General features: G+C 42.2%; 1 protein-coding gene across 2 annotated transcripts; it reads right to left on the bottom strand.

The window, feature by feature from the left end:
• Positions 1 to 29,274: 29,274 nt before the first annotated feature.
• On the bottom strand, positions 29,275 to 59,982 carry TENT5C (terminal nucleotidyltransferase 5C). Of its 2 annotated transcripts, none has more exons than XM_044071481.1 (2): positions 59,935 to 59,982; positions 29,275 to 35,118 (listed from the first exon to the last, which is right to left on the bottom strand). In XM_044071481.1, exon 2 carries the CDS (start codon positions 35,097 to 35,099, stop codon positions 33,921 to 33,923), a length of 1,179 nt encoding a protein of 392 aa, XP_043927416.1. In that variant the 5' UTR covers positions 35,100 to 35,118; positions 59,935 to 59,982; the 3' UTR covers positions 29,275 to 33,920. The 2 variants fall into 2 exon arrangements, with proteins under 2 accessions (XP_043927416.1, XP_043927415.1); XM_044071480.1 differs by lacking the exon at positions 59,935 to 59,982 and adding an exon at positions 59,669 to 59,805.
• Positions 59,983 to 72,089: the final 12,107 nt, after the last annotated feature.

Below are 72,089 nucleotides of genomic sequence, written 5' to 3' on the forward strand. Positions count from 1 at the left end.
CTGAAAGGCTCCACAAAATTACATAAGCACATCCAGCCATGCTCATAATGGAAATGCCTTTAGCCATTGCCCTTGAGGCACTTTTGGCTGCATGCAAGATCAGCCTCATGGACGAATTTGAAATGGATGGGATGGTAGTCAACCGAGAGGCCACAGAAGATTAAGCCTCAGCAAAAATGGTCCCAGAAAAGGATTTTGAAAGTTCCTTGATCAAGTCCCTTTGTAGTCTGGTAAAATGTGCCAAATAATTCAGTGACCTGAGGGCAAAGGTTGCTGAAGCACACATACGCTTCCCAAATCTGTCCATCCCCCCAGACTCTCCCCGTTAGGGGGGTGGACAGAGGAGCTCTAGTCAACAAGTTCCTGCTTGGTCACCACCATGACCCTAGCTTCCAGAATTCCCTCCCGATAGCTGGAGCCAGAATCTGATCTGGGATCTTAAGGAGTGACTCAACTGAAGCAGATTACTTCCACTCCCACCTAGTGCCACAATCAATGAGCTCTCATTGGTGCACAGAGTAACCCAGAAGCTAGACTGCCCAGTTCCAAGTCATCCAGAAATACGGATTACTCTGGTGAAGGGTTGATGGAGGACCGACCACCTCTCTGCTTAAAGATCAAGAATGTTTACAAATGAAACATCTTCCAGAGGTGATTGTGGGGACCCCTTTATTGAAATCAGTACCCTCAGTTCTCTTGCAGAGTCTAAAAGCTTTCTCTTGTACTTCCTTTTCTTAAGGACTTCCACTCTGGGATGTTTCAGTTTAGTATCAGAAGAAATAACACCCTGCTGGGAGGTCTAAAAACTGAGCTGGCTGTCTGTGGCATAGAATGACATGGCTCTAAGCACAGATACATCTGGTAACCAGATGGGAAAGCTGAGAGGGTTGGATCAGTCTGTCCTGTCAAGAGCAGAAAACACCCGCCTCACTACCTCAAAGGCAGATTGCTCCAAGGAGAAGGAAGGCAACGGCTCTGAGAAGGCAGGCTTCTGGTCCATTGCCTCCCTCTGCTGAGAGCAATCTCCCCAAGGTGGAAGTCAGAACTGAGCTGCCCAATGCGGAGGCTCTGAGGGGCAGGGACAGCTCGAAAACCTTAGAAGTTTACTCAGCCTTGGACCCAAGGCAGCTTAAGCATCTAGAGCCATCTGGATCCAAAGATGCAGGAATCTTCAAATCTGAGGCAGACTGACTTGGAAGGTTCAGATCCAGGGACTCAAAACCACTGGTCGGATCAGAGAAGGAGCAGCTAAAACTGATGCAGCACATGGACAGGCTTCCTGACCCAAGGGGGCAGGAGCTACACCACCCATCTGTATCTGCAGAGAGAAATCTCATCATTCTGTCCAAATCATCTTCAAACTCATGGAAGGATGAGATGAGGCAAGGGATGGTGACCTGGAGTCTCTCCAAGAAGGGAGGAAGGACTTTTGAAGGTATTTGGTCCAAGGACGGTGAATACCTTGTGTTAAGATCTTTAGATCAGATGAGCTTGGCTCTGTAGATTTCTTGGTCAGATCCAGTGGAGGCTAGATCAGAAGTGGCTTTGGATCAGATTAACTTCTTATTAGGCTGCTCTGAAGTTAGAATCAAAGTGGAAGGCTTCGGAGACTTGGTCAAAGACTTGCTTTGGGGACTGATCCCCAGAAATAGTTTCACCAAATGACAGAAGCAACCCTTTTGAGATTAATTTGTTCCATCAACTAAAGCTCTAGGGTTAAAGTTTTTACATATCAGACAATCTGTAGATTGTACGTTTGCTTAGGCCCACACCAAGTATGGGCATCTGAAAGGGGCAATTTATGCCCACACTGGCATTTTTTAAAGCTCCTTTGGTACAGTGGTAATGGAAAGGAAAGTTTTTTTGTTAATAGAAGGGAAAAAGAATACTAGCAATGGTATTAAAGACTACTCACCCATGTAAAAGACAAATAGTTAACAATGGAAAGAATTACACACAGTGTAAAGGTTAGAGAGTAATAAGATTATAAACTATGAAAAGAAAGAAAAACCAAGAGCTCAAGTTGACCACGTCTTCATGAAAGCAGCAAATGAGATCTGAGGGAGGTTAGGGATTGATGCTTTTTGGGCAAGGAAGTGACTCGAGAGCATTTTGGTGGTCATGGACAGTAAAGGAGTAGTATATATTGCCAGGTGTCAAAAATGCCCTCATCTTTACATTGGAAAGATAGAGCATTAAAAAATAGGATTTATCAACATGTACAGGACAAAGAAAGAAATGCCTTATAGAAGCACGTCAAATTAAATGAAACATTTTTAGGTTTATGGTCATCGACCATGTTGATTTAGGATTGGGGGGGGGGTCCCATTAACTTTTATTTAGAGTACAAGGAATTGAGATGGAAGATTAGATGCAATGCTTCGCCACACCCTGGCTCTGATGGTTTCCTATCAAATGCTCGACTCTTGGAAGGCAGAGTTGAACCAAACGGACCCTGCCTACCAGCAGTTGGAATGCCGATTACAGACATTGCCAACTGTTTAAACCTGCCCTCCCCCCTCTTTTGGACCTATGTTAAGTGCTTGATCCTGGGTCTAGAGTGTTATGAAATTTCAGGACTTGGTATATATTTTGGCCATGCTGCCTTTCGTAAGGTTACAGTAATTGTGTGACTCAACCTTCCAAGTGTTGAGCAATCAATAGGAAGCCAACAGAGGCATAAAATCAGTAATGAACTTTAAATCAGTTTGAGCTGGTTCAAAGGGCAACAGCAAATTCTGACAGAGGATCTCAGGAAGGGTCCCTCTTTCTAGGAGGCCTAAGACAAAAACCTCCCTTAAGTTGCTTTAGCAAAAGCAGTTAATGGGATCCATTGGGAAACATTCTGCAATGGCAGCAAGATGTACCTTGACCGAGAAATACAACATGCCAGAGGAAAGTAACTTAAATATTTAAGAAGCAGTGGCAAGTAATATCTAATGGGGCCCTTGTTTTGGCTAGGCACCACCTAGAAAATATTTTCATTTGCCATTACAAGATTTCCTAGCAGAAAGTTTGCTTGGCTTAGTGCTTGCTGCATGTTGATGAAAAAGGTGCCCAAAAGAAATCAAAACAGAATCAGGCAGTTACAGCTGAAAATGAGACTGAGTGAATCAAACTCACTCCAGTCTTGTGACTAGGTCCAGTCTGAGAATGCTTGTATTTCCACAAAGGGAGAACAAATGTTGCCTTGACCGAAATGGAATCGCACAGATTTTTGGGAAATCCTCCTGAATCTTCACTATTACCATGGATATCAGTGCAAAGGGTGAAAAGCATAAAGCTGCATTTCTTTCCAAGGGAAATACAGTTTTGCAAGTACATTTAGCATTAACAGTAGATCTTCAAAAGATCACAGCTGCATTACTTCATGCAATATGGGATATACCCTGTATAAGAACAGCCAGACAACTTATAAAAATTCAAGGCACTTCCCATGCACCCAAACAGGTGGACAACGCAAGCTGAGCAGACTTGGAACAGGCTAGGGCACACAGTTCCTCAGAGCTTTCAAGCCCAGTGATAGGGACACCAAGGCTTAGGAAAACACTGCTAGAAGAAAAAAAAACACATGTCCACAATTTGGCATGAAGGGATGGAGAGTGGGTACTGTAGCAGTGATCATTTGAACATAGTACAGTTGTATAAACGTACCATAACAGTATGTTCATAATTGTTGCAGTAGCCTAAGCTGCACAGGTAGATTACCATAGCTTACAATAACAAAGGTGGAAGGGTAGAGGAGCCCCTAGAGAGTGTGGTCTTAGTAAAGCTAGTCAGACCTGGAGAAGGAATGTATAAGATTAAACTGCTTTATGACAGTATACACTGAGGACCAATTTCTGCTTAAATACTTGGAATCCAACCCTTTCTAAAAAGCCGTAGATGAATCCAAGGCCTTGGTAGAATGAGACTTGACCCTTTGCTGTGCTGGGAAGAAGTTAACCCAAGACTGTCATTTTGAAATTGTCTGTTTTGACAAAAGTGGTCTTTTCTGATCAGTTTTCTTGGAAGGTAATAAGATCTGAAAGATTTTGTTCAAAGAACCAGTACCTTTTCTCCCTCAGTTTTGGGATCAGGAAAATGGATTGATGGCCTTAAAGCACTAGCGTAAAATGATGAAACCCAGACTGTGAAGATGGTCGACTAACTACAAGAGCATGCGACTCAAGATACTAATTGCTCTGACCTCTGCAAGAATAGGAACTTTTTTTTTCCATGTTAAGGACCTCAAGTCAGTCAGATGGGCTGGTTCAAATGAGCAAGGGCTGGCTTTAACAAAATTAAAATATTTTCATACAAGATTACATTGAAAGAAGAACCAGGGGCAGTCTTGCTGAAATACCTGACAAATTAATGATAGAATAAGATAAGCCATAAGTTAGTAACTCAATGTAAAAACCAGCGAAACACTAGTCCTGAATAAGTACTGGTTGTTTTGCTGGCACAAACATGAAAGTCTCTACTTGCTTAGGATTTCCTAGCACCAGCTGCCCATCCTCAGTAGATATGTACCTAAAAAGTATTAAGACCCAATCAATGCAGTCAGTTGAAGTTTGAAGTTGGGATGCATTAAATACCCCTGATAATGTGCAATTAAATCCATTTGTTGAGGAAACTTGTATTGCCCCTGGCCAATTCCAAAAGTAAGAGGGTTGCTTGGGCCAGAAGGGAGTCACCACTGTGAAGATTCATGACTCCTCAAGGATCAAAGTACCCTAGAAATCAGTGGAAAGGGTTGAAAAGTGTACAGGAACATTCATGTCCACAGAAAGGAAAATTGTTTTCCAGGCCTTCTTGAATAGAGTCATGGAACATACTTCTGCCATTGTTTTTTTTAGAGGTAGCAAAATATCTACCGGAGGAATTCCTCACAGAGGAACAAATCTTGGAGGACACCCCCCCTCATTTACATTTGGGGATGGCCTGCCTTAGCCCTAATAAGCTTTTCTGCCACACAAGTTTGCTTTGATAGAATGCAAGATGCCTAGAGAGCGAGATTGTGCTGTAAAATGATATCCCATGCTAGCATGGCTAGTCTGCATAGGGGTAAGATTGGTTCTTGTTTACTTGGATACCACATTAATATAGTGATGACTTGAACAACCACTGTGGACCACAGATTTTGAAATTGGAGAGCCTTCATTTGAGTTAGCATCTCATGTGTTTGGTCAGTCTTGTTCCAAAGACCTTGCACTTCCAAGTCCCATTGGCAACACTCCCAAGCAATGTGAGGCTTCTGTTGTGACCAGTTTTGCTTTGAAGCAGGAAATGAATATGGGAGACCCGAATTCAGAGAAAATTGGGTTTCCATCAAGTGATTTTTCCTGATGCCAAGGCCAAATAATTCATATACCATTGTCTTTTTCACATGCAGCAAGCTGAGAATCATTGAAGCCATAAAAGAAAATTCTGAGGTATTCCCTACACAGTGAGGGAAGTCAGACTGGGGAAACCACTGGAACAGAAACCATTTTTTTCTTGCAGAAATAAAGATCTTTGTACTGAGGTGTCTAGCATTCACCCCAGAAAATTCTGTGTAATGCAGTTAATTGAATGTTATTAGAATACCAGCCTCAGAGATTTCTTACTTGGGCGAGATTGAAACAGTCTTCCAAATGTGGAAAATATGGACACCTTGTAGCCTGCAATGGGCATAACAGGAGCTAGACACTTTGCAAACACCCTTGGAACAATGTATAGCCCAAAAAGAATAAAGCAGAAAACATGAAATCCCGACACCGGAAACCTGAAAGAGCAGTAATGTGATTATATGCATCTTAAAATCTAATGATGCTAGAAAACTCAGAGGAAGAGGTAATGAGTTGGGAAGTGAAAACATTTTGAACTGGGGACACTATTACAAATTGAGGAAGAGGTCCAAAACTGCTTTCCAGGAAATTTCCTGCTTTGGCAAATAACAGTAAAATGAATTTCCCCAACTGGGAGAACAGCTTGTATTGCCCAAGGCAGTACATGTTGGACAGGAGGAAAGGGATGAGGAAGAATTTCCTCCCACTGATATTTTTATCCTAGATGGATCACATTTAGGACCCATTTTTCTGAAACTGTTTTCAGAGAAATTAAGATTTAGACTTTCTGAAACGGGGAAACAAGTTCCCTTAGGCATTTTGGCTTTTCTTTCTTTCTTGGGGGGGGGGGTCCTACCCTTTTAGAACCCCCCCCTACTATTGCTTTTTAAATGTCTGCTTACCAGCATTCTGTGGTGACTTATTTTGCTTCTTGCAAAAATTGGATGGAGGATAAACTCCCTTAAAGAATTTAGAAAAGGAGTGTTCATAGCCGGCATTGGTCATAAACCAACTAGGCAGCTGCCTAGGGTGCCGCTCTAGCAGGGGCACTTTTCCAGTATTTGGTGTAGCTAGACCAGGATGGGGGCACCAGGTGGTGTGGGGGGTGTGGAGCCCTTTTGCCTAGGGCACCAGTTGACCTAAGGCCACTCCTGGGAGTGTTGAAAAAATCTGAGAAGTCATGTTCAAGCTTACCTCTGACAGCCTCTGCAAGCAGAGGGTCCAAAAACTCTATCCAAAGAAGAATGCATAATTTAATTTTTGACATCTTCTGGGAGGTACTAACAAGCCAGGCAAACCTCAACAGCATTAGTGGCAACAGCCCTGGAATTAGTGTCACACACTAGAAACAAGTAGCGACCCAAGAGAAGACACTAAACTACATAAAGCAGATTTTTTCCTCGAGGAAACTGCAGCCAAACCATTCCTCATCAACATAACAGCCCTAACAATTGGATAAAGTCAGAGTTGCAGAAGCACCACCCCCCCCCCAAAAAAAAAAAAAAAAAAAAAAGCATATCAATAGCTTTACCATCCACATCAGGATTATGATTAGTTAATTCTTCTGCTACCACCTTTTGAAAAGGTATAGCTTAGTGATGGCAAACCTATGACACCATGTAATTTTGCGACACCAGCACTCACCAACATACAAGTCAAAGAAACTGAACAAAAACACAATGTGAGCCTGCACTTGTCTATTAAAATTCAGCAGCAAAAAAGTCATTAATTGATGATCAAATGAATGTGCTCCATATTTGTTTCAGTTAAATTCAAAATTACTATTAAAAGTAGGGTAATTTTTTGGTACACTATTAAGTGCAATCAGTGAGCATATAGTGTTCCAATTCACGGATTTTTTAAAACTTTTATAATGCATAACACACGACTGAACTTTTTTTTTTTACATGAATATGTAAAGTCAACAGGCATTTTCCAAATTTGACACTGAGCCCAAAAGGTTCATCATTGGTACAGCTGTAGGGTGAGGTCTGGGATTAGTGCATAAAAACTTGGACCGAGAACTTTGCACATTTTTAGTGGCAGCCGGTTGGATACCTGGGAAACCACAGGCCGAGTCAAACATTCAATACTGAAAGCATTGGTGGACTAGTATCCTGGAAATTCCAGTTGTAGCAAGTCATAAAGGGAATGAGAAAAGTACAGTTTTGTACCTACCATAAATGTAGATGTTCGAGGATCCACATTGCTGCAGTCCTAACCATTGGGGGTAGTCCGCTGTCCAGTCGGCCCGAATACCAAAGTATATGGCTGACGTCGGTCAAGGCGCATTAGACTGACGTCAGGACGTCAGGGTACTAATGCGCATGACCGACGTCATATCCTCAGTCTTTTCTTGCCCCAGATGTCAGAAGACCCTAAAAAGACAAGGCCCAAACCAAAACACCAACAAAAACCCTGCACCAAACATGTATACAATATATATATACAAATGCACAAGAATATAGCCTAACCCACACCACCACCCCTAAACACAGAGGGGAAGGAGGGAGGGTAAATTGGACTGCAGCAATGTTCTTCATTCCACATTGCTGCAGTCCTAACCATTGGGTAGAATCCCAAAGCAGAGGTAAGGGAGGCTGGCAAATCATAAGGAAGCAGGAGCTGTCAACATGCCTTGCAAAATAGCTGTGGCAAAACCAGCCCTAGATTTAGAGTAGAGAGGAAGGTGGTAATGCTTAGAGAAAGTATGCACTGAACTCCAAGTAGCTGCCTCCAAAATATCCTTAGTTGCCACCCCCCTTAGAAATGCTGTTGAAGTGGCAGTAGCCCTTGTGGAATGAGGCCTAATCCCAGCTGGAATCTCCTTGCCATGATGGGAATAACAAAATGAAATGCAAAACCCAATCCACTTAGAAATAGTTTGCTTAGACACAGGCTTGCCCTGAGAAGTCAAGGCAAAAGAAACAAACAACTGCTGAGACTGCCTGAAATCCTTAGTCCTGCTTAAATAATAACGTAACTGCCTATGTACATCTAAAGTGTGCAAAATCTTTTCTCCCTTGTTTTGGGGATCTGCATAGAAAGTAGGCAAATGAATAGTTTGGTTTAAAGCCACACTAGAAACCACCTTAGGCATAAAGGAAGGATTAGTACGTAATGATACTCTATCCTTATGGAAAATCAAAAGGGCTCTACTGCCATAAGGGCCTGCAACTCAGAAACCCTTCTTGCAGAAGTAATAGCCAACAAAAAAGCAGTCTTCCATGACAAGTATTTTAACTCAGCAGTAGCCTTGAGGCTCAAAAGGTTGTAGAGTAAGTTTTTCCAACACAAAATTGAGATCCCAAGCAGGAGTAGGAGCTCTACGTGGGGTCTTATATTCTTTGCCCCTCTAAGAAACTGCTTGAACAAAGGATGCGAAAACAATGGTGGGTCACAATCATAGTGAGCTGAAATTGCTGCAGCATGAATTTTAATGGAAGAGAAGGACAAACCTTTGTCCAATAACTCAGTAAGATATTGAAGAGCCACACTCAAATTAGGCTCAGAAATCTCCAAATTCTTTGCTGCACTCCAAAATAAAAATCTCTTCCATTTTTCTGCATACACTTTCCTTGTACTAGGTCTTCTGGCTTCCATAATCACATTTAAAACTTGTTGAGGAAGTTGAGACCTGCTGTGTTTCAAAACAGAATATGCCAGGCTGTTAGATGAAGAGATTGAAGCTTGACATTGAGCAGGTGACCGTCCCTCTGAGATAACAGGTGTGGAATCAAAGGTAAAGGCCATGGAGGCTTCCTTACCAGACTCCTTAGAAGTGGGTACCAGTGTTGCCGAGGCCAATCTGGAGCTATTAAAATCATCCTTGGCTTGTCTTGTCTGACCTTTAGGAGCACCTTTGGGAGAAGAGGCAGAGGTGGAAAGGCATACACATGAAGATTTTTCCAACTGAAAGAAAGAGCGTCCACTTTCCAAGCTGTGTGATGAAACCCCTTTGTGCAAAACTTTGGCAGCTGGTGGTTTAGTGGAGAAGCGAACAGATCTATGTCTGGAGTTCCCCATGACACTGTCAATTTCTGAAATACATGAAGATCCAGTTTCCACTCGTGGGGATCCATGATTTGCCTGCTTAACACATCTGCTAAGGAGTTCTGTGCTCGGCAGAAACCTTGCCTGAAGAGTTAGTTGCAAGCTGAGCGCAGTCTCCCATAAAATCATTGCTTGCCTGCATAGAGGATAAGAATGTGTTCCCCCTTGTTTGTTGATGTACCACATGACAGTTGTGTTGTCTGTTAGAATCAACACCTGCCCAGGAAGAAGTAACTCCTTGAAAGCCATTAATGCAAACTGGACTGCTAACATCTCCTTCATGTTGATATGTAGATGCTGTAGTCTGGCAGGCCACTTGTCTTGTATCCGCTTTCCATTTAGATGAGCTCCCAAGCAATGTCCGAGGCATCTGTCGTTAAAATCTGACTCGCCTCTGGCCGGGTCACAGAGAGTCCCTTGTTTAGGTGACATTCCTGAGCCCACCACAAAAATTCTTTTGAATGCAAGGTATTATTTGAATGACAGTGTCCAAATCCTGGCAGTGCTGTGTCCACACATTTTGAGGTACCATTGCAGCTTCCTCATATGCAGTTTGGCATTGGGAAGCACCAGAATACAAGATGCCATGAACCCTAAGGCTTGAAGGACTGTCCTTGCAGTCAGCCCGGACTGAAGAGATAGTTGATGGAAGTAACTGGAAAGATTATTTTGTTTGTCCGGGGTTAAAAGGCCATCTGGGCTGCTGTATTCAGTCTCACACCCAGAAAGCACATGTCTTGAGAGGGTACTAGACTGGACTTTATTTCGTTCACAGAATACCCTAGGCATCTTAGCACTGCTATGACATATTCCAGATGCTGTAGAAGGTCTTCCTTTTCTTGAGCCAGAATCAGGCAATCGTCCAAGTAAGGATAGATTTGAATTCCTTTCAGCCTGAAGTAAGCTATCACTGGAGCCAGAACCTTTGTGAATACTCTGGGCGCAGTAGATAAGCCAAAGGGCAATGCAGAGAACTGATAATGAGAATTTCCAGCTCGAAAACGCAGATACTTCCTGCAACTTAGTCTTATAGGCACATGAAGGTAAGCTTCCTTTAGATCTAAAGTTACCATCCAATGATCTTTGCCCAGCAGAGGTAAAAGCTGTTGTAGCGTCAACATCTTGAACTTGGGAATGTCCAGATAAGTGTTGAGGATAGATAAATCCAAAATTGGTCTCCACGTGTTCCCCTTCTTTGGAACTAGGAACAGGCGAGAATAAAATCCTAGGCCCCTTTCTGGTACAGGGACTGGCTGAATGGCCCCTATTTGGAGTAACAAAGAAATTTGCTTGTGAGCCTCTTTCCTTTGTGGAGGGGGAACGTCTGGCATGCCTTTGAAAGGGGGCAATGTATGGAAATAAAACCTGTAACCGTGGTGAATGATATCCAACACCCATCTGTCTTGAGTGATTAAATCCCAATTTTCTTTGAAAAGAGACAGTCTTCCTCCCCAAGGAGCTGCCAGACGAGAATCTACTGGCAGCTGAAAAGGCAGGTCATTGGGTCTGCTTACGAAAGGACTGACCCCTGCCCTCACCAGAAGTCTGAGCAGGTGAACCCCCTGTTCTAGGCCTAAAAGAACCTTGCGCTCTGCCCCTACCACGTCTAGATCTACCCCTAGACTGGGAATCATAAGCAGGATATGTCCATCCCTTAGTAGGCCAATTTCTACTAAACTTCGGTGGCTGCACCTGCAAAAAATCTTTAACAGTTTGCATAGACTTAGCTTTGTCCTCCATTTTCTTTAAAACTGCTTCCACAGGCGAACCAAATAACACATCAGACTGTAAAGGAGCATCCAAAATCCTAGTCTTAACATGCTCTGCTAAATTCTGATCCCTCAACCAGGCATGCCTGCGAAGAACAGAACTAGTGGCAGCCACCCTCGAGGAGGCCTGCACAGCATCAAAACCACATTGCAAAGAATGCTTACCCACTTGTTCAGACACATGAACTAAATCCAGCAACTCTTTACACTCCTTCCGCCAAAGCATCCACCTTAGATTTCAATTGTGAAAGGAGATAATTTTGATATTTTAGCATGTGAAACTGACAATTCAACGCTCTCATGGCTAAAGTGGAAGAAGTATACACTTTCTTTCCCCACCTATCCAAAGCCCTTGCCTCTATCAGTGGGAACAGGATTTTTAACAACCGAGGCCTTAACACCCTTAGGCCCCTGAGAAAGTTTCCGGGTCTGCCCTAGGACTCTTAAACAGATACTTATGAGCTTCAGGCACCCTATAGTACCTATCAGGTTTAACAGGGGCAGGAGGCAAAGAATCAGGGTTCAGGGAAGCCTCTGCAAAAACATCTTCCACCACATTCAACACAGGAGGTATAGCTAAGGGCCTATGCTGGGGTAAAAATAAGAATTCCCTAAGCCTTTTCCTGGAATCAGAGTAATCTTGGCCTTCCCATTTAAAGTGCTCCCTCATGGAATGCAGAGTCTCTGAAAATGAGAAATCCTCAGGAGGAGAAGCTGTAGGAGTGGAATCATCCACATCAGAATCAGAATAAGGAGGATACTCCTGCAAGTCTTCCGCAGAAGACTCAGAAGCCTCTGAACACTGTTCAAAACTCTCAAACTCAGGTTCCACCCTAGGCCTCTTATCAGGAGGGGGCATAGAGCCTCTAATCATAGTAATTAAATCTTCTGCCATTTTAAGCATATGTTTCTTAGGCACAGAACCTGAAGTGCTAGGAGAAGCCCCACTGAAGCTGAACTTGGCCTACCTCTCAAAGAAGTTTTGGAAACAGAAGGAGAGGCTCTAACTACCTTGGGAAGAGAGGGAAGAACAGTTACCTGAGAAGCCCCTCAGCCTGGCCTACCTCCTGAGAGGGCACATCCTGTAACAGTAAAGTCTCTGCCTGAGACTCCAAAGAAACTCCTGGCAAAACCTCTGGCTCCACTGAGTTTCTAAAGAACCGACGTCCGGGACTGCCGGTTCATCAACCCTAGGCTTTGCTGTTTTGTCCTTGCGCTTTTTGACGAAGCGCCGGAGCATCCGACGGCATTTTGTAATTACAACGCTTCCCAAACACTAACCTGGCACAGTCTAACCTCCTCTTAATAGTGCGTTTGTTAAATCTAGCACAAGAGCGGCAACCAACAACGCCGTGCTCAGGCCCTAAACAAGGTATACACAAAGTATGGTAATCCCTATGAGGTATCTGCTTCCCACAAGAAATACAGTTATTCACTTTTTCTGACATCCGGTTAAATACTGAGGCAAGAAAAACCAAAATGTTCCCAACGGGTACTTAGCCAACTTTGATTCGGTCTGAAACTCCGACTTCGGAAATATTTCAGAACGCCAACCTGCACTCGCAAAACTGCTTCTGCATCGGACCATGCGGCAAAAAAGACTGAGGATATGACGTCGGTCATGCGCATTAGTACCCTGACGTCAGTCTAATGCGCCTTGACCGACGTCAGCCATATACTTTGGTATTCGGGCCGACTGGACAGCGGACTACCCCCAATGGTTAGGACTGCAGCAATGTGGAATGAAGAACATCACCAGTGTTCAAATTGAAAAACAAAGTTTCACATACATGCTAGATCACTGAAAATTCAAACCCAAAGTGGAAGAAAACTGTCGTACCCTTGCCCTCATCACCGGGTAACTGGTTAGTGCTTACTCTATTCCCAGGAGATGCAGTGTATATTGCTGCTAGGTGTGATCTTACAGTGAGCAAAGAAGTTATTCCAAAGCACTTTACATCTTTGCTTTTTGTTAGAAACAAAATTGCTGGATATCAGAACGATTATAGGCAGCATTAAACATCCTCTAGGGTTATCAGAATAGGATGGGTAAGGAAGGGGGAATTTCCATTTGTAACCATTGCCTCAGTTAATTGGGATCAATTAGTTCCCATAAAAATCTGTCCTGGCAGTGGTCTGATTAAGTCTTTCCCCACAAGTTACCAGTCAAAGCTGGGCTAGCAAATCTGAAACCCCCTTTTAAGGGGGAGCTTCCTCAGGAATTTTAGAAGGAATGCTATCTATAATGGCTTCTGGACACAAATATTCATTACCTGTACTGTATAGCTAAGGTAAGGCTATCCTAATTGTAATTATTTCTTGCAAAATTTAATTTCTTTTCTTTATAGGAGTATGTGGAAGGAGACTAAGAGTGGGATCTGACCGGCCTAATGGTTGTTTGTTACCGTTACCCCAGTCTTCCAGCCCTAAAGACTGTTCTCCCATGAAAATACTGGAAACTAGAACTACCAAAAAGGACATATCTAACCCTTGGTTCTTGGTGGCGAACAAGCCCAAAGAAAGTTTAAGTGAGGTCCGAGAACAACCAATGGCCCACTGCAGGTTCACCCACTATTGGCAGATGGAGAGAGCAGGGATGTCTTGCCATCAAAATTTTAAGTGTCCTTTCTAGGAACAGTGGGCATGGAACCAGTGAAACTTGTGACTCCATGCTGTAAGCAGAGGAATAGGCCATAGTAGTACATTTGCTAAAGCAATCTAGCCAAAACACTCACCTGGAATACACAAAGCACACACTCCTTGTACTACACAAGCACATACTCCTTGCCCCAGCCCCTTCACAAAGTAAAAGCCCAAGTAGCACTCCTTTTACAAAGCTAAGTACAAAGGAAAATGGCAAGCAGGCTGCCACAAAGGATTACTACACTGCAGAAAATCCCTAACCATCCCCATATAAATCTTGGTCTAATACAAAAGTTTAGAAACCTAGCTGAACACTTAGTCAAAAATAACTCACAGGAAACAAAACATTTGATAAATATTTGAAGAGGGAAATTGACTAATCAGAAAAAAATTTTCTTAATGGTTAATTTCTTTGTGGAGGGTTCCCCAACAGGGATTTCCATCAGGAATGAAGCTTAACCAATTACTGGTCATGAAGGACCCTCAAGGTTGCTAGCACTGAAATCTTCAGTGACTACTGCTCTCTCCCATAGGACTATACAATCAGCAAATCAGGGGAAAGTGGGGGAGCCAGAGCTTTGTGAATCTGGTGCATTGCTTGGTAGGGAAACCCATACAGCCTAAAGGCTGCATTGGTGGGAATGAGGAATATCTGCCACTAGTAGGGTGCAAATTAAGAGATGGCATCAGAACAGATGTCAGGGCCACAGGCTAGCAGCTGTCCACCAGAGTCCACAAAAAATATGCAGAACTGGTACTGGAGAGAGAGGATAACATGAAGGAATAAAGTTCCTGGTGTGTTGAGTAACAGGTGAACAGATTTAGGACCCACAAGTCCAGACAAGAGAGCTTCAGTGGGCCTAGTTTGTACTTATCACCAGGGTCTGCCACAGCCATCTAAGTGTTGAATTCTTGAAAAAAACGTTTTGAACAGCAAGGTGAGAGCTTGACTCAGAAATTTTTCTCCCCAGATGCATTCTACATATTAAGATAATAATCTGAACACTGGTATCTTTGGCAGAAGTAGTGGATGTAGCACTTTTTAGTGGCAAAATTTAAGGAAAAAGGGAAAGAAAGACCGAACAGACTAGCAAAGACGTGAAGGTGGAAAGTCCCAATGCTTTAAGGAGTCTGGTCTTTTTATTCAAAGCAGCCAATGTGTTTACTCAAATAAGACTGCAGAGGCAGCAAGCTTTAGTGAAGAGTACACATCTTTAAGTACAAAACGATGGAAATAAAAAGGGAACCTTCCCAGAGTTTGAGAACCTTTACAAAAAAAAAAAAGGGAAGTATCTTAGGGTAATGGAGTCTATAGACAAATGCTTTGATTCTGCATAACAGCAACACTGAAGAATACCAGCAAATGCCAGTGACCACTTCTGTGAAGCAGTTGCTTGAGACCTACCATCCCCAGTGAATGTAGAACAATTTACTGTCACTCAATATATATCCAGCAGCTCCTTACACAGACCATTGCCAGAGCTTTTTCTAACCAATCCTGTATTGGTTTATTATTCTCTACAGTTGCTTGGTAAGATTTATTTTAGGTTCATGGGTAGGTACTAGGCTAATGGCCCAAGGGCCTACATAAGCCTAGCCAACAAGGTTCCCTGGCTTACACCACCCAAGAAAGTTATTTTCCTGTGCCACTGTCCAACAGAGACACAGAAATGATCCCCGGGGTGTATTTCCATTTTCCCAGATTTTTCTTGGAGTGCTAAGAACTTTGCTTGACAGATTGGTAGCTTGTTCGAGTATGCGAAGTCTCCAGGACAGGAATCTATCCCTCCAGCATGTCCTTTTTGTGCTGACAAGGTTTAGGGTCCCTACAGCATGTAGCTTGGAGGGATTGGGATTTTTTTTTAGGTGTAGCATTGTCCAACAGCTCTGGGTTTGACATAGCTTTATATGTTAGGCAGAGATCACCTCGGAGTAGGCAATATGCTACAGAGTAAAGCTGGAGTTTGAGGCAGTGTAGGGCATTTGAGGCCAGTAATTACTTCTGTGGCCTTTCCAGCTGCTGCAGAGGTCTTGTGAGGTACATTCCAATAGGGGCATTGTACTCTAATGGGTCTGAGGGTCGAGTAGAGGGGAACAATGGCCTCTCTTCCTGGATGAGAACCCTTTTATGAGGTGTGCCACGTAGGGCTTCCTGACTACTGGGACGATGTGACTACCAAAGGAGAGACTACTGTCCACCTGGGTCCCAAGGTGTTTCATCACACATTTGGTGTCAAGTACATTGCTGCCTATGTGGTAGCTCATGGGTACAGAGTTTTTACCAAAGGGGATGATGCTGTACTTTTTGGCATTGAGCTTGAGGCCATGGCTCTGACACCAGGCATCTGTCTAAGTCCCTTCTGTAGGATGTCCACATCATTTGGGGATGTTACTATGGCTCCTAGTTTGCAGTCATCTGTGAACTTAAGTTAGCCAGAGGCCTTCTGTTAGCCTGTACTAAATATTAAGCTAAATGGAGTTGTTGCTGTGACTACCAGTTGTGAAAAATCTTGAAACAGCTGGGATTTCTTTAAATTATGCACAAATACAAGCAGTGATTCTGTTCACTATCTGCAATCACCTTTACTAGCATGTACTTTTTGATTTATAAACACCACATTTATCACTATTTGTAGGAAGGGATAGCTTGTAGATAATTTGATTTATATTGTTTTACCTCTAATTTTCACTGTTTGAAAGTGATGGGTTTCAGACAGGCAGACTGTCCATCTCAAAGGGCCCTAGTCATCTTGCAGAGAGGACAATCCTGAGCTTATCAAACAATCCTTTTTTGTAATTTGTTGATCTTTATGAAAAAGGGGACTGCAAATGATAGTGAACAGAAGTCAATGCATGTATTTGTGCATAATGTAAAGAAATCCCAGCTTTTGCAAGATTTTTCACAACTGGTGCGGTCACAGCAACAACTCTACTTAGCTTAATATTTAGTTGCATATTGGCAATAGATTTTATTTTTTTTAGAATTCTTTATTTGCATCGGAAAATGGATTCCTAGAAGGTGTCATTAATTTGCTAAAGCACAAGTATCTTTGTACAGTGTACTAGATACTGTGCATATTTAAAGGTAATTTGATAACTGTCAAAAGTTGGATGATTTGCATACCATTAGTAAATCCAGACTTCCCGATTACAACTGCACTTGTGCAATTGGCACACCTTGGGGAACGGTTACAAATGAGCAGACTGATGAATGTTACGAGAACAAATACATCATTTAGGAAAGTAGCGTCAGTCAGCATTCAGCAGTCTGAGGATTTAGACCATAAAAGTTAAGGAAAAAAATGATTAGGTCTACAAAGCAAATAGTGACACTGCTTTGTAATGCAATGGAGATTAGAGAATTAATTTTTTTCCACCAGAAAACCTTCAGTCTACAAAAAGGCACTTTCCCCCAAAAGAGAAAAGTTAGAAGAAAAAATAAGCAAGGGGCAGATGACAAGAATCAAAAATGAAGGATTGTAAGAAAAAACTTGACACTGCTTAAACTGCATGGCTAGCTGAACGAGAACAGTATGCCTGCAAATGTAAGGCAGCAATGTGACCAATGGTGATTAGAAGTTAGATTATTCAGATCTGATCAGAAATACTATTCTTATAATTTGAGATTCAGAGAAAACTGCATTTGAAAAGTATAATGAACATTGAATAGGGTTGTACTTGCCAGAAGCAAAAATAGGAGAAAGGCTTCAGAATGCCTTACTGTAAGGATACATTTTTATTCATGTTGGTACAAATTACATCCACAAGAACTGATTAGGGAACTTGCAGCCCTCGTAGATGGCAACTTTTGTGCAGGTGTTAGGATGTAGTTTTCACAAGTCACAGAAAGGAGAAACAGATCACTGACTTTGGTAGATACTTGCAAAAAAGTGCAGTTTTAAAAACTGGAAAAGAGCATCCAAGACTAATTTGGGGCATGTGTGTAGAGTCTGTAGACAGGATGGCATGCACTTGTCAACCTCAGGGAAGACTTTTTTGCAACAGATGTCTTGCACACAAGGCAAGATTTTTGCCAGATTAAATTTGATGCATCCTTTGGTTAATGCCAGTAGCATTTTTATTGGAAAATTTGCTACATTCCTACAATATAGTGAACCATGTTTCACAATCGATGACTGGAAACCAGTTCTGCTTGGGTATAAAACAGACATTCTAACAAGTCAGGTGGTGTTTACACAATGATCATTTTGGAACCAATTGGAGTATATAGGCCAAAGTCAAGTGTTGGTAACGGAGGAATTCATACCATGAATCAATCAAGTTTTACCATCTTTGATGTGCAGTGGCTATTGGGTTGCAAAGATTACTGTTGCGAGATAAATTACTGACATCTAAACCAGTGCACAAAAAATTAGATTAAATGGAAGCAAAACAATCTATGTCAAACTAATTGCAGTGGTGTTCAGTGGAAAAACTGCAGAAGGAATGTGGAAAGTTTTTTTCTTTCAAAAAAAAAAAAAAAAAAAAAAAAAAAAAAAAAAAAAAAAAAAAGAGTTCATCCAGATCTAAGGACACATCAGCAGGATATGCTGGAAGAGAGGAAAATTAGAGTTCGAAAACTGACTGGACAGAAAATGAGATCAAGAAAGTGGACAGTACAACAGGAAGCCATTTTATAGATGCATAAACATGCGATACAAATGGATTAAATTGAAGAAAAATAGAAGTTATGTTCTTACCATAACGTTCCATGTTAATTGTCTTCTTCTCGCCTTCTTTCTTGCTGGATGGGTTCGGAGCTGACCTCGGCTCCGACTCGGCCACTAGTGTGAGAGTTGGTTCCACCGGCTCGAGGCTCCCCTTATATCCCACAATGCTAGGCGGTATTACCTCAGATCTCATTTGTAAGCTAGGCCCAGCCAATAATAAATCCAGAACTACTGGAAATGGGAAAACCCACCTCTATAAAAGGAAAGGAAGAAGGTGACCTGAAACCTGATGAGGGCATATATGCATAGTATAGCATATACATATATATGATAGAGGTGGTAGAAAGAGAGGTCACAAACAAACTCCTCTAGGTCTGTCCAGGCTAGGGGGAAGGAGGGTGGGACGCAAGAAAGAAGGCGAGAAGAAGACAACTAACATGGAACGTTATGGTAAGAACATAACTTCTATATGTTAAGTTGTCTATCTCGCCTTCATTCTTGCTGGATGGGACCGCGTCCCTAGCACCTTGACCCGGGTGGCCTATCGGAACAGACTCTTAGTACAGTGGAACCAAAATTAGCTCCATGTCTAGAAGCTAAATCCAACTTATAATGAGAAATAAAAGTGTGAGGAGTAGCCCATGTAGCTGCTGCACAAATGGTATCAATAGGCAGCCTGTCTTGGAAAGCTATAGAGGTAGCCAAAGCTCTAGTCGAATGAGCCTTAGGTTTGTCAGGCAACTTTTGGTGTCTAATTTCATATACAAAGGAAATCAGGGATGTTAGCCATCTGGAGAGTGATACCTTCGAAACTGCAAGGCCCTTTCGGCTTTCTGCATAAGAGACAAACAACTGGTCAGTTTTTCTGATCTGTTTGGTCCTGTCCAAATAATACCTTAATTGACAATGAACATCTAGCCAATGCAATTTTTGTTCAGCCCTGTTAGAAAAGTTAGGAAAAAACACAGGGAGGTCTATGTTTCGATTTAGATTTGCCGCAGAGGCTACTTTAGGTAAAAAAGATGGATTGGTCCGTAAGGATACCCTATCCTTATGAAACAGATACGGTGGTCAACTGCTGAGTGCATGAAGCAGTGAGACCCTTCTAGCTGAAGTAATGGCTATCAGAAAGAGTTTTCCAGGATAGCAATTTCATTGAACAGGAAGCTGCAGGTTCAAAACGGGGAAGAATCAAAGATGTGAGAACTAAATTAAGGTCCCAAGAAGGAGGAGGAGTTCTTATAGGAGGTTTAAGAAAAACTCCCTTCAAGAAAGCTTTGCAAAGCTTGTGAGACATGGCAGAATCTGAGATGCCCACATGAAAGTTAGATATAGCTGCCAATTGAACTTTAAGGGTAGAAGGAGATTAACCTGCATGGAAAAGTTCAGCTAGAAAATCAAGGACTGTTTGGATGGGAGCAGTGAAAGGATCTATGTCCTTTCCTTGAGCCCAATAGGCGAAACGTTTCCACTTACTCAAATAAATCTTCCGAGTGGAAGATTTACGGGAAGCTATCAAAATATCTCGAACACAGTGAGATATTTGAGGAAGCCTGGCTAAGGTTGGAACTGGAGGAACCAAGCAGTGAGGTTCAGAGAGGGGAGGGAGCGATGTAACTGACCCGATTGGATCAAAAGATCTGGAACTAGGTCCAGATGCCAAGGTTGCTCCAACAGAAATTGATGTAGAAAGGGGAACCAAACCTGTCGAAGCCAGTAAGGAGCAATGAGGATCAATGAGGCCTTCTGAGCGATAGCTTTCTGTATCACTTGAGAGATTAGTGGGAAGGGAGGGAATGCATACAGAAGTCCCCGGGGCCAAACTTGGACTAGAGCGTCTCTGCTGGGCTGGCCTGGTAACGGGAAGAGGGTGAAATAAATCTTTGCACTTGCTGTTTTGGGGAGTAGCAAAAAGGTCGCAGCAAGGCTGACCCCACTAGAGAAAAATTTTCTCCAAGATAGAATCTTTCAGAGACCACTCGTGAGGCATGAGGATAGCTCTGCTCAACTTGTCCGCAATAAGATTGGACTTCCCGGGGATGTGCGTTGCTATCCGAAAACACTGAGAAGAAATCACCCATTGCCACAGTCTGAGTGCTTCTCAACATAGGGGGTAGGACCTGGTTCCGCCTTGTTTGTTGATATACCACACTACAGACATGTTGTCCGTCTGAATTGCTATCGTTCCCAAGGGAAGAGAGTCTTGAAAGGTTTGCAACGCTAAAAGCACTGCTCTCATCTCTAGAACATTTATATGCAAGTGGCGTTCGTCTGGTTGCCATATGCACTGGACTGTTCTGCCCTGATAATGCCCCCCCCCACCCGATCAGGGAGGCGTCCGTTGTCAGAGTAGCAACCGGAGGGGGAGGGACAAAGGGTCTTCCTAGGAAGAGCTGGGGGGAAGAAATCCAAAGATGATTCATGCATGCTTGCGTAATCACAATGGTGTGGGACATCGGAAGTTGTTGGTACGACCATTGTGTGAAGAGCATCCATTGAAGGATTCTCATGTGAAATCTGGCTAATAGAAGTAGAGGGATAGCAGCCGCCATAATCCCCAGTACTTTTAGAACTAATCTGACTGACTCTGTTGCTGTGGAAGAGAAGGGAGACCAGTTTGTGTATGTCTGCTATTCTTTGGTCTGTGAGTCTTGCAGACATGTTGACTGTGTCTAGATTTGTGCCTATGAAGGTAATAGCACGACAAGGCGACAAAACAGACTTTTCGCAATTTGGGATACCTAACTTTTAAAAAATGCGAAAGGTGTAGTCTCTGGCAAGTAGAAGAAGATGCTTGGTAGGAGCTGTGAGGAGCCAGTCGTCTAAGTATGGAAACACCTGGAATCCTTGACGTCTCAGGTGAGAAGCTACCACTGCCATGCATTTGGTAAACACCCAGGGGGCAGTGGTGAGTCCAAAGGGCAGGGCTCTGAATTGAAAGTGACTGGTTCCCAGCCTGAAGCGGAGGAATCTCCTGGAGCATCTGTTCATTTTTATATGATAGTACGCATCCTGGAGGTCTATAGAGCACATCCAGTTTTCCTTTCCCAATAGGGGTAGGATGGATTGTAGCGTGACCATCCGAAATCTTGTTTTCTTGACAGACTTGTTCAAGATACTGAGATCTAAAATGGGTCTCCAGTCCCCCGTTTTCTTTGGAACCAGTAGATTCCAGATCCTTGCTGGTCTGCTGGCACTGGCTGAATGGCTCTTTTTGCAAGCAACTTTGATATTTCCAACGCTGCTTTATCCCTTTGAGCGGGTGGAACATCTGGAAGGGATTTTTTTGATTGATTTTGAATGCGAAAGAACGGAATGGAATAGCCTTCGGAAATGATAGACTGTACCCACTTGTCTTGCGTTAGGGATCGCCAGGCTTCTGGGTACAGTGACAATCTTCCCCCGACTGCCTCCGAAGGTGGACAGTCAGGCAACACCTCAGGGATGCTGGAAGGGCTCATCGGAAAAGGTTTCTCGATTGCCCTGGTTCTGCGGACCCCCCTGCCTCTAGGGCGACGTCTACCATTATTGTTCCCCCCTCTGCCTCTGGAGGGGAATAGACTCTGTGCGTCAGGCAAAGTCCCTTGAGATTGTTTGCGGAACCACATTTTCCCACTTTTCTGGCCTTTGGGGTAAGGCCTAGAAGGAGTAGAAAAACGGACTCCGACGGCAGAAAGAGTTTTGCCATCCGTCTCGCACCTAGTCAAGGCTTCTTTCACTTGAGGACCAAAGAGGGATGATCCATCAAACGGGGAATTAGTGAAAGACGTTTTAAAGGGGTCCGCAAAATTGCATAGCTGCATCCAGGCATGCTGGCGTAAGGCCACACCTGTCCCTGCGGCTCTGCTCGCTCCATCAGCCGCATATGAAAGGAGGCGCATGGAGGAGTTAGCTATAGAATTTAGGGTAGCCAGCTGAGCGTTCATCTTGTCCTGAAAACCCACAGCTATAGGATCCTTTAACATCTCACTCGCTTCCTTGATAAAGTCTCTTTGAAGACGAGTGAAATGACAGAGGTAGTTCAGCGAACGCATAGCAAAGGTCGCCGACGAAAACATCCGCTTCCCGTACCTGTCCATAGACCTAGATTCCTTGTTAGGAGGATGGACAGGCACCGAAGGATCAGCTAGCTCCTTCTTGGCTGCAGCTACCTCCATGACATCCACAGAAACTCCCTTAGTCAGAAATTGCTCATCTGCTGGTGCTGTGAAAAACTTTGAAGGTCTCCTGGGGGTGGGGTTCAGAGTCCGGAGCCGTCCAAGCCTTTTTAGCTACCACCTGCATGAGGGGGTCAAAGGGGGGGGCACCCAGGAGGTGGAAGGGCGAGAGCCAAACCAAGATGCACAGATTCATCCTCCGAAGGGTTAAGGGCTGGCCAATTTCCCCTCTGTTTCAGGATCTCTAGAATGTCTGCAAAGGAGACATCTTCAGACGGGGAACGGGGGGAACCCTCGGAATCTTCTAAATCCGTGTCAGAGGTGACAGACTCAGGTGAGTCTATGTGCTTCCTCTTGCACTTTCTCTTCCTTGGGGGCTCCCCTGCCAATTCAGGAGAGGCCTCGGAAGAGGATGAGATCCCCACAGGGGATTCTTGAGGAGCTGGCTCTCTGCGGTCTGGGATGAGGGAGTGAGCAGACAACCTGAGGCACCGAAGAGGGAGGGACGGACGGACGGAGCCGACTGTGGTGGTGAACCGGGTTCCAACACACTCCACATGACCTCGAAGGCACCTCTGTCAGGCAGAGCCATTTTCATTTCTGCCTCACTGATACTAAGGATCAGAACCTGACTGTCACTATACAAGCTTGTGTCAAATCGAACTCTAGCTTCACCCTTACCCAAACTGCACCACCCCTTCTAACTCAGATCTTGTTTGCACCCCATAGAAAGAAAAATATAATTTTATGGAAAGCTTTAAGAGTAGTAAAATACTGGAAGGAAGGACAAAGCCATATCTGCAGCCAATACAAGGAGAATACCTCACAGAAGGCTTGCTGCACAATACAATGGAAGGGGGTTGGTAGGAAGGAAAGGGAGGCAGAAATGAAAATGGACACAGATGGAACGTTGAGAGTACATAACTATCAGATGTCAATTTTCATTTTTTGACAAGTCACCAGTGGATTCCCCAGGCGGCCTCAAGGAAGAATATTCTTGAGCACCATTGAGCCAAATGATGCCCTACCCCTAGAGACCAAGTCCTGCTTGTATTGAGGTATGAAAGTATGAGAATCCCAAGTCGCTGCTGCACAAATACCATCCAAGGAGACTTATGAAAAGCTTAGAAGTTGCTAATGATCTTTTAGAGTGGGCACATACTCGCTTTTGACACTAATTTATTTTTAAACGAAGGAAATAGAGAAACTTGACAATTTATCCAACTAACTTTCAGCAAGAGTCAAACAGGTCTGACTTTCTAAATTGTTTTGTTCTGTGCAAATAAAAATGCAACTGTATGAACATCTAGTGAATACAAGTATTCTCCTTTACTGGCATAATTAGGGAAAACTGATAGGTTGAGAAATTGGTTATGCTTAGTCAGAAACTTCTTTGGGCAAAAAGGATGCACGAGTTCACAATGCAACTCTGTGAAAAATTAAGTATGGAGGTTGCACCAAGGCCTAAATTTCAGAAATTCTTCTGGCTGAAGTAATGGCTACCAAAAACAACATCTTTGAAGAAAGGCTTCAGATCGTAAGTACTTGCAGATTTCAAAGGGAGAAAAGGTTAAGGCCTACAGTACTAGAGTTAAGTTTTTGACACAAGTGAAGACCCATTCAGGCTAGTATGATAGCCGAACTTTGTGGATGAGCTGGCCCCTTGACTAAAACAGCAGGGCCAATAATTCCAATACAGAATGAACCAGAGCCACAAAGAGGTAAACATTATTTTGAAAAGCCCAGTGGACAAGTCTTTCACCTGCTATGATAAATTTGTCTTGTGGATGGTTTGAGGGAAGAAAACAGAATTTGGCAAACAGTGGTAGAGAGCATTGGTTATCTGGCTACTACTGGAAATGGAGATACCAGGCTATCTTGAGGTTCAGAAGGTCTGGGTGAGACAGGTCTGGATCTGGGTATAGAATTTCAGGGCTGATTAGATGAGGACAAAAGGGAACCAAATTTGTCAAGGCCTAAAGGGAGCAATGAGAATCACCTTGCTCTTCAATCTGACAGCTTTCTGCAGGAAGTTTGCTTTTACAGGAATGGGGGGTATGCATACAGAAACCCAGGCAGCCAATCATGAACAGCATCCCTCTGTGACTGCCCCTGTGGGAGAATTGGGGCAAAGTAGCTGCTGCACTTGTTTAGGGGATAGGCAAAATTGTCATAGCAAGGCTGGCCCCATGTGCAGAAATGAGGGGCCACTCATGAGGCAGTAGAATGGGTCTGCTAGCATGTGGATTTCCCCCAAGATGTTTTGCCAAAATAAAGACTGAAGAGATTGCCCATTGCCAAACCCTTAGTACTTAGACAGAGGGTATGACTTGGTTCCTCCTTGTTTATGTACAAAGCCACTGACATTGTCTGTGTATTGCAATTGTCCCCAAAGGAAGAGCTTCCTGAAAGGCTTGCAACTAAAAGCACTTCTAGAATTGAGAGAACATTGATATGCAGCTCAGCCTTGTCGGGGGACCACGTGCCTTAAGCCATCTTTCCCAGATAATGCCCCGCCACACACACACACACACACACACACACACACACACTACCTGGGAAGCATCTGTGGTCACCATGGCCTTGGGCTGAGTATGGACAAATAACCAGCCTTGAAGTTGTTCCAACTGGATCCATAACATCAAATGTTTTATTGCACGAGTTGGCAATTTTTATTGGAGCAGATAGGGACAACTGCAGAATGGAACATTGAGATGGCAGTTTCTACTTAATTCATGTGAAACTTTGCCAGAGGTAGAAGGGGAAAGCAACCATCAATCCTAGCACTTTTAGGAAGAGGTGGGCTGAAGCTGTGGTAATGCAAATAAATTGTTTACTTGCCATCTTAATGTCTGAATCCTGGAGAGAGGCGGGGCACCACTGTAAACCCAGTGTCCAGAAGTGCTCCAATGAATTCTATGGACAGAGCTGGTTAAGCAGAGACTTTTGAGGTACAAGTTTGAATCACCTTTTCCCTTGCCATAAGTTGGTGCATGGTCGTGGGAGGAATGAGTCAGTGCAGTCTGAGGTGAGCTGCTACCACTGCCACACATTCAGTGAACACCCTGGGGGGCTATGGCCAGACCAAAGGGCAGTGTTCTAACTTGTAATGACCAGCTCCTAGCTGGAATCATAAAAATCTCCTGGACCTTCTTTATGAGATATAGTATGCCTCCTGGAGATCTACTGAGCAGATCCAACAGACCTAATCGTGACCCATCTGGAACTCAGGTTGCAGAGATCCAAAATTTGTCTCCAGTCCCCATTTTTTTGGGCACTAAAAAGCTCTGGATTTTTTTTGGTCCACAGGTACCTCTTGGATGACTCAACAGCTTTATCCAAATTATATCCTCTGCACCCAATTGTTATTTTATTTCTACCCAGGCTGCCTGCTGCAGTGATACAAGCCCCCCCCCCCACCTCCAGAGGGGGACAATTGAGGAGTGGTGGAAGGGTTTTACCAAAGAATGGCTCTCTGGAACATTGATGTTGCAGGCCTCCTCTGCTGCAAGAGCAGCATTTGAACTCCCCCCTCGGCCGGGGGGGGGGGGGGGCTCCACATGTGTTCTGGAAATCCTCATGGACCTCAAGGCAAGGGTTGCTCAAGCACAGACATGCTTCTCGAACATTTCTATTTCTTATGACAGCTTGTTGGAAGAGGGGGTGGACAGATGTACTCAAGTTCCTTTCTGGTGGCTGGCTCCACAACCATGGCATCAACCGGTGAACCTTTAGACCAAAAGGGCTTTGTTTCTGGTGGGGACACATTCTCTGGTTTCCTTGGAATGAGATCAACGGTGTCATCTAGGAAGCAGATGAGCAGGAACCAAAGAAGCTTCCAGTAACAAGATTCCTCCAAAGGGTTGCTGGACTTCCAGCCACCTCTATTTAAAGATCTGTCTCCAAACAAGATATCTTCAGGTGGTGTCCATGGGGACCTCTCACCTCAATCTGTATATTCTGACAGATTCAGGGGAATCAATATTCCTCTTGCATAACCTATTAGGGACTTCATTAGTGGGAGACTCTGGGGAAGTATCAGAAGTGGAACACCTTTGTGTAATGTTTAATTTTGGTAAATGCTGCCCCTGTAGAGGTTAGTAGAGTCTCATGGTGCAGAGACAGGGGAGCAGAAGATGTAGTACCTGAAAGGGAAGGCAAAGACTGAGGGGTAGACAAAAGCTCTCCAGTACTATCCTGAAAGCAAACTGTCCCAGAGGGATAAAACTGATCTGAAAAATAAGCCTCTGATCTGTAGTCCTTCCCTGCTCTGTGGATATCCACCCAGGGGCCAAAGCTGGATCCAAACTGATCACAGAGATGCACGGATGGCTCCGAAGTTCCCGGAGTTGAATGCCACACCTTGAATCTGACGGGACAAGCTGGTGTACGAACTCTGGATCACACTGGATCAAAACAGCTCAGAGCAAGTCTCAGATCCAGGGACAGTAAGGTCCTCATATCCTAAGCAGATGGAGGTGGACAACTTGGATCCTATGGCTCTGAAACATGGGCTGGAGTCAAGAGAAGGAACTAACAAAGGGGTTTCTGACATTTTAGAGCTTCCCGACCTGCTGGAAGAGGAGCCAAAAAGGGGACAGACTGGCTTGCACTGAGAGCAATTTCCTCACTAGCCTCTACATCTTCAGTTAGGCTATTGGTTGAACGGGCAGACAAAGCAGACAGGACTTCGATCTTTCCAAAAAGGGGATGGGATCCTTGATGAAAAGAGATCCACCGAAGGAGAATATCTTGTTCTGGGTAAGATACATTGGAGGTCTTTGGATTAGACGAATCCTGCTTTTTGGAGACTTCAGATCCAAAGAAACCATCAGATCTGAGGGAGTGGTTTGACTGTTGGATCCGATACAAGAGCTAGATCGGAGAATGGCCTTTACTGATTTTGAGGAAGTAGAAGAGGAGTTAGAAGAAAGAGCACCTTTTTAGGTTTTACCCTTTTAGATTCCTCTTTCTTTGGACTGGTCCAGACATGGCAAAAGACAAGTGTGTGTAGAAGTCAATTTAGTATTAATTTCAGTGATCTGCCAATGCTATGGTTAAACACATGGCAAACTGCACAGCTCTCTGAAGTGATGAGGACCTAGACAGAAGACAGTGTCAGCATCTGAAAGAGGAATCTTCTGTCCACATTTCGGACATTTTTTAAACACCGCAGGGCTTTCCCTAGTCAGCCAGTTTTGGAACAAAATGAGAACACCACTCACCAGTAATGGTGACTTGAGAACACTTGGTCAAGAATTTACACCATTATATCCGTTATTTACTAGGTTCTACAAATATGGGGAGATTCATCAGGACTTGAGACACGCACTTGTTAAACTTGTCTTTAAGGGAAAGTAGGATAAACCAAGAATCCCAAACCCATAATTTTACTTTCCATGTTGTGAATTATATGAAAGTTAGAACTGGAAAGATTGGGGTTTGAAACCCTATTATAACAAGCATATGTTGAAAACAGATCTATTACCACATGTAACATGATGTTCTACAACAGCTATGAAAAATCTGTATAAATCACAGCACAAGTTAAACATTTAATAGGGTCATACACAAGTAAATCAAATCAGAACTAGGTAGTCTTGATAAGACGGACAGCTGCATGGCTCACAAACAGGATTAAAATAGCTGAACTTCAGTGTCATACATTTAACAGTAGACCTCATTCAGATGTATAGTGCATTTCGAGACAACCTCGAGGAATGTTTGGTGTTATCAAAATCAAAACATGAACAGAATCACAACCTTAAAGAAATCTTGTGTACAAGATTCTAGAGAAGTACTAAATTTAGTCCAAGTGTAGCTGGTGTGGAGTAGACTACAAAATTACATTAAAGCAACCACTAGTTTATTTAACAGTCTGGACAATTATGGGCATTGGCAGGCTAGAAAAACATTGCCAGTGCTAGAAATATTTTTATGTACAAGCACAAAAATCCTTGTGAGCAGTTCCTTACACCTCATAAGACAGCACATTATCTGTCCAAGGGCATCCAAAGCCTTTAACTTGGAAAAGGCATGTGGAAAACACTAGCCCTGCAAATGCCAAACATTTCTAAAAGAATCTCACCTCAAAGTGCACAGCACACAAAGCCCTCTGGGAAAGCATGGTGCTCCCACCAAATAGCAAACTACAGATTGGAAAGGCTGTTAAAATATATTAACTATCAAGATTCATAAGAAATGAAATATTTGAAAATGGAATGTGTGAGAAGATGAACACTCGGGAAAAACAGCTATGGACAGGTCAGCAACCAACTAATGAGGGAAGAACTCAAGGGAAAGTGAACAGTCCTGGGAGAATAAGCCAATCAACCCCACAGTGCACCACTGCCGAAATATCTGAGGTAATGCCATTAAAATAATGCAGACCATCAGGGCTTACGGAAGCAAGCCTGTGAGGAGTTCTGCCACTGGGTTATTTTAAGTGCAACAGAGCATCACCCCCAACAAAAGTTTTGTAAAATAGCAAATCTCATTCTTGGCACATACAGCTGGTTAATCGTGGCTTTGTAAAGCAATTTGAAAAGTACCTCCCTGGCAAAGATTAACATGTTCAGGCAAAATACCCAAAGGAGTGGTAATGCAAAGTTTTACTCAAACTTGCAGGTTCGAAGAAAACAGAGTCCAGTCATGAACAAAACAGCAGAAATTCAAAAATAAATCTTTATTTGTTTCAGGTAAAGTTCAAGTCGCATTTCCTGGCCTCTTCATGCAACTTTTTATTTTCAAATATAATTTGACCCCTTTTCCAAGACCACAGTGAAAACTAAATGCTGCAGAATGGTAAAATAATTCAATTCTTCAAATGAACACAAGTGCCACATAAAAAAGCTTTCAGTACACAATCAGCAGTGTTACAAGAAAAAACTCAAATCTTTCCATTTCTATCAAAACCACATTCTGGTGGTCCAATACAAAAGGAGCATTTTTTAGACTATGCCACAGCACAGTTTAATTCTACACAGCTGTCCAAACACAAATTGCAAAACAAAACACATCTGTAAAACAGTTTTTTTTTTAAACAAAACACCATAACAAAAAGATAAGCACAGAAAATTTCCTATGATCGTTTGGTGTCCTCTTGCACAGCAAAGTAACCCTTGGTTGCTCAAAACTTGTGTATCAAGTTCCCACAGAAACTACCAAGATACAAAGCTGTAAACAAAAACCGATGCTGTAAAATGAATACCAGACACATTACAATTTGTTCTAGTAGCAATACAGCAGGCTTTTTAGAAAAGTGTACTGCGCTGAATAAAATGCAGAACTGCTGATCAATATTGGATACCATCCACCTTCCATATGAAAGGAAAAAAAAACATAAGTGCCATGTACCTCCCTACATTTAGTTCATATCTGCTATCACAAGTACCTTTCAAGAATTTGTATTACAACAGTTAACACTTCACTAAGGCTGCTTTTAAATACTTCATTTTGTTTTATTATTGCATTAAAGTAAAATCATCTTTTGCCATCAATAAAGTTGGGCTAATCAGCATTTTATGTGCAAACATAGGAACCAGGTCTAGAACATTAGTCAATTATCCAAAAACAAACATTTTATATAGAAATTGCAAAAAAGATGGTACCAGTTTATATTTCCATGCAGACTAGATAAATTGTCTTTTGCACTCAAGATACCTGGGACAGTATGAATATACATGGGTGCCAACTTTGTGCCAATACCTTCCTTTCTCCAGCACAGCTACCAGGCATACAGAATTTCAGCAATTCTATTTTAGCCAGTAAAGAAACTTTCGCTTCTGAACTGCACACAATCTATGCAAACAAGGAAACCTGGTGACAGGGAAAATTCAGTGTCCAGTTTTTTTTATTTTTATGTTTTTGCACACCTGTACTTTTAGTTCAAAATAACACCCATGGCAGTCTTACAAAGTCAGATCTGGATTTTGTACTTTCAAAACAGGAAGGGCAGCAGACAATGTTTTGAACAGGACTCCCATTACTATTGGCAAAAACACAGCATAATTCCTTGACAGTTGAAGGGTACCATTTTATTCTAGACTGCATTCTAAACAAAAGTGAAGCCCTTTGTAACAAAAAGAATCTACATAATGGAATTACAACAGAACCACATGATTTAAGTGCCAACTCTTGTTACATAACTTCATATACTACTGAAATATGTGGGAGGCATGGGCCAATTAACAGATGCCCATGGCAAATGCACATCAACCAATATTCTTCCCTATTCAAAAGGGAATTAATGCAATGATCCATTGGACTGATTTCAAATGTGCAGCATCCAACTGTAAAATCCATACGACTAAAACCTTAACCCTTCATACTACAAATTCAAAAGGAACAGAGTAAAAATAAGCTCTTGTCTACTGCTCAAGACAGGACCACCCTGATGGGATAAGAATCTCTGCCACAAATGATTAGCATAACTCATCACAAGTGGAATCTCAAAAGCAATACAATGGCAGGGATTTTAGATTACATGAATCTTGATACAATACGACTGAAGAGCATTCACCTTAACTTACACCCAAAATCAGTACAACGTGGCCTTGTGAAAGAAATGCAAGTTTTCCTGAACTTTTTCAATGAATTTAGTGTGGATTTTGGACAAATCACAGGAAAGATTTAGCACTTTCATAAAGCTTCTAACACAAACTTCAGATTCTGATGAAGTTTGTTACAAGCTTTATGAAAGCACCAAATCTTTCCTGTGACTTTTCAATAAATTGTATAATGTGGTTTGGACTCAGTTGCAGTTTTCCTTCTGCTTTCACTTGTTAGAGTAGGTTTTCCTGAACCTTGCTTTTTACCCCACCTATTGAAAGTTCTTATTGCTTTTAATGAAGAGGCGGTGAAGTGCCTAGATCTTAAGAGGATAAAGCAGTCATACAGCACTTAAGATGCATCTGGCTACAAAAGTCAAAAGAAAGCTTTAATAGGAAGTAATCTGTGTTCATGGTAAGTGCTCACTGCATGCAACACGTATCCTGGTGCTATATTTTAAACCAGACTTCAGTCATACTGGTTAACATTAAAGGCACTGGCCTATGCCTTACAAATGAGAGAAAGCAAAACTTAGGCACATAACTATAGCAGTTATGCAACCCTCCTGCTGCAGTATGATTCTGTCATGAGATTCCAGCTGCTAAGTAACTTATCTCCCATACCAGAATATAATGGAAATTTTGCAGTCAAGTGTCTTGGTCATTTTCAAGGAAACGTTAAAATGGCACTCATGTAGCATTAAACTACAGCAGTCCACCCCAGATGAATTTTCATCATAGTAATGTTAATGCGACTGAGTGAATTACAAGTTTTCCTACAAAGTAGAAAAACCTTTACAGAAGCTTTATGGCCAAGTACGAGAATACTATAGCAACTTATGTTACGATCACATTTGCCTAACCAAAGTCTGTAGCAGTTTCATTGTAACCACTTTTGCATATTGGTATCAGTATGTAAGAACAGACGCTTTCTGTACAGTAAATGGGGCAAATGGGTGAGCCATGGTCCTAGTCAACGACTTTTTGCTATCAGTATGCTGCCACGTCCTACCTTTCACCTTAAAGGTGAGCAGTCCAGTCAAGTTTCAGTTTAGCCTGAAATTCTGGACACTTGCTAGTAATTTTGGGGGCTTTCAGTACTGTAAACTGATGAATTCAAAACACCTGTGGCATGCCTTCAGAAAGGCAGTATAGGATCAAAAATGAAAAGCATTGGTTATAATCAAGCTGTTAAAACAGAGACTGAACAGAATTTGCATTTTTGCAGAGTAACTTAAATGATTGGTTTCCTCAAATCACCATTTGCTGGGTAAAAGGGAAAACTGCTCTGTCATCTGCTCTTCTACCTCCAAAAATGAGTCAAATATTTGTTCATTTTAAAACCAGTCAGACTAACAGTAAACCTTTTCTGCCAAGATCACTAGTTTTAAGCTAGCAGGTCAATGGTATTTCTGCATTTTTTAGAACTGCCAAACAGCTATCTTGCTGAAAGCCTATATATGGCTACTCAATTTCCCCACCAATACTAAACTGCATTTCATTACATTCCTTATAGTCACCATCAGTGATGCTGATATTTAACCTTTCCCAAAAGTGGGCTGCTGGTACATGACTGTAGAGCAAACAGTCACCTTAGAGGATGGGAGCAGCATCCTGTTGATTCATGCATTTTACCTTACAGGAGGATTTTCTCAATATTATTTGACACACAACTAAGTGCTTAATCTCCAAACCAAAGTCCACCACACTTAGCAATGTAGAGGAAGGAATATGGCAAATGGAACACTATCTGGAAACATTTAAGCTTACGATCAAAAGGCAGCACTGTAAGGCCCAACTCAAACATGTCCCAAGGTATTTAATACACAAATATTCCAGTACAAACTCAATTTCTGAGGAGAGTACTGCTTAAAGGGTTATTGCAGAGTTTGCCTGACAAGAAGTCAGGCATGCCCAATTTCATTGGGCATTTAATGTTCATACAGCCAAACTGATGTTAATGTTGTAGAAAGTCCTACAATTCTAAGTCTTAGGCCAGATCATTACTTCCCTGCAATTGTAAACCAGACAAGGAGTTACTGAACAAAGGGAAAATTTCAAATGGAATGCATATCTAGTACAGCACTAAAGTGTCTGGTTTACCGAAGTTGTAGACGCAGCTTCTACCATTTTGATGGATAGCAACCTTATCAGTTTGGATAACTGCTAATTTTGGTAGTACTCAAAACAGAATTTCAGGACCCAAGAATCAACAAGTGCACTGATTAGGTTAAGCTTTCAACAAAATTAAGTCTCACCAGGCCCTAATACAACTTGCACTACATTATCAGCTTCAACCACTGTGCTATACACAGCATCCAAAAACATGGAAATAAAATGGGAATCTTCAGACACTATGCATACTTTAGAAATTAAAGATTAGGCCATCCTCACTGCATTTCAAAGTTTAAGAATCCCCACAAAAGTTGCAAGTTTAAGAATCCTTTCACAAAAAGGACACTTGAGAGCACTACAAAAAGAAAAACATGCACCATGTGATCAACTACCCATATCCCACAGAGACGGGAAGCTTAAAATTACTGAAAACCCTTTCCAGTTCAATTATAAAATGAGCTTATGGACCATCTTGAGGCACTTTTCAAGCAGATCAGCCTTAACTATGAACATATACAGCACTGCTTAAAAAGTGGCATTTACAGTGCCACAACATTGCTGACAATATGCTATTTAGCAATCCAAACTGACAGCTGCTTGTGGGTTCTGGAAAGAGTTCACAAAGTCTTTAATGAGAGTAGGAATTGATTTATTAGCTGCAAGACAACCATGTATGATATGAATGATCATAAGCTGCTGGACTATTTGCTATGTAATAATTACTGAAGTTCATATCACTAACATGAGGTGCTGGCTGGTAGTAGCAAGTCACGCCGCTAGTGTTAGGAACAGTAGGCAACTGGCCCATTTCACGCAAAGCGAGGAAAGCTATCAGATTTAGAGTCTGCCTTCGTTCATGTCCCATAAGACATACAGTACTTTCATTTACTACCCTATATAGGATTAAAAGGTAATCACATTTGCTCTTTTCCTCTTTACTGAAGTGGTTGTGAAGGTAAGTTTCCAACTTTCTTTGCTGATCTACAATATCAGGAAAGTCTATAAAAAACCTTGAGCACATATACCGTTCTAATGTTTTAACTTCCTCATCAGCTGGTTTGAAGTCCCGCACTAACAGATTGCAATACTTAAGCAGTCCACCACCTCGGATCTCTTCTGGATTCTTTGTGGCAATTAAGTGATTTTCAAGGTGGTACAAGGCTTCCTGAAAGTTACCATACACACTTTCTCCAACTACAGTAGGGTGAAAGTGTTCAGTCATTGGGTTTTCTGCACAATCATAATACAAAAGCATAGAGTCCAATACAATCTGAAAAGAGTCAACACTAAACTCAAACTGACGGCGTAGTGAATCTACAAATTTCAGTTCAACATTTCTTCCATCTTTATTGGACAAGGAAATCAAACTCCACCTGTCAGTTTCTGTGGAGACTTTAACAAGCTTTTGAACATAAGCTTCTTTAAGAGTCATGGGGGTAAGTTTATTCTTATTGACTCCTTCTGGAAGAAAGTCCAACAGTGAACCCAAAACAATGTCTCTAATAAGCTGGAACTCTACTTCACTTGGAAGTTCCACTGCAAATATTAGATCCAAATCCTTGTAACTTAAACCATTATCCTTTACCAAAACATGACTTGCTGCAGACCCATTCAGACGGACATCTTTGACTTTAATGCCCTCGACGTCTAACCTACACCGAACCTTGCGAATAATGTCCTTAAGTTGGATTTCCAGAGTTGGGAAGTTTCCACGTCCATGGACTGGAACAACTTCTGTTAAAACCTTATTTAGATTTCTGATCTGCTCCCAGCTTAGGACGCTTGAACGCTTACAAACCCCATCACCATTGTTGCAATTTTTTTCTGCCATGTTAGTTTCTTTAGATGTTCTGAAAGAAAAAACATGTAACCTTTATCAAGCTTGGAAAAAGCTACACAATTACATTTTGCAAGACAAAATTTATCAAAACAGGCCATTTTAGAGGACAAATACTGATTATTAAAAGCCTTAACATAAATGGAAACCTTAAGTTACCAATCCGAACTCCAGTTCCCTAGAAATCATGCATTTGAATAGATTCAAACATCACACTGAAGACCTGGGTTTCCTTACCATTGAAGGTAAGGTGCTATGTATTTAACAAACCCTAACCTTTGCATTAACTGTGCCAGTAACATTTAGCACCACTTAAGTGCAATATACATGCACAGATGTGCAGGACTGCAACACTGTATATTTGCATAGAATTAAGGTACTTACCACAAAGATTACCTTAGTCTGTACTCAGCTATGGACTTTGCCACAGGTTGACGTCCCAATTCAAGAGTTTCCAAGACTAGTTCCTCCCCTTCCCCAGATCTTGGGGAGCAACACAAGGCTTCATTGACAAGAGACTTAAATCCAAAACATCCCCATGGCCTTCCCCTCATTCTTACACTAGGGTGGGGGAAATTATGGGTTGGTGTGCTGAAGAGGATACAAATTATGGCAAGTACACATCATTCTGGATAGGAAAGTTATGGCTCAGCACAAAGATTCCAAAGTATGGTGGCTCCAAAAGCAGACTATTCTTGAAAAAACATCTAGTTCATATCTTGTGAAAGGAAAAGGACCAGGTCACAGCCATATCTACTCCTTGTCCACCCCAGTGGGATTAATATTAGGATACTTGGAAAATCCAAGTTACGTACTCACCATAACCATGCAGGTGTGTTGTCCATTTTCAATCAACGACTGGGTATGTGATCTGACTGCTGCATACACTACACTTCTTGATGCAAGTACAGCTATTCCCCCTACCCACAATGCCCCAGTCAACTAAATTCCTTGAAGTTTTCAGTCTTCCAGATCCTAAGATAAAGAAACAGCACAGTTGTGGCCCTAATATCCACAAGGTCACTCCAGATAACAGGGAAGGAGGGTGGGGAGTTAATGAAAATGGACAGATGCATAGTTATGGCGAGTACATAACTGGATGTTGTCCTTTTCACTCTTGCCTAAAGTTGTCCTTTGCCTAAAGTTGTCCTTTGCCTAAAGTTGTCCTTTGCCTAAAGTTGTCCTTTGCCTAAAGTTGTCCTTTTCACTCATTCCTAAAGAGTATTCCACCTGGTAGCTACTGCATAATGCAATCAATGGAATTTCTAGACCAAGAGGCAGAAGAGGTTGCCACGGATCTAGTACAATGTGTTTTAGGAGGCTTTGACAGGGAAAGGCATTGCCAAGCATTACAAAAATGCAACCAGTAATCCATTTGGTCAGGGTAACTTTAGAAACTGGTGATCCCAATCTGTGTGGGTAGAAAAACAGCTGTTCCAACTCCTTGAAATCCTTTGTTCTGTAGACATGCACATCTAAAATATGTAGCATGTACTCTCCCTTAGAAAAATTAGGGAAGATAAGCAAATTGATACTTGATTCTGGTGCCACCTTCGTAAGGGTGATAAGTTTATAAAGTAACTATGAAAAATAACCCAAGTGGATTTGGAGAGCCTGGAGTTCAGAAGCCTGCCTCCCAGATGTAATGGCTACTAAGAATGCTTTTCCAAGACAAAAATTAGCTGATAGTTCAAAGGGTTCAACCCTAGCAGTAAGACTTAAATCCCAAGGTGGTGATGGGTCTTTCATTGGCGGTCCAGTTAAGGTGCCTTTTAGAAAAGCCTTGCACAATTTGTTAGACCAGAGAGGAAACTTGAGTGAAAACTAGATACAACAGCCAATTAACTATAGAAAAACTAGCACCTTTTTGAAATTCAAGAACTGAATTTTTCAGAGCAGTTAGGATCAATTTCTTTTTGAAGGGCCCAAACTGAAAATCCTATTTACTCCAGTAGATCTTCCTTGTAGAAGCTTTGAAGACAGAAATATTTGAAATGGGGAGGAAAGCCTAGGCTGTCTAGCTATCAATAGAATTGGAGAAACCATGCTGTCATTTTGACGTCTTGAATATCTGGATGCTTCATCCTGGAGGGATGAGAGAAGGTCTGGACTGGGGGGGGACAATACCCATGCAGGATACCAAAGAGGAGACCTAAGGTACAGGAATCACACTTGGTGAGGCCAAAAGTGGGATAACTAAACTCTTCAACCAAATTGCTTTCTGTAAGCATTTTGGAATAGGAGGTAATGAGGGATACGCAAAGAGGAGACTAGCGGGCCAAATCATGGACTAGGACATCTAAGTGACTCTGCCTGAAGGAGGATTAGGGAAAAGGATCTGCTGCACTTGGAGACGCAAAGAGATTACAGAAGATTCACCTAATCAATGGAAAATCCTCTCCACAGCTGACTGAGACCACTTGTGAGGCATCAGAATAGACCTGCCAAGTTAGTCCACTAGTACACTGGATTTCCCCAGTATGCACTGCCATAAGAAAACAGCTGGAGGAAGTCACCCACCGTCAATCCCACCCACTGTCAATCCCAAGGCCTCTCAAAGGAGATAAGATTGGGTTCTCCCCTGCTTGTTGATGAACTAAACAGACATGGTATGTATTGCAAAGGTCCCCAGAGAAGAACATTTGACTGGAAAAAAGATAAACGATGATTTGCCACTGAACCTAGAGCCTGAAGGACAAGTCTGGCTGGAAAAGGGTGAAGAATTTGCTGTACCTGAAACTTTACTGTATTGACAGACAGGCTTACTTACTGTGTTCAAATGAGCACCTATGAACTCCAGGCTTTGTATAGGTTGTACTAGAGATCTGGAATGCATAGCCTTTGACAAAGGTTAAAAACAAATTGCCCCTGGACTTCTGGCTCCTAACCGTCCCAACCAAGCATCTAGACAGATATGGAAACAATCCTAGCAGTCTCAGGTAAGCAACCACTGCCATAAACTTGGTTAGCACAGAGGATTATGGTGAGACCAAAAGCAACTGGCCCACCCAGCTGAAAGCTTAAATCATTGCCTGTTCATCTTGACATAACTCTACCTGAAGGTGCTCTAAGCACATCCACCATCCTTGTGTATATATATATATATATATATATATATATATATATATATATATATATAAAAAAAAAAAAAAAGCAAAATGAACTGAATGACCATTCAGAATTTGACTTCACAAATTGTCTTAGTTTGCTTAGTTCTAGAATTGGTCTCAGTCCCCCAGTCTTCTTGGGAACTAAAGAACCTTGAGTAAGTTTTGAATCCTCTTTTGGCCTGCTGGTTCCTCCTGGATGACTTAAGCTTTTGAATCAGTTGAGCTGCAGCTTCTCTGACTGGGTGGGACATCAGGAAGCCTTTTGCTTTTGGTTGGGGAATCGAGAAAATGGTGTGATATAACTTCTGGATATCATTTTTAAGCCAAGAATCTTACAGAAGCTTAGGTGTCTGGGTGAAAGGACAAGCTACCCCCAACTACACCCAGAGGTGGGCAGTCAAGCAACCCTTCAGGAGCACTGAAAGGGCTTATCTGGGAGGGAAAAAAAGCCCCAAAACTGGTTTTGTAGATCTCCCTCTGCTGTGAGGACAGCATCTTCCATCTGAACCCCCTCTGGAGTTGCCTCCATGCGAGTCCTGAAAGGACATCCAGGACTTGTCATTTTCTTGCCTCCTCCGATTCTGCAAAGGGATTTTTGAAGGCCAGAAAAAGCACATCCCTATGGCAGACAGGTTCTTAACATCTTATTCAGTTTCTTTCACCAGAAGGATCAAACTACGACATTCCATCCAAAGCATTAATGAAACTTGAAATGCTCTGAAAAATCAAATTTGTCCAGGCATGTCAGCCCATGCAGTACCCTCCACAGGATGGGATATTATATGGACACACTGGAAATGGATAATCATGGCCAGCTGTGAAGAGGACCTCTTAGTCCTACACTGACATGGACTCAGAGGAATTAAGTTTCTTGATCAAATCTCTGTAGTCTTGTGAAGTGCACCAAGTAATTCAGGAATGTTAATGCAAATATGCCCTTTCTAAAGCTGCCCAATGCCCTTAACTCCCAGGGGTATGGACCGAGCTCTGCTCTTAGTGACTGCCACAACCACCATAACAGAATCCTTTGCTCCAATGTGATCTTCAGTGAAGAAAAGAACTGGGCATAAGGGAATGGGTTCAACAGAATCCAGTTCTTTCCATACCCAGCAAGAGATGGAAATAAACTAATCTGCCGGGGGAGTCACCCAAGATGTAAATGGGCCAGTCCCAAAAGATCCAGAAAAACTGACTTCTCTAGAGAAGGGGTACCTGAAGACCCCTCACCTTAAGGACTGCACACATTCTCTTCAAGGAACTCTTCAGTGAAATGATCTGGAAAGGTATTTTGGGGGGGGGGTTCCTTGATGGGGAATGTCTGGATGCTAGATGGTACCAGTTGTCCCTGTGCAGTAGGCGTGATAGAATCGAAGGGATGCATGATCCAAGGATGAGAGAAGTCTAATCTCTTGGTAAAGAGAAAGCTCTCTGCACTACCGCTAAGTCAGATGGACCAGGAGCTGTGGCTGGCCACACTGAGGCAAAAAACTCAAGCTACCAAGCCTCAACCCTGCCCAGATCTGCACCTCAAGGAAGGAGTCAGAGCCTAGCTGTCCAACAAAGATCCAAGGGGCAAAGAGAGCTCCGATAACACTGGAGTAGACCCAGACCTCAACCCCTGGATCTGGCAGAGACCAGCTCCGAGACTCATTCCAAACCAAAGGAACCACAGCAGAACTAGTCAGTAAGGCCAGAGTCGAAGACCTAGTCATTTTCAGATAAGATGCATACTCCCTAGGCTCTGATCAGAGGGCTCTGAATCACAGCTCAAGGGAATTTAATCATCCTACCCATGCCAGCTTGACTTCTGAATGACCCAATGGAAGAGCTGGTTTATTGGGGCTTAAATTCGTTCCTTGGTGTCCCTTGGAGAAAGTGGGAATATAGCCTAGGAGAAACTGGTTCAACGGTGAACCTGTGAGTTCAGGGAGACTTGCAACACAGCTAGATCTGAGGGTGCAAGATCCAACTGCTTTTTACTCAGGATCTGAAGACATCTGATCTCAACTTTGCTGAATTTTTTTGAAGAGTCTCCCACAAAAAAAAAAAAAAAAAAGCCAATGTAGTAGCCTTTGGAAAGCATGTGGGTAGATAAGTTTGAGAGACACACCCCCCTTGCCTCCAAAGAAGCTTCAACAGGTTTACTGGGGGGGGGGGGGGGGTGTTGAGACCCTGAAGAGGAAGGCTACGTCAGCATCAATTACATCACTATGTGCCCTAGAATTAAAGGCAGCAAATAGAGCAGTCAGTGTTGATGTGACTAAAGACAGTAGATTCGCTCCTTGTGGGCATCAGAATTGGGAATCTTATGTCCACAGGAAGTGCACTTTTAAAAGCCTGTTTTTTTTTTTTTTTGTCTATTTGTAAAAGTAGCAGGCCTTCAAGTGGACTACCAACAATGGCAGAAACAATACCCTCTAAAAGGGCAGAAAGTTTGAAGAGACAGGTACCAGCTAGATCAGAAACTACCAAAAGGCTGAAAAGGCTAAATCGGAAGAAAACTAGAGTAAACAATCAGGAGATGGATGTGGTAATTCAAAAGAAAAGGTTTTAAATTGCTTACAAAGAAAAATAGCTTTCAGAAGGATCCACATCTGTGTGAGATGGTGGCAAACAAGATCTGGGGTATTGCTAGTTTACTGGGGCATTACAGGCAGAGGTAGGAGCTCATGAGTTGCATCCAAGACTAGTGTATACACCAGAGTTGGATCAGAGATCAGATCCAATACTCAACTTTGTAAACGAATGAAAGGACCGACCTCTATGTTCATAGCTGTATACTATGCTAATGACTACAGTCCTTACAAGCCTAACTATGCAACCCAAATGTGAACCACAAATTTGATATATAGTGTGCATGTGCCAGACCAGAGTTAAAATTTAAATTACCCATCCACTGTTCCAAGTTGTGCTTTGACATAGGGAGAACTCTACTTCACATGGATGGGGAGCCTGTTTGAGAGAAAGAAGTTCCATCTGTGTTGTAGATCTTTGTTCATTCATTACCATTTGGACTCATTTCCGTCCTCAGAACTTACAGCCATTTCCAAGCTCACGCAAGCCAAAGACTCTCAGCTAAGACCTACCCATAATGCCCCTCTCGTAGTTGCTCCAGATTGAGTTTGCCAGCCCCTATATAAAAAAGAGGTAGTAATAGAAAAAGGTTCTGTGAGCAAACACTCTAAATAGGAGTAGAGTCCCTAAAGGACACCAGGAGTCCAGGCAGGGGGAAGGAGGGCAGAAGTAATGAATGAACAATGATCTACAACACAGATGGAACATTATGGTAAGACAGCTTCTTTATCTGATGTTGTAAATCTTTGTTTATTCATCACCATTAGGACAGAGTCCTGAGCTACTTTCCTGGGTGGCCTTAAGGAAGGATATTCCTGAGCACCATAGAACCAAAAGATGCTTGCCCCTGGAGGCCAAATCCAATTTATAATGATATAAAATGTATGAGGTCTTGCCCAAGTGGCTGCTGTGCAGACATCCATAGAGGCTCTGGAATGAAACACTACAGTAGTAGCCATGGATCTGGTAGAATGAGCCTTTATTCTGTTGGTAGATAAAGGTAGACATTTCTGAACCAGGAGGATAGTCGCTTTGGAAACAGGTTTACCCAATCTGGGTCCTGCAAAGGCCACAATTAATCCACCTTCCTGAAAGATTTAGTCCTGTCCAATTAACGAAGCTGCAGATGCACATCAAGGGTGTGCAAAAGGTACTCCCCTCCATTAAAATGCTGAGGGAAGAAAACCAGCAGGTCAATAGATTGGTTAATGGAAAATCCAGAAAGGACCTTTGGCAAGAAAGAAGGGTCAGTATGAAGGGACACCCTATCCATGTGGAAGATGAAGTAGGGTCTCGACAAGGCCTGCAACTCAGACACTCTTCTCGCTGATAAGTGCTACTAGCAGTAAGGTTTTCCATGACAAAATTTTAAAATCACATGAATCAAAGGGCTCGAAAGGAGGACCCGTGAGATTAGCACCAAAGTCAAGTCCCAGGGTTCTAAGAGAGGCTTGACCGGAGGTTAACGTGCAATACTCCTTTCAAAAATGTCTTGCATAGGCGGTGTGACATAATAAAAGAATTATCAAATCCATTATGAAAATTGGCGATAGCTGATAAATGTACAGTGATTGTCGATGTTGAGGCTCCTACATGCAAAACAGTAGTCTGGTATTGAAGGACCTTTTGAATACAGACAAGGGATCTATATTCTGATCTTTGGCCCAAAGAGAAAACCTAGTCCATTTACTAGAATAAAAAAAAAAACTTTCCTGGTGGAAGGTTTGTGCAAAGCCAGAAGAATTTCATGGACAGGAGATGGGATGTCAGGCAGCCTGGAAATCACTGGAAGTGGAGGAATAAAGCTGTAAGCTTGAGACTGTGGAGATTCGGATGAATCAGTCCCAGAGGATGAGATAACAGATCTTGGGAATGACCCAGGATCCACGGGCTGTAAATCAGATGAGGTCATAGAAACGGAAATCTGACTTGACAGGGCCAATAAGGATCGCTTCTCAACCTCAGCTTTCTGGAGAAATTCTGGAATGAGGGGAAACAAGGGAAAGTCATACAGAAGACCCAGGGGACCAATTGTGGACTGTCCCTCAGAGGCTCCCCCCTGAGGGGAAATCAGGGCAAAATAACTTGTGCATTTGTTTGGGGGGGAGCAAACAAATCGCAGCAAGGCTTGCCCCAGCATCAGAAGATCTAATCCACTGTTACAGGGTTGAGGGACCACTCATGAGGCATCAGGATGTTCCTGCTCCGATTGTCCACAATAAGGTTGGAACTCCTGGGAATGTGCATTGCTATAAGAAAGTGGTTGGAAGCTATTGCCCAGTGTCAAATCCTTATGGCTTCCTGACACAGGGGAAGACCTGGTTCCACCTTGCTTGTTGATAAACCAGATGACAAGACAGGTCTGACTGAATTGCAATGGTCCAAGAAGGTAGTGATGCATTGCAATGGTCCCAGAAGGTAGTGATGCATAAACACCTGCAACACTAAGAGAACTGCCCTCAGTTCTGGGACATTTATGTGCAAATTGGCCTCCATAGGAGACCAGGTGCCTTGGACAGTCTTTCCCTGGAAATTCCCCCCACCCTAACAGGGAAGCGAATGGCGAAGGTCACTGAAGCATAGGTCCACGACTCCCTGTTCGAAGGATGGACAGTGGAACTATCTTCGGCCAGTTCCCTCTTGGTGGCTACCACCACGACCATGGAATTAATTCAACTGCTTGGACCAGTAGGGTTGATCTCCAGGTGTAGATAAAATTTTGTCTGGCCTCCAGGGGACAAGTTTTACATTGTTCAGGGCCTTCCAGGCACGCAGCACAATGAGCTTAACAAGGTCATCTGCCAGTGGAGTCACCCAGGAAGTAGATGGCCAGGCACAGAAAGCCTGCAAAAAGAGTCCACAGAAGAGTTAAACTTAGTCTTGCTGCTGCTTGAGGATTTCTAGAATGTCTCCGAACGAGACGTCGTCTGGGAGAGACTGTGCAGATTCTTCCCCCTTAACACAATGTGCCTTCGGTGATAGATTCCTCCAGGGAATCAAGGTGCTTCCTCTAGCAGAGTTTCTTCCGGGGTGACAACTCCTTCAAAGGGGGTTTTGATGCTGATGCCATTGGTGCAGACTAAGCCTGCAGAGGGCAAGGACCCTCTCCATCACCTGGAAAGCAGGACCGCCTGAGGGAGGGGAGCCTGGAACAGAGAAGGACAACCTCGGAGCCGGGGTCACACCCCACCTCCAGGTGAAGAGCTCTGAGAGGACTGGAAGCAGTTGGAGCCGTGAACAGATAGCACCCGCGAGAAAAGAGGTGCTGGACTAGGTACCACAGTACAGACGGCCCAAGCACTACTCCGAGAGAGCATCGGCTCCACCAGAGCCAATGCAGCAAAGGTGGTTGGGGGCAGAGAGGGGAAAAACTGCTGTCAGAGCAGAGACAGTTGGGATGGACATCTGCACAGAGATTTCCAGGACCTGGAAAGAGGCCGGAGGAGGATAAACCAGGGAAGATGTAGTAAAAGATTGAGCCAAGAGGAACAGAAGGTCTAGCTGGAATGGGCAATCCCTTAACTGCCAGAAGCTGGTCCACAACCCACACTAGGTCTAATTCAGAAAAACTCCTGGTGGATCTAAAGGAGGCTGCTGAAGGAGAATTTGGTATTTCTAGAAAGGGGCTAATCCTCTGCTCCAAAAAAGGGTCATAAGTTGGAGTATCTCGTCCTTGGCAGACATTCTGGAGGTGCCAAAGCAGGTACAGTCATAGGAACCAATGTCTATGCCAAGGACGGCACCAAAGTAGAGTATTGTATCAAATGCTTTAACCAATCTATGCAGGCAGTATGCACAGATTTCCCCTCACTCATTGCCTAAGTGATCTTTTCAAAGTAGCCCACTAGATTGGGAGCACAGTGCGGTTAGCTTTGTCACCTCTCAGCAAGTCCTCCAGTTAGATTCTTAGCTGGGGTGCCTTCTGTGCAGAGTCTGCATGTCCTCCTTGCATGTGGGTGGATTACCTCACAGCAAGTCCTCCAGTTAGATTTTTAGCTGGGGTGCCTTCTGTGCAGCGTCTGCATGTGGGTGGATTTCCTCCCGCATTCCAAAGATGTGTGGGGAATGTTTGCCCCAGGCCTCTGCTGAAAATGGGCTTTATCCCAGTCATTTAGTATGCAAATGTTAAAATAGGATTCAACAAGCATGACCTTCCTTTAACAAAGGAAAACTGGGATGGATACAGGGTCTGGAGGACTATGTCACAGTTAATATCCATGACCATTCTTTCCATGGCTTTGCAAATAAGACTAGTCAGATTAACGGGCCCTGTAGTTTCCAGGCTTTGTTGAAAGTCCTCCCTTAGGAAGGGAGAAGATTATTAACCCTCCAGTCATGTGGCACAAAGCCTGTTTTAAGACCAAGTTCAGAAGGCATCCTAAGATATCAAGATGCACGGAAGCAGTGTTCCTGGCTTTTGCAAATGCAGCCAGTACATGCTCACTAATTACAGTTGGAGTGGTTATATTTGAGGGCATTTTTGGGGTGAGGGGGTAAAGTTGGAACTGAAGTTGCCCACCAACAGGTTTGCCATGCTGCCAGGCTCAGTGAATCTGGCAACGTTAACCACAAGTTCAGTACATTGCTGTGTGCTGCCTTTGGTTTCTGACATAGGTGGAGGCCTTACAGGAGGTCAAAGATGGCTTTGCTTGACTTAATTAGCTCAGTTCATTTTTTGAGATTACCCTTACTGATTTTTACCAAAATTTTCCTTTGTATATCCTGTTTAAATTTGTAATGCCACAAGTGCCATTTCTGGGGCTAATCCTGGGCTTGCTTCTGGTAAGTAAAGCAGCCTCTATGCAGCCACCAACATGGTTATACATTGTTCCAGAGCAATTTGGCATAGGCTGCTGTGTTCTCTGGGTTTGGAGGGGTACTGAATGTTGACAAACCATCGCAATGCATTTAGTCTTTGAATAGTTCTTTACTGGTTTTAGTGGGATTAGAGTGAATTCTGAAGGAGACTACTTTCTTTACTGGTTTTAGTGGGATTACAGAGTGGATTCTGAAGGAGACTGCTTTATGGTCAGCCCTTACTAGGAAGGATGACATTGTGGGGGTACAGTGCACTCATTTGTGAGCATGAGGTCCAACATGTTGGAGGCTCACACCCTGAAGCCCTGTAAGACAGGCAATGACACCCTTTGCAAAGCAGTCTACTGGAAGGCAAGCCCCCCTACCCCTAGTCATTACTGCGAAAGGCATCAAAGTGTGGCACAAGCGGGCCAAAGCAAACAGCACAATAATCTAGGCACAGCAACATGCTTTCCACAAAATTTTATACTAAGGGGAAAAGACTCCTAGTGCAGATTTTGTGATCACCAAGCTCATCTCCAGTCACTCCACAAGTCAGTATTTAGGTCACATGGAGAACAAAGGGAAGTTCTTGCACATGGGAAGGAAAATTAGAGTTGAGGCCGGAGAACTTTTGCCAGATCAGATGCAACAAAAAGCCCAACGACCTGGTCATACTGAACAGAGGAGGATGAAGGGTTTTCCATGTTACATCAAGTATATAACCACCATTTAAATTCACAACCATCTTCCAACAGTCCAGCTTAAAATTCTTTTATTACTTCCAAAGTTAGAGCTGCTTACATTAATGCACAGCATACCTAGTTTTAGCCTAACAGATTACTCAAATTAGACAGAAGATAGCGTCCAGCCTTAAAGCACATAAGCTTGAATTATGCAAAGTTTTCCTCTGGCCTCCATCTTCGATTTTCATATGGAGTTTTCATATCCATCACAATTTTGCCTTAAGGCACTCTTCTCGCATTCTGCATAATTTTGTCTTCACTAATTTCCCTTGCATGTCACACATGTGCAGCTTTAGACAGTTAGGACCCTTAATAGCCTTGTCTTGTTCACTGCATTACCATACAAGATGAAGCAGCTCAGGCTTCTTTGGCAGTATTCTTCAGGGCAGTTAACATTTACAGCCTGTAGTAATCTTTGCTAAAGTTTCATAAATGGTGAATTTCTTGGAAGGGCAACTACTACAAAAGGAAGAAGTCTTTCTCCTACTCAACACACTTGCATAGCTCTAAAGTCAGCCGCTCTTGGCCTTAAAAAAATATATATATGTACACCTATATGAAAGATACTGCCATCAAGTTTCATAAACCCAGTAGAGTACCACTAACCCATTTAGTTTTTAATGCCATTTGCAGATAGTCTCATGCCTTCAATTAAAAAGGTGAACTCAGCAGAACTTTGAGCTCAGACAACCCAGTTACCATACGCCTGTCAGAATGCACAGCAGCATGCTACCTGCAAGTATGCAAGTAGTATGGAGGCTGATCCAAATTGAGTGAGATTCAGTTTCTCCAGTTAATGTGCTTCCTATTTTGCAGTGATAGTGTTGCACTTGGAATGGAGTGGGCTGGACTGGAAATTTATATTACATCAATGCAAACTGATCACAATGATGGGCTTGGGTCAGAGCAATGAAAGAGCCACATGCCCACACACTTTGCAAAAATGTGATTCACACAAGTGTAACAAAAAATTTCCAGGTGGTAATTCAAGAAGTCTATGCAAAGCAACTGATTTTAGACCATTCAGTACTGAAATGAGTGAAAAAGCAACTATGTTGCAGATATCATTTTGATTAGACATCCAATATGTATTCAACAAAAAGGTGGTACTGAAAGCAAGTTGCAGTTAAAATTAGCAATTTTTTCACTTTCAAGAAAAAAAATGTGACCACTCAAAAGGCTAAAGGGGGGGCACCTGTGCACAAACTTCTCAAAGTTATGTAAAGCGCCATCTAGATAGGGGCACCCTATGGGAGAAGCTATGCATATTTAATCATTTACAGACTTTCTGCTCCATCCCCTCCCCAGGTATAGAAAAAATGAATCACAAAAAGTAGTTGTGCAAGTAAAACATACTATAACATTAGACACTGGAATGATCACTGCTACAGTAGCCTTCCCTATAGGGGTTAGATCCTACCAAGGATATAACCCAGCTTCCAAACCTTCAAGGCACCTTCCACAATCCCAAACTGTCAGACAGCTTGAACGGATGAAAACAAAAAAGATTGGGTGCAAAGCCCTTCAGGAGTTTCCCTGACAGCAGAGTTAGGCTGAGCCCTGAAAAATGGCATTAAAAATGTCTACACCCTAGCATACAAACAAAAGGTGAAGGAGCAGCTACTATAGCAGTGACCAAAAATCTATTGCATGTCCTACATGCACCTTTTAAGCTTCTCAACTTCCCCCTCCCATTCTGCTTGCACCTCATAAGCTGCTCCAAAGAGAATTTGAGAAAGGGGGCATTGGTAAATAATGCCATAACATTATCCACAAAGACTAAGCTAAACATGACACCTTGTGGTCAACCCTGTGCCTGATGCCAAAGCTATTCTACTGGTTACATTAAGGAGAGTTGTGACACTGAACATGGTATTCTGGGTAGTCCACAGCTGCTTAGTAGAATCCATAGCCATGGGTTGTTCAAGTATCCATATCTTGCTTAGCAAGGCCCTCCCGTGGAACAGATGCCCGAGGTGTAGGCATATTTTTCTATACTTGCCAGCACCCTCGACTCAGAGGGATGGACAGCAGACTAGTCTGGATTTTTCAACAGCTGCAATCTGAATCCACCAGAGGACCTTTTGTCTAGTACTTCCCATTTTTAGAACTTTGCAGGTTTCCTAGGAATATCTTCCAATGCATCTCATTCCTGCCATGCCCTCCTGAAGACCAAGTCTAGGGGGCAAAACTATATGCTTCAAAGAGCACTTAATCTTCAGCAGGTGGGCCCGATGGCCCAAGACCCCCTTTGTTTCTTCAATTCAAGGAACTCGCTAAATGTGAAGTAAACCAAAATGGATAAGTGAATCACTGCCTTCATCCAAATCAGTGTCTAATGCAATAACCTCTGGAGTCTAATTCCACCTATATGTTCTCTTCAGCTTTCTGGCTACAAGTGGTAAGAAACCTTGAAGAGTCCGAATGCATTCTGCATACCCCAAGACAATGTCTTTGTCCCAGAGAACACTGACGAACAGGTGGAAATCACTGGACTAGCATTTGATGGTGGAGCCAACGCAGATGGACATCCTGTTGAAAGTTTAGAGGAAGGTGACATCTCCATAGCATCAAAAGGCAGATCCAGAGTTTAACTATGTATTGAAGGCCCACCTCAGATCAGACTCCTCTCCCACAATGACAGAAGTGGTTTGCATATAGTGCAATCCCAATACATGGGACCCAGTAGGCCTTTGGACGGAGCTCAATACCAGTTATAGCAAACAGATGTTGCAGACGGCCAAATGCAGACTAATTGAGTTCACAGAATATACAGATGGCATTGAATGAGTCAGATGGGAAGCTATCAGCATTGTTGCACAGCACCTGGATAAAACAGACTCAGACTGCCAGTAGTGCCTGGCTAAGAGGCAATGGAGGGACAGCATGATCCACCATTGTACTGGAGGGGTTGGAATTTCCATTTGAGTCTTCAAACAAGTCCTCAAAGGATCCTGATCAGCTTCTGTTCATAGAAATTAGTGCCTTAAAATAGAAGTGGAGCAGCTCGGGAGAGGTAAGTTCTGCTAACTGTTTTAGCAGGAGATCCATCTCTAATGTCATGGAGCACACTGCATAGAGACGCTCCAGACCCAGACATCTCATGCCACACCTACAGCATTTGTTTTATGAACAGCCCCTTTAGAAAAAAAATCACTAAGAGTATAAGCCAAGAAAAGTGGAGACAAAATAAAGGATCTTAAATAGCTGAAGGAATAAGCACTAGGCAAACTGCTTTAGTGCAGAGCAGAGGCACTACAAAACTGCTACACCAGCTAGAAGCTACCCAATACGGAGAAGGAAACCGGGGCAAAGAATATTTAAATAAGCTTAACAGTTAAAGTAGAAGAGCATCAAGACTGCTGTGGACAGACTGATTAAAACAGGATCTTTACCTCTCTCAACTTTTCAGGAATCAGGTCCGTCTATCTTTTGCTTTCATTTCATACAGACGTGTCCTCTTGACAGACTGGACAGACATCTTTTCAAAGCAACCCTGTTTAGCAGGTCATTTACAACCAATCTGCTCATATAGGTGAGCAATTTCCAGGCATATAGCATGATTGGGGGTGGGTATTTTGCCTGAAGAGCATTTGCAAAAGCACAAGGCCTTGCACATAACACAAATAGAACACTTAGAAAAAAAGTTCTTACCACAATGTTCCCTTACCACAATGTTCCGTCAATCTTAATCTATTCTTATGACAGTTGGGTCTCTGTTCTCGACTCAGCCATTGTAATAAGCTTGCACCAGCCAGAAACTCAAGCTAAGGCTACTCGATGCCTCTTCCCTTCTCCTCAGATAGCCGCCAGTAGAAATAAAATGTAGCTCTGCCTGAGCAACTGCCCTACTTAAAACCAGAACTAGAACCGAACCTCCAGGAGTTTTTGGAGGGGATTGGAGGGTGGGATATCAAGAATGAAGATAAACAACCCAGATGGAAGGTTATGGTAAAAACTTCTTTATCAGATATTGTCAATCTTCATTCATTCTGGACTGTTTAGTCCCTAGCTTCTTTATGTCCCAGGAGGCACTATGGAAAGATATTCCCAAGCACCTCAGAGCCAAAGGGGAGTGCCTTCTTTGTGGAGTCTGCATGTCCTCCCTGCGGTTGGGTGGGCGTTCGAAAGACATGCATAAATGGGTGTGTCTTGAAGGTTGAGTGTCGAGCTGGCACCTCGACGTTCGTGAAAACTCTACTGCCAATCATTAGCGGACCGGAGTTCTGCTGTGGCGACCCCTAACTGGGAAAAGCCGAAAGACATAGCCAAAGGATGCTCTTCCCCTGGAGACCATATCAAATTTGTAATGAGTGATCAAGGTATGTGCGGTTGCCAAAGTTGCCACTGCACAAATGTCATCCATAGACAATAGAATGAAAGGTTACTGAAGTGGAAACTGATCTGGTAGAATGAGCATTGACCTTAGTTGAGGTTTAGTTTATTTTGGTCGCAAACAAAGGTGAAGCAATCTCTCAACCATTTTGATAAGGTAACTTTGGAAACTGTTTGCCTAGTTGAGTGCCTGAAAAGGACAAAAACAATTGGTCAGGATTTTCTAAGTCTTTGTTCTATTCAAGTAAAGACGCAATTGTCTGTGCATATTCAACAAGTGTAAATACTCCCTTGTTGGAGAAGGAAACTGGTAGGTCTATAGGTTAATAGAGTCAGTTACAACCTTGGGAAGGAAAGATGGGGTAGCCCTAAGTGATGCTCTCTGGATGTTTCACACACAAAGCCTGTAATTCTGACATTCTCCTGGCTGATGCGATGGCCACCAGGAAAAGGGTCTTCCAAGATCAGAATTTCAAATCACAGGTGGCTGCTGGCTCAATGCGCTAACTGGTTGCAAAACTAATGTCAAATTCCAAGGTTCAATGGGTTCTTAAAAGGGTGGTTTCAAATGCATAACACCTTTCAGAAAGGTTTTGCAAACGCGATAAGACATTAAGGAAAGGTCATCAAAACCATTTTGAAAATTTGAAGCAGCTGAGGCTCCTGAAATATTTGAATGCCTTATTAAAAAAACTCCAGCTTTACTCCATAGCATATCGCCTACTCCGAGGTGATCTCTGCCCAACATATAAAGCTATGTCAAACCCAGAGCTGTTGGACATGCTACACCTAAAGAAATCCCAATCCCTCCAAGCTACATGCTCTAGGGACCTAAACCTTGTCACCACAATAAACAGGACATGCAGGAGGGATAGATTCATGTCCCAGAGACTTCCTATACTCTGGAACAAGCTACCCATCTATGTCAAAGTTCATCATTAGCATCTTCAAGAAAAATCTTGGAGTGGAAGGGAAATGTGCCCCGGGGATCACTTCTGTCTCTGCTGGACAGTGGCACAGGAACTTAACTTTCTTGGGTGGCATAAGCTATGGTACCTTTCTGGCTAGGCTTACGAGGGCCCTTGGGCCAATAGCCTAGTACCTACCTATGAATAGAGGCTGAAAGAGGGTCAATTCTTTCTGCAAGAGACCAAAGCACAAATCTGTTCCATTTGCCAAGTCTTCTGGTGGATGGTTTATAGAAGCCAGAAGTATTTTCGGTTATCTTACAGATTAGTACCTCGCGGGCAGTACTGCGCAGCTTTGGGCGTGTCTGGCATGATTGGCAGTTTTGCCTGACGGGTGTAGTTGTCAAGGCCAGCATCGACATGCCCGCGACAGCTACTTAAATGTGAAACGTGTTACCCAAAAGGAGTCTGCATCTTAATAGTAACAGCGACTAAGCTATTTTCAATTTAACACAAAAGTCTTTAGTGCTGCAACTTTAAGGATTCTGCATCGGTATTGTAAAGTTAACAGTAAAAGCAAGTAAGCAGTTTTCAATTTAACACCAAAACAGCTTTATAAGATAAAGTACATATGCAGTGCTTTCTTGCAGTAAAAGAAAGCCATTTCCAATTCAATTCAATTCCCCAATGTAGAGTGGTGTCTGAGTTGGTAAATATAAGTAGGGGGGTGCAGGGGGGCCTGTCCCCCTGCAAAAACATTTATAAAACTGTTTTAAGTTGCGTTTGTTTACAGTAATTAGTTATTTAAAACATATGGTGCATTTCACGTAATGAGGATGACACTCATGTCAATATTGCGTAGCCCAGCCGGGGGCGTGTCGGGCTAGGATTTGCTACTGCGCATCCTGCGAGGTACTAATCTGCAAGATAACCGTATTTTCTGTACTGAGGAAGATGGACTGTTCTGCCTGGCAATTAGTGGAAGTGGAGGTAGCAAGCCGTCAGCTTGAGACTGTAGGTTGGTATGGACCAACCCCTGCAGATGTTTGGGGTTGGGTCCAGAGTCCATGGACAGCGAACTGGGTGAGGCCAGAGAAAGGGGAACCAGACTTGGCGGGGCCAATAAGGTGCAACAAGGATCACAATTTGCTTATCAACCTTTGGTCTTTCTTCAAAAACTAGGTTATCAGGGGGAAAGGAGTAAAGCAGTCCAAGGGGCCAATCATGTAGAACAGCATCTTGTGGTTTACGGGAGATGCAAATAGGTCGCAGCAAGGCTGACACCATCAAATATCTTAATCACTACCTTGGAATTGAGAAATCACTGGAGACAGGAGGCTACATCTGTTCAGTTTGTTTGTCCGCAGTCATGTTGGAATTCCCCAGAATGTGCGCTGCCATCAGAAAGCAGTTTGATGTCATCACCCATTGCACACTTTGGGCTTACCTGGTTCCTCTCTGATGTACCAGACCACTGGCATGCCTGGTTGGGTAGCAATTGTCCCTGAAGGGAGGGACAAAAATGCAACACTAGAAGCATGGCTCTCAGTTCTAGGATGTTTGGTAGCAACTGTCTCTGAAGGGAGGGACAATCAAAATGCCTGATACGCTAGAAGCATGGCTCTCAGTTTTAGGACGTGGATGTGCAAATTGGCCTCTGAGGGGGACCAAATGCCTTGGACCATCTTTCCCTGAAAATGCCACCCCCACCTCATCAGGGATGCATCTGTGGTCAGTATGCCCTTGGGCTGAGCAGGGGTGAAAGGGTGACTCCATAATTCATCTTCTGACTTCATCCACCAATTTAGGTGCTGCCTGCATCGGTTGGTTATGCAGATTATGCAAGACATCAGGTGTCTGATGCCAGGAGATACTGAAGCAGCCTCATATGGTACCTTGTCAGGTGAACTAGAGGGATTGTGGCAGCCATTGACCCTAGAAGTTGCAAGACTAACAGAGCCAGGACTTTTAACAGAGTATCACTTAAAGCTATGATCTTAACCTCTGCAGCCGGTGAGGAGGTAGAGCAGCCAGGAGTTAGTGTTGAATGTTGCTCCTATGAATTCTAACACTTGCATGGATGACAGCTTAGACTTTTGCCCGTTTATTGAAATATCCAAGTACTCTGTAAGGTGTAGGACAAAGTCCAAAGCATGAAACAGTAGATGCCTGGTGGGGGTGGTGAGGAGCCAGTCATCAAGATATGGAAACGCACCGAATCCTTGTAGTCTTAGGTAAGCTGCTACCACTGCCATGCATTTGGTGAACACCCTGGGAGCTGTGGTGAGATCAAAGGGCAGTGCTCGAAATTGGTAATGACAGTCTCCCAGCTGGAAGCGGAGGTATCTTCTGGAACATTCATCCATCTTTATGTGGTAATACACATCCTGAAGATCTACAGAGCACATCCAATAGTCTTTCTCCAGAAACAGGAGGATAGACTGTACCATGGCCATCTGGAATTCTGTCCGAACAAACTTGTTCAAGACACAGACGTCTAGAATTGGCCTCTAGTCCCCCGTCTTTTAGCACTAAAAAGAATCTTTAGTAAAAAATGATCCTATTTGGTCTGGTGGGACTGCCTGGATGATTCTTGAAGCAGCTTTTGAATTTCTTGTGCTGTTGTATCCCTCTGACCGGGCGCAACATCAGGGATTCACCTTTGTGGTCTTGGATAGAGATTGAAGGGGATATGGTACTCTAGTAACCATCACCTGCACCCAGGAATCAGTAGAATGCCAGGCTAAGTGGTGCAGAGACTGAATCTACCCCAGCCTACCTCCAGAGGTAGGCAATCTGGCCGCCACTCAGGAGCACTGACAGTTACAGAAGGAATCCCTGGAACTCTGGTAGTTTCCCCCTCTGCCCCTGGGAGATTTTAGACCTTTGAAAGGTCAAGATGCAACTGATCTTGCTACCCTGCCAAAAAGAAACTGGCTATGTTCTGTGGACCTCAAAATGCTTAGCTCTACATCACATCTCAAAAGGAATCAGAAGATTATATTCCAAGTCACAACCAATCACTACTTGCTCCAGACTCCAGTTTGGTTCCAACCCCAAATGCATAAGAGTGCAGTGAAAGCTGATCCCTGACTCTTGCTGTGCCAATTCAATGCTTTAGAAGTACCAGCTATGTGACCTGTTCTGTGCCCTGCATCCAAAGTGAACATATTTAAACACCAACAAGCAAAGTCAAAAATTTAGCTTTCATTTTCATAGGGCAAGAAAAGAAAAAAGGAGTTATTTAGCAGAATGACAAATCTATGCATTTTCGCCTGGTTCAACTATGGGTTGCCAGATCAGACAGCACTGGATATGAAGTTCTTTTGTTGTAGGGCTCTTAACTCTTCTACCCATGAAATAACTCCCCTTCAAAAACCAGTTCCAGAATACATACACTGGCAGTAAAGGACTGCTCAGATATGCCATCAATACATTCAGTGGCAGTAAAGGACTGCTCAGATATGCAATGGATAGGTTTACCTTAACATGCGCGTATTGCACATGGGTCCGACAATTAGTCGAAAGACAGTTTGCAAATGAACGGAAAAAGGTTCGAATGTGCAATGAGTGAATGCACAGTGAGATTCGTTCATTGCACATTCGACATTCTTCTGGGGCAGATTGCACTATAGTGGGGAGTTGGAAATAGTTTCTTTCCCTGCTGTAGTGCGATCTCAGAGTTAAAACAATAAAGTAGGGTGTGTGGGGAGCACAGCCCCCCCACACGGGGGGGGTGCAGGGTGGCTTGCCCCCCCACATTACATTAATTTTTTGTAGACATTTATGTTCGAAAATCAGCGAATTGGCTGTTCGATCTGCTGCATTTCGAACATTAACGGTCGCTGTTTTCAGCTTCATTTTTTCGATGCGAATATACGAATACTCACAATTGTGATCAGACGTTATAAAGGTAAACCAATGAATGCATACAATGGCAGTAAAGGACTGCTCAGATATGCAATGCCAAAAAACTGGATGAAAATCAGGCAACATGATCTATCGTTATGCAAAGTACTTAACTTGTATATCCAATGTGGTCTATTTTCATCTGCAATAACTATGGGACAGATTCTCAAGCATACAGACCCAGGTGGTATCAAGGACATTACCCGAGGATGGTGGAGCCATAGGAAGAACGTAATCTAAACGGTTTATCCAGTCTGAGATAGACATGTAAAAACTGTTGACCAATTAAAGCAACTTCCTATTGATTGTGCAGTAATCTACTGCAAAACCTGCTGAAGTGGCCACTGCCCTTCTGGAACAAGTCTTGGGTTTAGACTGTAGACAAGCCCATGTTATTGGGCAAGGAAATAATCTGATTCTTCTGGCTCGGGGCAAGGAAATAATCTACTGATGCTTCTGTCTCAATTGGTGGCAGAGTCAATGCTTGTAGTACACCAGGTCCTTCCTTGCTCAGGGTTTGAACAAAAAAAAGTGTTCCTTTTAAGAAGGCTTTACAATTTTCAGAGACGCTAGAGAGCTGTCATTCTGGCCTACATATAGATTACAGATGGCAGCCATTTGTACTTTGACAGAGTAAGTGGACCCATTGTAAAGTTCAGATAGAAACTCTAGAATGGGAGCTGAAAATGGATCCAAACCCTTGGAAGCAACAAATAGAAAACTTTATTGCAGTATTTTCACAGTGGTTCATTTTTGGGATGCTGATGCATATGAATAATCCAAGAAAGCCTGCCAGCTCTGGATAATGTTAGAAATGGAGGAACCAAACAACTTTATGGCTTTCAGTACAGAGGAGATGGTCTGGCTGGGTATGTCAATAGATCTGGATGGTGATAGTTTTCATGGAGTGCAACAGAAGAGAGGCTTCAGAAGTAAAATTGTTTGGCAAGCCCAGAATGGGGTGATGAGGATCACTTTGGCCTTGCACACTTTTGCCTTCTGTATGAACTTGTTCATTAAGGATAATGGAGAGGGGGAGCAGAGGAAACCTGGGGGCAAATTATGGACCACAGCAATCTCTCTGACTGGAGGGAATCTGGGACAACAACTGGTGCACTTGTTAAATGCAAACCAGTCGTGGGAAGATTGGCCCTAGTGGCTGAAGATCAAAATTGCCACAGCTGGCTTGAGGAGTCACTTGTGCATCAAGAGACCTGTTCAACAGAGCAATGAAGACCCCAGGATATGCACCGCTATTAGAAAGTGGTGTGAAGACATAGCCCATTGCCAGACTCGTGCCTTCTCAGCATAGGGGACAGGAGTGGGCTCCTCCCAATTTGCTCATGTATCAGTCTACTCACATTGGTCTGCACTTGGGATTACACCTTTGGGGACAGCACCCTGAAAGACCTGCAATGCTAGACCAACGGGAGAACTTCTTGCTGTGAGGCGACAACGCTACCGCTGCACCACAGCGAATACATTTTTTATACAGTGTCAAATGAAAATGTCAAATCAGCAAAGGATGACCCCTACACAGTTTCAAATGAACATGGCATTCCCAGCTGAATTGTTCTGTGGACTTGCCAAACCAGCACTAGTCAGAAAACAAAATGCTACAAAACCCTGTGACAACTCATCCTTTTAGATCACATATCAAGCCAGTGATAAACATTCATTTAAGCATTCAATATGTTCTGTAGCCGTTTTCCTACATCTTTAGTATGTCTTGTTAAAAAGATGAACCACTTGAATGTCAAAAATGTAAGCAAGCTATGCCCCACTAATATCCAAACACTATGGGAATGTATACAAACTAAGGGTGAAGAGCTACTTTTCTGCACACAAAGGTGTTAACCAGTCCTGGGTTTACACTACTTTACCCCATAGTTTTTCAAATGCCCCATTTTTATAAGCCATTCTGAATTACAATTAAAATACCATGACATTACAACACAGACTGCTTCCTTTAATTTTGCACGATTCAATGGTATAGAAGTCATTCTGAAATATAAAATAGCAGAGGTCAAAGACATAGGCATTAAGACATTGTCATGTCACAAACATGCCCACAATTTGGAGAGAAAACTATGTTTCGATATTATCAAAATTACTGGTGACTTCTGTATCCTCAAGTAATTTAGAGCTACAGTACCACACTTTCCTAACAGTACTCTTTTCCACGCAGCTACACTAGAAAATATACAAAGAAATTAATGCAAAAGGGAAACTAACTTTTACCAAAAATGACTGCCAAAAAAGTGCACTAGTCAACGAGAGAGCACTCCTTGCTTGGAGAATTTATTCTTTGAGGGGGGACATTTATTACAAAAAATTAAAAGCAGTGAGCAATATTACAAAAAATTAAAAGCAGTGAGCAATATTACAAAAAAATTAAAAGCAGTGAGCAATCACAGCAAAAGCTTAACCCCTGAACTACCTCAGAAAAAAATACAGCAAAATGGTCTCTGTGCAAGACCATATTACACATCAGCAATTACATCCCTAGGCTTGGCCAACCCTAATCTGTCAGCTATAACAAAACAGAGCAAGTAGTGAGAAACGAACCCCACAACTGTCCAGGCAGTCGCACAACGTCCAGATTTCTACTTCATGTTTTTGTTCTGTTCTCAAAAGTTTGAGATTTTCCAGCAAATTAAATGTGTCCCTTTTTGGGTCTTTGTTCCCCCATTATTTTAGGGTTTGTACAAATTTACTGTGCCAAGAGGTTGAAAGATGTGGTGAGAAAGTATACAGACTTTGGTATCTCAGTCACAATACATTGAACGGAAGGAACTACAAAGTACCATGGCCCGTTTATAAATCCTGTCACAATACGAGGCAGTTTTGGGAATAAACGTGCAGACTCGATAAATGTGTAACAAATCACAATTACCGGAGGTCGGAAGAGAACCATTAAACCCTGAAACATGATAGGATCACTGCAATTCTTAATACACGACCGCTTTCGCAATCACAAGCCTTCCTATCCCATTAAAGGGGTCCAAGCTCCACCCCTCCAAGCGATCACTAACCTTCCTATAAACTCCACCCCTCCTCCAAGTCTCTACATGCAAACTAGGAAATGTTCGAAGACTTTCGTGAAGTCACGGGTAAAATCTAATCCACCCCTACAAAAAAGTTACACAGCTAAAATGTACGAGACCAAAATGCAAATTTGCAGTTAACTGCAAGTTCAGCACCAAAGGACACAGCCACGTCTAGCACCCAGTAGTCAAAGACCAACGCCCTTAAACGTGCCCCCACTCCACCAGCAATGCCTTATCAGATTAGCATACTCTATTAAACGCATGGCAGGATCTTCCAAATCATGCCACACACGCAGCTGATCAGTGACCTTTCAGATAAAAAGAAACGTTAAGATCAATGTAGTTAAGTCAAGTTTGCGTAAAATATATGAACTAAAACGACAGACCACACAATCGCACTGTCTGAAGTGGATACGAGTAAATTCCTTAAAATACATAATAGCTCTATATCAAAGTATACTTCCACCTCTATAAAACACGAGTGTCCAATTAAGTGACTCGTAGTGCGCACTCTGCAGCGTGACCATTCAAAAACGCTACAAGTTAAATGTGCTGCCTAAAAAGTGGGCTTGCACACCACCCTACAAAAAGTCAGGTCATAAAGCATGGTTCGAAACACACGTGTTAACGCAGCAGAATATATTACAGTACCTGCTCTTTCCAGTACAAAAATTGCCCCGACAATCGAATTCAATATATTTTAGTACCGTGCTTATTATAAGTTTCCCAACACATCCCATACCAATCAAAATTTCAAGGGTCATCACAAAGACAAAAAGGCCAAATTATTCTGCAGATATACAGCAAGTACTCTCTAAACACTTTCATTAGCAAACGTGCGTGAAGGTCTTCAACAGTTAAAACTTCAATTTAAAGCCCTGGTTTCACTCAAGTTAAAGAACTGATCCAGTTTACAACTTCAGCTTCCCATCCGTTTAAAAATCTGCAAACTTGTTTGCTACAATAATCGATCATTGCAATAACCTGAAATAGACATCCACTTAATCCATTTTCACCCACGTGGCACAAGGAGAATGCCGGCAAAGACTCATGTGTCACTATTAAAATAAAAAGGTACTACCAGCTCATCAAGCGTAAGGGGAATACATAAATAACACAAAAAAAATCACTTACAAAAATAAAAGGACAACTTATCCAACGCCAAAGCGGAAAGGATCTGAGAATAACCAGCTACCACCTAAGGTCCGTTAACTTACTAACAGTCTTTGACGCACTGCCGGCGTTTTACTGCAGAGCTAACAGGGCAGTCTATCACAGGAAGTCAGTGAGTATAGACTTTATAGACTTTGACATTACGCATTTACGTCGGTCGTGCCCCTTTACTTGGGAAGCCACCCACACTCTCCCCACCTATTAGCCGGATACAGATAGTGGATTACCTTGCAGTATTTCGCGAACGCTAACTGTTCTCCAGACTTGTACAGTAAAGGTAATGATAGATAAGATTACAAACCAGTTGTTTTTCGTATGTTACGTTAGGTAAAAGACTCTATGCGATTGGTTGGCAGATTCAGCGTTGCCTAGCAATGGGTAAATAAAAAAAAAAAACTGTTCGTGGGTGCATTAAAGACATAGAGTCGAAAATGTTACTCTTAGAATTGTTTTATTGCCATGGCAATGTCCAGAGTTTGATCCTGAAGCTCGTGATTTTAAATACCCCTTGCCTTATGGCCTCAGTACACCACAGGGTGTATATTACCTGTTTAAAAAGTTCCCATAGCATTTTCAGCCTAAAATGAGGACTTTTTAATTGAGAGAAATGCAAACGACTGGATAGTTTTCATGTTATTGCTTTGGTATTCTTTTTTTCAGAATGAAAGAAATGAGTAATACCCGCATAGTGAAACCAGAAATATATTTTGCTCTAGAACTGATTACATTTTGACTTAAGAGCCTCCATTTATATTCTAAAGCTATAACCCAACCGTAACATTCAAATAGGTAACATAATTCATTTTTACAATATTTCCTATCTCCTTACCAATGGGCAGACTAGGTGATTGCCTGAGGTGCCATTTGGCTAGTGGAGTTTTGCTGACTTTTTCTGTTCCACACCTGAAGTCAACCCCTCGCTGGTTAGATCAGACCATAGACTAATCACTCTGGATATCCACATTCTGCCCCCACCCCCAATCAAGTAAACCACCATGAAAAACTTTTCAAAAGCAAACTTCACGTTACTTAAGACCGAGGTGGAAAGGTTCACAGCCTCCATGCTAAAGGACAGTGCTGTCCAAGCTGCTGAAACCTTTACAAAGGCACTCTATGAGCATCTGCAGGAATGCATGGATTGTGCTATCCCAAGTAAAACCAAGACTCACTCCTCCAAGAAAAGGAAACCAGTCTGCTGGACCCCTGTCACAAACGAGCTATACAACAGAAGGAGAAAACTAGTACAGAAAAGAGTAAAATCCCAAGAAAGAAAGGCATCCCTGATCAGTATCAGCAAGAAACTATGATCCCTCATTAAATAATCCAAGGCTAGTTTCGAAAGAAAAATTGCCAATGACTCCAAAGATAACCACAAAGCGTTCTTTAGCTATGACAAGAACCTAAGTGGAAACTCTCAAATCTGCTCTGAGTTAGTGCAGAATGGCACAAAATGCACTGAACCGACTGATATTGCCAATATTCTGGCAGACCGGTTTAGTGCAAACTTCACCCCCCCCTCTCACCCCCTAAAGGGCCCATAACCATACCATAAGAATGTAGGGCCCCGTCAATCACCTACACACAGGTTAAAACAGCCCTATCCAAAACTAAAAACACAGCTTCAATGGGACCGGATGGTGGCCCAGGCTGCGTCTTACAAGAGCTCCAAACCCAAAAACGAACCGTGGCAACTGTGCTTAATAGCTACAATCTGATTTATTATAAAGCGCTTTTCGTTCAATAGAAATACTTGAACTTCTTCAGATACAACACATATTAATTATAACATTTAAATAGTAAAACTGTTAGGTCACCTGATTTTCTACATCACTTATTTAAAGAAAAATGCATCCATTTGCGTTCAAATTCATTAATACAAAATTGAATAAAAGCATTTATAAAATCCTGTTATATCCTATCATATTTATCACCATATGTAATCAAGTGTAAATAAATATTAAATAAATAACTATAAATAGCTTCAAGACTGAACAAATAAATCAAAAAACAACTCCCTTTTGCTTTCCTACCATGACAAATACCAATAACCTATGTAAATAATTTCTGTAAAGTGTATTTACATATAAACAAATACATTCATAATTGGTACCCTAATAAGGAATTATTAAGATATTTCATATACATGTATATTTTTTCAATAGTTAGCAACAAAGTTTATTTAATATTCTGTAACTGTGTCCATATGTTTATCTACATAAACTCTTGAGTTTTAGTAGAGGCATTATGAAACACATATAATTTAAACCAGGAATATTATATGCATATAGTCGAACTTGCCATATTAATTCCAGTCTCTCTAGTTCTATCTCAAGTGGTCCCCCTCTCATACTCTTTACCACCTGATCTAATATCCAAAATTTGAATTCATGATTGGGATATTCTTGGATGTGTTTGGCTAATGCATTATCTTGTTTGAGTCTATTTATACTATATGTATGTTCATATATCCTATCTCTTGGCCTATGTATTGTCTTGCCGACATAAAAACAAGGACAATATTGGCACTTGGTGAGGTAGACTACCATTTTTGAATTGCAGTTGTACTTCTTATTACTTGTCAATTCTTTGTTGTTAACAGATACTGATGTCCCAACCAGGATATATCTACAATAAGGGCAGAAACCACATTGTTGTATACCTCTCTGGTTGGTATCCATACTATGTATACATTCAAACAAGTTTTTCAAGTTTTTATCCCATCTGGTAGTGAATCTTGGTGTAATACCCAATTTTTCCAGTAATTAATCTTCCGTAAGAATATTCCAGTTCTTACATACAATGTTCCTTATATAATAATAATCTACATTGAATGTTAAAACAAAATTGGAAGTGAAAGATGAGGGGCCATTTGTTCTAGTACTACTCATAGATGTCTCTACTGGGAATTCTAAGTTACTAGAATTTTCTACAATACTTACATTTTCAATCAAATCTTTACCAAGTATGGGTTTATACATACCATTCGATCTTTTTCCTACTACTTCATTTATAATATTATCTAGAAAACTAATTGGGTATGCTCTTTTGGTAAACATTTGTTTTAGTAGCTGGCATTCAATAGTAAAATCCTCCTCTTTTGAAACCATTCGCGCCGCTCTCACTAGTTGTCCCTTTACCACCGATTTCTTTTAGTGGTAGGGGTGAGCACTTGAAAAAATGTAAGAATGTATTTGAGTAGGAGGGTTTCCTCTATATTTTTGCCTCATACTTTTTATCAAGATTATTTTTGACTAATAGTACATCTAAAAATGGAATTTGATTTTTGTCAAAATTGTATGTAAATTTGAGAAAATCTGTACTCTGGTTAAAGTAATCAACTAAATGTTGTGCTTGTTCTTTACCACCATTAAATAGTATAAATATATCATCCAAAAAACGTGTAAAGTACACTATTTGTGGTCTAATTTCATCAATATTAAACACAAAGGAACATTCCCGGTAGTTTATGACAAAATTCCCGAAACTAGAACCACATGGAGACCCCATGGCCACTCCTCTTTTTTGGTGATAGAAGTTGTTTTTGAAATATGTGTAATTATGTGACAAATATCTAACAGTTCATCCACCAAACCTATTTCTGATAGCAGGGCGCCTTTGTTCCTAAGGTTAAGTGTAACCCATTCAATACCTAGTTCTTGTGGTATTGAAGTATAAAGATCCCTTACGTCTACTGTCAGTAGGTTGTGTTGTTCATTAAATTCTATTTCATTAATCTTTTCTAAGAATGACCAGGAGTACTTGCATATTACAGTTTCTGTTTGTACATATTTCTTAAGAACTGAATCCACCACTTTTGTGCATGCATAAGTTGCAGAGTTCCTGCCATCTACAATACGTCTAAATGGTGGGTCAATTAGGTTCTTGTGAATTTTAGGCACTCCGAATATTGTTGGGGCTATGGGTGCAGGCATAGTCATATAATTATAGATATCAAGATCAAATTTTCTTTCAATAAATAAATCATCGATGTATATTTTCATTCTTTGGTTGGCCAAATTATATTCATTCAAGGAAGCTTTGGTATACGAGTCAGAGGATAGTAAAAATTCTATTTTGCTCTCATAATCAACTGTGTTTTATCTGAAGAAGTTCAAGTATTTCTATTGAACGAAAAGCACTTTATAATAAATCGGATTGTAGCTATTAAGCACGGTTGCCACGGTTCGTTTTTGGGTTTGAAGTTCTATTTTTGTTATTTGTATCTTACAAGAGCTCCAAAATGAACTAACCCCTCACCTAAACGCACTGTTCAAACTCAGCCTCTCTACAGGCTACGTACCCACAGAGTGGCGCACAGCAACAGTTATCCCGCTCCACAAAGGTGGAGCCACAACGGATCCCGGGAACTATTGCCCTATAAGCTTGACTAGCCTGGTCTGCAAGGCTATGGAACGCATCATCATGGAACTCATTAACATAGACATTGGGAACCTCCAAACCTTGGACCCTACCCAGTCTGGCTTTAAGGGCAGATCATGCCTCCTAAACCTGGTGGACTTTTTTGAGACTATTACCAAGCCATTAGACGAGGGAAAGGAGGTCCACACAGCCTACCTAGACCATGCAAAGGCTTTCAACACCATTCCCCATTCTAGTATTATAGACAAGCTCACCAGCTTGAACATAAACCCCTACATCACGAGATGGGTTGCCAACTGGCTCATGGATAGAACCCACATGGTGAGAGTTGCAGGTTCTATGTCCGACTCTAAGCCAGTTACAAGTGGCGTCCCCCAGGGCTCAGTCTTAGGACCTCTCCTGTTCGGTATATACTTCTCAGAGGTACAGGCAAGCATAGGAGAACTATGGCTGAAGTTCACAGACAACTGCAAACTAGGGGCCATAATTGATTCTCCGGCTGATACAGACACCCTCCAGATGGGTCTCACTGAGACGGATACCTGGTGTCAAAATCATGGCCTCAAGCTAAATGCCAAAAAGTGCATAGTCACCCCCTTTGGAAGTACCCGTGAACTATCACATAGGTGGTAGTCCCCTAAATACAGAAAATGTAATAAGGGATCTGGGGACCCAAGTAGATAGTAATCTCTCCTTTGGTAATCATATTGCCAAGGTGGTTAGAAAATCCTTCTATGTGGCCCTCCTAATCACAAAAGGGTTCGCATCTAGAACAAAAGAGGTTATTGTGCCTCTCTACTCATCACTCATTAGACCCATTGTAGAATACAACGCCCCATTTGGGATGTACCTTACAAGACACTTGCAACAGCTGGAAAGACCACAAAAGTACCTCACCAAGAGGATTACTGGCCTCAAACAGATGCCCTATGCAGCCCGACTCAAGAAACTCCAGCTGTACTCCGTTGCATACTGCTTACTCAGAGGTGATCTCTGCCTGACATACAAGGCCATGTCCAACCCAGAATTGATGGACATGCTCCACCTAAAAAAAAAACAAATCCCGGAGAGCCACTTGCTCTAGAGGTATAAACTTCACCACAATGATAAATAGGACATGCTGGAGGGATAGATTCCTATCCCAGAGACTCCCCATGCTTTGGAACAGGATTCCAATATACATCAGGCAGAGCCCTTCACTAACACTCAAGAGAAACCTTGACGGGTGGATGGGAAACGAAAAATTTACCCCAGGATCACTGCAGTGGCTCTGCTGGACAGTGGCGCAGGGAACTAATGGCTCTGCTGGACAGAGGCACAGGGAACTAATCTAAGGGGGTGGCGAAAGCCAACACATTCTGGCTAGGCTTATAAATGCCCTTGGACCGATAGCCTAGTACTTACCTATGAACCTATTTATTTATTTAAAGCAAAGATGTGCTATCACTTTGTTACTTAAAATAAATACATTATGGGAGATTCTGTATACCTGGCAACTCAACTTCTCGAACATGATCTACACGATTTATTGTCTAGATTGTGGGACAGAAAGGAGCATCACATTTTAAATGTTTAAGTAGCTGTGATGATGTTGGCATGAAGAGCAGCAGAGGTCATAATTGGTGATAGCATAAAGTAATTTTTTTTAATTTGTGGCACACAACCAGATATAGGCAGTAGGTGGTTTGCCAAACTAATGTTGACACAATTTAATGTGGCTTGCTAGCAATTGTGCACCTGTGTGAAATGAAATACATTACTGTGGCCATTCCTTCCTCCATCCATCCATCCAGCCCTCCCTCCCCCCATCTATGTTTCTTAGGAGTCACATCTAATTCCCTATATTGACCCTGTGAAGACTGGCCACTATCAACAAAGTTTACTTGGCAAGTAGGGAATGAACATTGATTGTGATATCATTCTTCAGTATTTGTCACACTCAACACATACAACAAGCAGACACACACACACTTTCAGTGGATCTACTGGCAATTTATAATTTGTCAGTCTCCTTACTGCATGTGTTTTTGAGGTAGGAGGAAACCAGATTTTACTTTTATTTTATTTGGAATTACAAATGTACACATTCAACTAAGTAGCTATAGTTACTGGGTATAGGGGCTCGCTATAGATGAAAATGGCTGACCCTGCTATATTTAACTAATTATTCGGGTTTTGCAGGACTAATATGATTTCAATGAAGCAAGATGGAGTTTTATTTAATGTGGCTACTGTTTGTTTGAAGCAAAGTCAAACTACATTAATGAGGCCATTATTTTTAATTATAATCAGATATCTAAGATGCAGACAGTCAATAAAATAGCTATGAATACTGGGTGGGGACTGTCTGTGGAGGAAAGCAGCACAGCTTTTCATTTTGTCACTTTAAACTGTCATTGATCTGGCTTTACAAAACTAGCGTGCATTTGTGAGAAGTAAATTAGAATATTCTAATTTGGCTATTGTGGTTTTGAGTGAAAAAAACCTAAAGTAATTGTGATTATTATCATAATTGTTTTTCATAGATTTTGTAGACATTCCAAGGACACCAAGTCTTATGAACATTCATGCCTTGGCAATGTTTTCCCTCATGCTACAGTTTCTTTCTCAGAGGCTATTCCAGTCAATCTCGGAGTAAATTTGTGGCTACCCATCCGGTCATGTCATCTAGGTTATTTTAAAGGAAGATAGTAAATTATACTGTTTAATAGTCAGGGAAACTTTATTTTGGATGTCCGGGGATGCTGGATTATAAACTTATGTCTCCACCCTATTTTCTTTTGTCTGCTGATGAAGGTTTAGGTCCATGGGTTTAGTACTGGTGAATATATTGGATTTAAAGTGATACAGAAAGTCCAGGACAACTGACTTTCTAATGGCATAGTTAGTAAGGCAGAGATCACCATTCTAAAGTCTATAATACACTGAATGAAGGAATAGAGCTTCCAGTCTCTCTTGGTAGTTCAGAAACTTTAGGGCCTGTGATCACTGTAGTCAGAAACTTTTAGGGTATTTTTCATTATTTGATATGTTTCTACATATACACACTGAAGGAAGCATTATTCTTCATAACTGATCTGTCCAGTGCTGTGTATAAGGGAATGATTATCTTTTTTAGATTTTGTTGATTTTCCTTTGGTAATTAGCTGTGCTTAAAAAGGGGATTTTCTAGTGGTGTGTTGTCAGTACAGTATGATTAAGGTAGAGGTTTTTTTATCAGAAATGAAGCTGCTACACTTTTTAGCATTTAGTTTCAGTCCATTTTTAGTACTTTGAATTTACTAGGAAGAGTTAATTCTGGACAGTTTTGATGTTGGTGGGTAACTTAAGAAAGCCCCAGTTTGTAGTCATCTGCAAACTTTGTTTGGCGAAGGTCTTGGCTCACTGCTTGGAGATCTGAGAAGTAAATGCCAGAAAGGAGAGGTCTCTGCACCAAGCCCTGAGAGATACAGCTGGTCACTTTAATACTTTCTAATGAGACACCTGCAACTTGCACTTTGTAGTTTCTGTCTTTCAGCCACCTTGTTATCCATCTCACCACATATGGGTCAGTTTTTAAAGTAATTAGCTTTTGCATAATGCCAGCATGGAGAATGTTGTCAGAGGCTCTAGCCAGATCAAGGTACACCATATTTACTGCATGTCCACCATAAAGAGCCTCTCTAACTCTTTCAAAGACCTGTTTCACAAGACAGTATCTACCCTTCACAAAGCTAAACTGTTGGATGTCAAGCTTAATAAGATATCCAAGTTTATGAATTCAGTTAGAATATGTTCCATGACTTTGCAGATGGGGGTTGCAAAGCTTATAGGTTTGGAATTACCCATGTTGGCTGTGAAGCCACCATTGTGGAGGGACATCACCATTACAGTGTGCCACTCATCGGAGTCAAGACTAGTAGCTAAACTTAGGTTAAACGGTTTAGGGAGTGTGTCTACAAGGGTATATTTAACACTATCAATTAAGCAACCAGGTCTATTTCAGGTCCCGTGGAGGAAATATTTTTGGTCTTGGTTAACACTTACAGTAAGTTTGATATTTTGAAGCTTTGGAGTTTTTTGGATTTTTTATTATTTTACCTATCTGTTGACTGGGTCAGTCCACTGGACAAATTGTCCCTTTTCAGAAGCAACCTGGGAACACTATGTGGTTAATTGGCTTATTTAGAGTCACAGTAGGAAAATGAAGGAAGAAGGAGTCAAACACTATTCCCTGGATGTAGGAAGCAGCTCATTAACCATTCACAGCTTTAGTTATCTGCTCTGGATTAATAGATTGGCTAGAAGTCTTTTTTTTTTCTTTTAGAATTTATTGAAAGTCAAATACAGTAGAACATTGACAAATATTAATAGTTTCAAAACTGATTTGACAACAATCTCAGAATAACTATATACAATATATACATGATTGCATACTATTTAACTAAGAAAACCTCAATTGTGTATACATATATGTATAATGAGATCAATTATAAATAGCGATAGCATCTATCAGTTGTTAAATTTTGGCCCACAGATTTGAGACAATTAATGATCAAGATCTTTATTTTTTTAACTGCATACGTTTTGAAAGATACAGTTTTAAGTAAAATGAGGAATCCTTCAAAGTGTGGACAGATTGAAGATTTCTGTTTTCTCGTAATGGTCTTTCTGGCTACTGCTGAGATAGTCAATTTAGGTAGTATTGGTCTTTCTTCAAAAGGCTTGAATCAGAGATCTGAAGTTAATTACGTCTCTTGCAGTTAAAAATCTATTTGTTCATATAGCTCAAAAAAGTGTTAATTTTATCCCAAAACGTAGACAAAACTTGAATGATTGTGTATAATGTGCTTCCAATCAGCTATACATTTTCATTACATCTCCAGAAACCTGAATTGCTATGTTTGTTAAATTTTGTAAGTCTTTGAAAGTCTTTGAGGTATAACAAAGGATCTATGAAGACATTTCCAAGTAAACACTTTCCAAGTACAAACTACAGAAGCACCACCTACTGAGTTTAGCACTACTAGCTTGTCATAAGAAAGATCATTAACTCTATTTATTTTGTAATATAAAGTAACAAATATTTCAATTTAATTATTTGTTATAGCGAATGATAATTTTATATAGATAAAATAGAATAGAAGAATGTTATTTATTCTTATAGGTTCGGTTTATATGTGTGTACTACGCTAATGGCCCTGGAGCCTTTACAAGCCTAGCTCATAGGATTACCCTGGCATCGTGCCACCCAGTCTTAGTTCCTAGTGCCTCTGTCGAGTAGAGTCACTGGACTGATCCCTGGGGTGAATTTTCTATTTCCCATCCACTCATCAAGATTTCTCTTGAAGAGGGCCAGTGAGGTGCTCTTTGACATGTATGGGAAGTCTATTCCATAGCATGGGCAGTCTCTGGGTTATGAACCTGTCCCTCCAGCACGTTTTTTTTTTTTTGATTGTGGTAATGAGGTTGAGGTGTGTGGAGCGTGTGGTGCACAGGGATTGGGATTTTTTTAGATGTAGCATTTCTAACAGAGCTGGGTCAGACATGGCTTTCTATGTCAAGCAGAGATTGTCTCTAAGTAGGCGATATGAGACAGCGAATAGTTGGAGTTTTTTGAGTCTCTCCTTATAGGACAAGTGTTTAAGGCCTAGGATCCTCTGTGAGGTACTTTTGTGGCCTATCCAGTTATTGCAGGTATCTAATGAGGTACATGCTGATTGGCCTAATGAGGGAAGAGTAGAGGGAGACAACGACCTCCTTCTTCCTGGATGCAAAACCCTTAGTAATGAGATGTGCCACATAGAAGGACTTTCTGACCACAGTGGCAATGTGGTGGTCAAAAGAGAGGTTGCTGTCAACTGTGTTCCTAGATCTCTTATAATGCCTTCTGTGTTCAGTGGACTACCATCAATATGGTAATTCATGGGAACTGGGTTTTTCCCAAAGGAGATGACACATTTTTTGGCATTGAGCTTAAGGCCATGGTTCTGACACCAGTCGTTGGTCTCAGTAAGAGGCCTTTCTATAAGATGTCAACATCACCTGGGGAGTTAATAATGGCTCACAACTTGCAATCATCTGCAAACTTTTATCAGCCAGAGTCCTTTTGTGTTGGCCTGGACTTCTGGAAAGTAGGTACCAAACAGGAGAGGACTCAGGACCGATCCCTGTGGGACTCCACTCGCGACTGGTTGGCAGTCTGACTTGGAGTCAGCTACTTTCACACTGTGGGTTCTATCTGTGAGCCAGTTTGCAACCCACCTAGTGATATAGGGGTTGATGCCTAGCTTAGTGAGTTTTTCTATGATTCCTGAGTGGGAATGTTATCACAGGCCTTGGCCAGGTCAAGGTAGACTGTATGAACCACCTTGTCTTCATCCACATCTCTGGTGACTGACTCAAAGAAGTCAACTAAGTTGAGCAGGCATGATCTTCCCTTCAGAAAACCAAACTGTGTGGGATCCAGAGTTTGGAGATATATCCTTGTTTATTAGGTCTGTGATGATGCCTTCCATAGCTTTGCATATCAGACTTGTCAGGCTAATGGGGCAGTAGTTCCCAGGGCCTGTAGCCACTCCTCCTTTGTGAAGAGGGGTGACTGTAGCAGTGCATCATTCAGTAGGGACAAAGCCTTAGGTGAGGCTGTGATTGAACAGGGCACACAAGTGAGGTGCCAGTTCACTCTGTTGTTCATGTAGAACACAACCAGGGATATTCCTGTAGCCACTCCTCCTTTGTGGAGAGGGATGACTGTAGCAGTGCGTCATTCAGTAGGGACAAAGCCTTAGGTGAGGCTGTGATTGAACAGGGCACACAAGTGAGGTGCCAGTTCACTCTGTAGTTCATGTAGAACACAACCAGAGATATTGTCACGTCCTGTAGAAGCTGTATTCTTGGCCTTTGACAGTGCTGTTTTAACCTGTGCAGCAATAATACTGGCTGCCTGGCAATCTACTGGTATTGTGTCTGGTCCTTTGGGGGGGGTAAAGTTGGCACTAAATCTGTTGGCCAGTATATTGGCAAGATCTGTTGGCTTGGTATAGGAGGTACAATTGTGCAGCAGCTCAGAGCAAATCTGGGTATTGCTGTGGAGACTCTTTACATAACTATAGAAGGCCTTGTGGTTGTCTTTACTATCTGCTGCAATTCTGTTTTCATACCTAGCTTTAGAGGATTTGATGAGGGATCTCAACTTTTTGTTGAGGCTGATAAGGGAGTTTTTCCAGTCTTGGGACTTCACCTTATTCCACATCAGTATCCTCCTTCTGTTGTAGAGTTTGTTTATGGCAGGGGACCACCAGATTGGCTTCCTTTTTTTGGAGGAGAGCGTCTTGATTCTATTGAGTATGGCGAGATCCATGCATTTGTGTACGTGTACGTACAGTGCATTAGTATATGATTCGGCGGTCATGCAACTATTCTCCATTTGCATGGGTGCCATGAAGTTGGTCACCTCTGTTTTTAGGAGCTCATAGTTAGCTTTTGAGAAGTTTTTCATGGTGGTTACCTTTTGGGGGGGGGGGGGATGAGGATTTCCAAAGTAATTAATTTGTGTTTGGCTCTAACCAGGGAGGAGTTCACTATTGGTGTAGAGTAACAGTTGATAATGTTAGTAATGACCAGGTGAAGGATGTTGCTACCTCTAGTGGGGGTAAGAATGAGCTGGTCCAGGGCATTGGAATTAATGAATTCTAGGAAACGTTGGGCAAGTGTATTGGTACATGAGTAGTTTTCCCAGTTAATGGAGAGGTTGCTGAAGTCGCCCAGTATGAGAGTTAGGTTGGACCCTAATATTCTCCAAGGTGCTTAGAAGTTGTCCCAAGACTCACTCCACGTTCCTGACAGAAATAATTAATTAAACTGTGATTTTTTTTTTTTTTTAACATTTTGAAGAAAATATGTTTATGAATTGAATTTGAATCCACTCATTTTGATCCAGATTAAACCCTAGCTGAATATCTGAAAGATTTTAAAGGTCCATCATTAAACAATTGGACCAGTCTATAAAACCTTTTTCTTC

This window comes from Protopterus annectens, chromosome 5.part0, assembly GCF_019279795.1.
Source record: "Protopterus annectens isolate FY-2018-M chromosome 5.part0, PAN1.0, whole genome shotgun sequence".
Classification (NCBI taxonomy): Eukaryota; Metazoa; Chordata; order Ceratodontiformes; family Protopteridae; genus Protopterus; species Protopterus annectens.

Excerpts from the sequence above, each read along its gene's own strand:
- TENT5C (XM_044071481.1), bottom strand. The coding sequence starts at position 35,099 with ATGGCAGAAAAAAATTGCAACAATGGTGATGGGGTTTGTAAGCGTTCA.